Source organism: Nothoprocta perdicaria, unplaced genomic scaffold (assembly GCF_003342845.1).
Source record: "Nothoprocta perdicaria isolate Ctin4 unplaced genomic scaffold, notPer1 scaffold_366, whole genome shotgun sequence".
In the NCBI taxonomy this organism is placed as follows: domain Eukaryota; kingdom Metazoa; phylum Chordata; class Aves; order Tinamiformes; family Tinamidae; genus Nothoprocta; species Nothoprocta perdicaria.
The window spans coordinates 317,278-389,366 of NW_020455606.1; the positions used below are offsets into that span (position 1 = coordinate 317,278).

The window sequence follows — 72,089 nt, forward strand, 5'->3', positions numbered from 1 at the left end:
TATTTGCTCCCTTTTTTTCTCAGCCTCTCACTTCATTCCCTCCTCTCACCTGGTGAAGGACTGTTTTCCTGATTTTGCAGTTCTAGGAAGGCATCAGAGAATGCTAAGTAGTATGTAGGCAGGAACATGACCATCAGATAGATTGTAAATCCCAATGAAAGCATCCAGGTCAAATTACTCCTCATCCAATCTTACTTTCCAGCAGAAGACACGTTTGCTCCTCAGCCCTTCAAGTTAATAGAGCCAGGATTTCTCTAGCACCACAGTCTGCCTTGTGTGACATTGTGACACCACAGTCTGTCACACTGTGACRTCACTGGGCTCTCTGACATACAAAGATTTCATTCTCTGTTAGGCAGAAACACTAGCTAAAAAGATCCTAAGACACAGAGAAAATATGGAATTGTTTGTAGACCTGTGAGAGTATGATTTGTTCAAAGTTAAAAAGAGATTGAACGAGAGAGACCTACATATGATAGGGTCATAGCAATAGGAGATTCTCTGATGTGTAAAATCGTGCTTCATCCTGAATGTAGTGACTCCTTAAAGCAATGCCCCWTGTAACTCTAAATGAAACTGGAAAGGAGTATTTTATGATTCTGATGTAAATGAAGAGGGATGAGCGAAAATGAAGATGGTTATRCATTTCCCCCTTTGACATTTATGAGTTATGAGTATTTTCTGCTGTTTTGGGTTTCTCCCTAAGTGGAGAGAAAYAAATTAAAAATAATCAATAGGTTGTGATTTAAAATGTCCTCTAGATGGTGATCTAACACCATGAATGCAGAAACAGGCTCTTACAAAGCACTTGTTCGGTAGACTAAAAAATGAAAAATGTTAATTCATGTCATATGTATCCCTTACTATTCACTTCTGGAATGAAATTGCCCACTTCTATCTGGACTGCGTTTTATGATTCTAGTGATTACTTTCCACTATTTTACTTGGGTAGCTAAGTTTTCAAATTCACGTTTAACTCCACAATAGTCGGGTTATTTGCTGTACCAAGTATCTTCCAAACTTTCCAACTTTACAGACAGCCTGCTGTTATCACTGGCTGTATTGTCTCTTTCTCTCCCTATTCTTAATGATGGTATTTCTATTCAAGGATTTTTTTTCTTCATTATTTTTTTTTCCTTTTTCTGAAATGCTCAACTCTGTCTGAATTTAGGCTTGTACCAGACATATGAAACTCAGTGCAAGATACTGACCTCTATGTCAGGTTGTGGTCTTGGGCCATCTTCTGCTTACCATGCAAAACATTCAAAGGCTTTTTTTCTGGTTATTCTTCAAAAGATTTTTTGCCTGGTTTAGAGAGTGCTGATCAAAACAATATTTCAGGAACGTAAGATTATTTTTTTAGAAACACTCATTTTACTGACTGGTATACTTTAGCTAAGTATTACCAAACTTAGTAAATTTCTCAGATACTGTCCTCTACTGAGTGGAATGTCATATGTCAAATGAGTGAGTATCATACACTGTAATACAGAAGAGAACAGAAGGCTCAGCAGATTGGAAGACAGTTCACTGGACCCAGTAAAAGTGAGTGGGATAGGAACATGGAATTTTCAGTCCTGTAGTACCTTGTAAAGTAACTTGCTGGAGTATATTCCCTACCCTGTTGTGTTAAAGGAATCTGTACCCATGTCAGCGTTAAGACTGTATACTTAAGGTGGTGTACATTCCTCACAAGGAATGTGGAATACTTCTGAAGCTTTCACCTGCACCTCTGAAATTCTTTATTTAGCCAAAGTAGGTAAGTAAATAGATCCCAGATTTGGAAACTCACACTAGTCATGAGGTCATAGCAACRTATTTACTCTGGCATATGTCTATGTTCCTGCCCCAACAAGGGACCCTACTACAGGGTACTTTTTCATACGGCTTTCCTTATTTGACACTAGTGTTTGTATGGCTCAGGTAATGGGGCAGATTAGGTGACCAACCCRTTCTAAATACAGAGATTTTTTAGGTTGCTTTTCTGATGAGTGAGTTTTGGATCCAGTTCACAGTACAGTCACACAAACACTAATCTGAGTCTACAGAGAAGAAACAAGTGATTGGAGAGGAAAAGAGAAAAACTAGACTGCCCTTACATGAGCACTGTATACTATAAAATTAATAGTATGTTGTTAAAAAAAGTCAGGACAAATATGCTGTTTAAGTTTAAAGACTTCTAAGTCCAGTTTTCCTTCACTCATGGTTACATGTTTATTGGCAAAGAATATACATAACAGATATAGAAAAAATATGTACTGAGATGAAATGCAGAATGACAGTTTTAAGCTAATAAAAGAAGTTCTTTAAGCTAAGAACTTCTTTAACACAACTCCATACCTGAAGAGTTTGCAAAATCAGAAAGCAATATTTCTAAAAGTAGTAGTACAGAACAAAACTGTCTCTAGGAAAGGGGTTATTACTCATTTTRCTGTCAATAGTAGGATATTCATCTGTCCCTTTCAGATCTCCCAGGAACATCCTTGATATAAAGTGGTTTGCATGTATGTTTGTGTATGTGTGCATGTGAACACCTCTGTCTACTCAACTTTAATGTATTCAGCACAAGAAAGAGTCAAAAAAAAAAAGAATTGAAAGGAAAGAGTTAAAGTACTACTGGATTTTTCATGACAGTTTTATTCCTATAACAAAACCACACTTCTTCAGTACTGCTATCCTGTATGAAAGCAGAGATTCCTCTATATTATACAAATCTGTGTACAGCTGATTAATTTTACTGATGAAAAACAAGCCTCTTACTCAGATAGGCAAGTCAATAACCAAATAAAATTCTAACAAAATTATTTTTATGTGTCAATATATCTAAGAGAGAAGTTGAGTTACAAGCAATAAGTAGATAGTAATGCTTAAGAAAGGAGTTACATTAAGATATAGGATAGAGAAGGAAACTTTCCTGGCTATAGCACTGAAGAAGAAATAGAAAAATGTAGATGATTTGTCATTGTTGAATACTGAGTCTAACTAAATATATGTGGAAGCGAATCTTCTGATGTTTGGGCCCTCCTGGTCTGTACAATGGAAAGTTAAYACCACTATAAGCTTCTGAAGAAGACTCCACACACATCTCACTTCATTTCTCCTGGTCCTTTTCTCATCATATTCTCTTCTGCTTACAGCCACAACTGTGGCTGTAACTGTATTGGACAACTAATTCCTGCCTACAGATGCCCTTTTCTAGAGAGTCCAAGAGACACAGTTGCATTCCTGTACCAAATAGACTGGATTCTTGGTCTAATCTTAAGGACTGCACTTCGATGCCTTTCAAGGAGGCCTTCCTACATAGAAAAGATGTTTAGATTATTTCCCTATTTCCTGCAGTGGATTCAGAGAAACTGGGAGTCTGTAACCTATGAGAAGGATGAATAAATGTAAATGATTGGATAAAGCAGAGCCATAGCAATAATTTCTCATTCTAGAGGATTTTATTTCATATTTTATGCTTCCCTGCTCAGCTAGCTCAGCAATGTGACCCAGTTAGAAGTGCAATGAAAATCAAAATATCCAAGTCAGTACAGCACATTGGCAAATACTCTCAGATTTGGCTGAGGGGGAGGGGGATAAGACAAACTAGTTAATATATGTTTTTCCCCTGCCAGGCTGGAAGAGCTGGTGCATGAAATTTAGTAAAGCAGCTCTCCGGTCCAGTGAAGCACAGGACCAGTGGCAGCACCAGGAAGGTTATCGCTGTCTACATCAGATGACTTCTCTATGTGAGGTCAAAACCCCGCTGGATTTGTAATGGAGAGGTGGAGGAGGCTGTAAAGTCATTCCCAAGATGGAGCAGTGAGGGCCTTGAGGCAAGAAGGAGCCAATGGAGGGAAGAAAGGAAATGGACCGAAAGATGGCAATCAGTGAATTTCTGCATCCTACCCCTAGGCTGTACTCCTCAGAGGACAGGATAGTGCCAGGCAACAAAAGACACACCCAGTAGCTGATTTTGATGCCACAGATCAGAAAATGGATAGTGGTAGAGAACTGGGAGACACTCCAGACTGTAATGGCAGACACTGGGGCATTACTGAGAGCAGATTAGATAAAAAGAACTAGATAAAAACAGAGACTAGGGTAAGAGAGAAAAATGCAGAGTAGAAATAGGTGGAGAGATGCAAGGCAGGAAAAATAGGAATTGGCAGATGATTTGAGGGACCACATGGCAGAAATAGCTAGATATCTGCAAGACAGGAATGATGGAATTTAGAAGTTCTGGGTTTAAAATCAGTGAAACGCTGAAGGTCAAACAGCAAATTGTCATGAATAGACACAGGCAGAAAGGGTGGTGAAGTGACTGCAGACTGATTATGGATCTAGTGTTGTAGGGAGTCAACAAGTGCACTGCAAAAYTTGAGCAATTGGTTCCCCTCTAGCAGAAAGACCCTTACATTTTTCTATTGTGCTTATTATCAGGACAGTAAGTAGTTCTGCTGGAATCTGTTTCTCATGACTTGCATATGCATTCCACATCCAGATATGCACTCTCTTTCTTTGCTTTCTCATGCACAATTCACAGCTTCTAAGGTCATCAGTACAGAGTGTACTTGAAAAGGATGGTTGAAAAGGGACAGAAACCTGATGGGGTTTTCAGAATATGGTCCTCTTACATGATTAATACTGGATCTTGAAAATGAAAATGTCCTGCTTCTAACATAACAGATGCTGGCACTCAAGTGGTATACTTCAGTGCAARAGCTGTGCATAAGATTCCATCTTATCCCAGAGCTTGCATCTATCTCACCACACACAGCAATAAACAGAATCATAGTGGTTGGAAAAGACCTTCAAGATCATCAAGTCCAAACATAATAATAAATAGAAAACTCCTAAAATGCCAATCAAGGTAACAATGGCTGATGGTTATTTCAGATAATTGCAAATTAGATTTCTACTGAAATAGAATTCTATCATTCTATTCTATTCTATTCTATTCTATTCTATTCTATTCTATTCTATTCTATTCTATTCTACTCTATTCTATTCTATAATTCTACTTTCTCTTTTCACTCTCTACTTGTGCTATTTCTGTTTTCATTTTTAATTGCCTTGACTACTTTTAATTATTTAAAATAATTACAGTGGAAACAGAGGCAAGCTACCTACTATGACTTATGGAAAAGAAAATAACACCATTACAGAGCTTCAGACTTGAATCTGTCTCTCATTGTAGCAGCAGCCTTGAAATTTATATAGCACTTATAACTTGTGCTACAGAAAGGTATGTTTTTTACTCAAGATGCTAAGTAAAAATGAGGAATGTAAAATATGTACAAAACATGAACAAGTAATTAGTATTTTACATACTTTAGGTAAATGATGATCCTTAGGGCACAAAGCCGTCTCACAAAAAAAAAAAAAAAAAAAAATCCAAAAAATATAATTCTCAGTTGTTTGAATCTGTATTAACCACTTAGTCTTCTTTAACAGCAACAGGAGAGCAAGGGTCACCTCCTGGGAATGATGCTTCTCAGCAAGCTCAAATAGCTGTATCAAAACAGGATACATTACTCTGTGGATTAAGTCAGACTTAGTTAATTTTTAAATACCTGGATTTAGGTCCTGTCCTTGGAATTTTGAAGGAGAAAATTTGCCCTACAATTGAGAGCTCCTAAATCAGACTACTCGAGTTCGAGTCCCCTCTCCCTTAAATGGATGAAGAACTGGATGCCTTTACTGGCAGCAGTAGAGTCTGTAGAGCCTAGCAAGAAGAAGCGATCTCCCAAACTACAACTTCAACTGCTGAAGCACCTCTCTGTCTGGCATGTCAAGCCCCATATCACTTATCTCAGGATCTCTGTGGCAATCATCAACCATTGTCTGTCTTATGTTAGCAATAAAATTTGGAATCTTCTTTACAATGGTTTTATTATGTTTGCTTTAAAACATTCCTATGTTTTTGTTCTAAAGTACTTCATTACCCTGGCCAAATTTAGACATAAGGTAACATCTAACTCACTTTGGAGCAGGTTTAGATTCTGTTCATTCAGAAAGAGACAGTTCTTAAGCAAATTCTTAAGAAAATTAAGAAAATATCTGTTAGATTATTAATAAAAAAAAATCCAGGAACTTTACATTTGCCTCTTGCTTCTGAATCTGTTAGCTTAATATGTTCAGGATTCTTTTTCTGATAAAGAAATCCAAAAAATCATGCATTAAAGGATCTGTAAAATCARGAATTCAGTCCAGTATACACTGTAGGCCTCTAGGGGTTTGTAGCAGGATGTGTTGCTTGTAGGACTAAAGATGGGTTTCATTTTCCATGGAATTTTCATGTCTTCAATTTCTTTGGATCACTCTCAGTAATTAATGCAGATATTGACATATGATGTAATGATAATTTCATTAAATTAACAAATATCTTTTAAAATTATTTTTATTCAATAAGCTGATATATATAATTACAGCAAGACAAGAAGATGAGGTCTCTGCATGGGTCAGTTTTACATATATCTGGGGATTATTGTGAATAAGATATGAAGCAACTCTGCATGTTCCTATAGATATAGCAGACGAGATGAAGGATACAGCTATCTTGGGAATGGAAAAAGTCATTTGGTRCATTGTCAGGGTCCTGCATTCATTCCTCCCCAGGCAAAACATTAGTGACATTTTTGTGACGTGTTTTCTTTATGAATGGGCAATTATACTAGATTCTGTCTTAATTTCTCTTGAACCTGTTCCAGAGTTGACCACATGATATAGCTATTCATTTGATAAGCTACACAAATCACTGCTGTAATCTCCTTCCAGGCTGCAATTTGGTTTAGGATAAATGAGGGCAGTAGAATGATAAGACTGAAAGCCAAGACAATTAAGTTGTTTGAAAGAAAGTCTGCAATGGTTCGCTGCTGCCAAAGGTGTTACTACGAACTGCCCCTAAAGCTGCAAGATTCTCTRTATTTTAGTCACTCTTACAAGCAAGAGATAATGTTTAGTACTCAGAGAATTAAATAAACAATTATGTGTTTTAAAACAGACTATTAGAAGATCATTCTTGTTATGTTAATATCTTCTACATAGCCATGCAATACTATATGTTAATCCCAGTGACTTTCACCTCTGAATTTGCCGTGGTACAGATATCATTCCAATTCCTCTGTGATTAGAGAAGTTCCGTTCTTCCAGTCTCCACTGGAAATCCACTGTTTGTTTCTTCTGCATTCGGAAGCTTGTGTTTTCGAAATTAACAGTGCAATGGAACAGGCAGATACAAGGGATTCCCACTGCCCCCTTTAAATATAACTGAATGTTGATTTTGAAAAAAAAAAAAAGCAAATTGCAAAATATCAATTACTTTATTTAGATGCAAGATTTTGCTTAAAGAGTATCTCATATGATTAGCTATGTGAGAGTATTACAAATAGTCTTCAAGATATTGGGTGCTGGTATTTGCACAATATACTATACTATACTGTCTTACTGCTTTTTGCTTTCACTTTGGCGAAACAAAACCAGTCAAACCACAGTTGCATATTTCAAAATTATTGTTTGGTAGATAATTTGAGTTGTACCTAGAGAGGGAGAGAGAAATATCTGTGCCCCACTATAAATCTCATGACTGAGAGGATTCTCTGGCAGAATGAACTGGACAAAYAATGGCTACAAAGGCAAAGATACGATCTTAGATGTTTTGCACTATCTACTTCTCTGATGTGCTTGCCCTTCTCTTCATCTCTCTCAAAGCCAGGACCCTCCCTTCTACTGAAATATTTTTCAAAATTGGCATACACTGATACTACCAATAAAATGTATTTCCTATTAGTAAGGCAAATTAGCATGTTCCGGAGGTATAGTTTTGGCAGAATTACTCCCTAATATTGAACGCCTTTTAGACTTTCTCAGAGAGCAGAACTGGCCAGAATATACATTCTTCCCAGTAATACTCTTGATAATGTGATGCGCAAAGTCTAATCTCATCTGTGTGTTTGGAATGTGAACCATAATCATCGCTGTCGTATCTGAGCTCAGCAGTGTGTTGAGTGTCTTTGTGTGTGCCTTGCAATCTAGCCCTAGGAAACAAATAGCAGAAACTGTTTTGAAATTTTTTTGCTGTTCTTCCTTCGTTCCAAAGATAGCAGATTCGAAAGTGTTTTTGTTGAGATGATCCCCAAAGTTGGGGAAGTTCAAAAGCCTTATATTTAGTAACTTAAATTATGGCCCTCTGAGCTTGTTTTCATGTTAAAAATGGCTGAAAAATGTATGTTTCTGCCTATTTAAAAGATACATTCATAGTATTTTCTCCCCAAGACTTCCTAGTAGTTTTAAAAGTTTGCTGCTTCTGCACAATATGAAGAGAGACTGCTAACAGAAAAATATTTCATGTAAATTCATGGGAAAGGAGAGCATAGGCAATATTAAAGATCTGACACAAAGGATAAAACTGATTCTGAAAAAACAGAGCTAAATTTGCTCACTAGTTGTGAAAGGTATTCTTAAAATTTTTAAATGATCTATCTTTTCTTTGTCTGATAGTAAGTTACTTTGACTTTTTAAGGTCATTTGTTCATTTGGGCAAGATTTCATGTAAATCACTTCTCCAGGGTAGATAGCTGAGCAAAAATCTAGGGCCATTTAAATTATTTTAAATTATTTATATTGCTATTTGTTGTCAGGTGGCTTATTATTTCCTTATTTATAATCAAGAAATCTATCTCACAGAAGTAATTCATAAAACCATAAGTAGCTAAGATACTCCTCCATTTTTACCTCATAGAATCATCCCCCACATAACTTCTTGAAATACAATTTGGCAGCTCATGATCTAAAAGTGCAGCTAAGAGTTTGCCATTATACCATGGCAAAGAAATCAGTGCAGGCATTTTGAGACATAACCATAGTAGCTGAAGGGAATGTGACAGTGCAGCTAAAAAGTTTAGTGGTATGGTTTAAATTTGTACTGTCTACACCACTGGCTGCCAACTTTTTAGAAACAACAACTAACCATCAATCATCAGTATTTCCTTGACCTTTCAACACATTTTTAACTAAAATGGTTTAGAAGTGAAAATGCCCATGAACTATCTACAAAACACTGCATGTCTTTGAAAATCAGCAGGGTATTTGAACTGTCTAAATGACCTGGCAAACTAAAGCCTATGGATTTTATAGGCATTAGTGCATTGATTACACATCCATGCTTCCCATACCACATAAAGTTCTGATTACATTATTTTGAAAAGGAAGCAGATACCAGAGTTTCAGTACTGGACAGTGAGAACGAAAATGTCTCAGAATGTTGGAAAAAGGAAATTCCTAGAAGAAGAAAAATTAAAAAGAATCTAGAGTCCTAAAAAAAAAAAAACCAAGAAAAAAAACCTCACCCAAGAGCAAGAGGTGACATTACAAATATGTTTTCAGAACAAGAATTGAAATAGAAAATCATCATCTGATCTAAAAGAGAAATGATTGTTTTTCAAGTCAAGTATATATATATCAGCAGATGAGAATGGATTGGGAGTCAATCATAATTGCCTTCAGAAGATGCTTATGAGGCAGATAACTTTCACACAGAAAACATATTTCTCTGGTAATTCCACATAGAGGAGGAGCCAAATGAAGTAAGTACATTCAGTCAGCATTTCTTTCTTAGTAAACTTGTTGACTCCAAAGGACAAATTATGGAAAAATGCCGTGGGTTCACAGGGGATGTTCAGGTGGAAAAACACTTTGTGATCTTTCCTCAGGGTCTGGATGAAGGTCACCCAGACAATTTACAGCAGTGCTAGAGAAGTGCCCTATGATCTTAAAGACTTAAAATCAGAAGATGGGTAAAGACATGGGCCCTAATTCTGTTATTTTTGTTTGTTTGTTTTTCTGCTGTATTAATGGGAACTCAAGTAGTTTCAGCTAATCATACCGAATATTTGTGAAAAATCCACTCTCAGTTCCCCAATGAGAGTTTCAGCTAGAGACTCCAGAGGTCTCTTTCTTAAGAAGTGGGATTCTAACATTGTATTTTCTGAAGAAAGATGGACTTGAAGCTGCAGCAATTTCACTCAGAAATCTCGAGGAGAAGGTGAGAAGCTATTTCTTCCTGATAATAAAATGGGAGATTACATATATTTCAAGAGACATCATTTAAAAGTACTATAAAGCAGAACAGATCACAAGAGACTACTGTGTGTAGAGGAAGCTAGAAAGGATCTTTGAAGGCGTAGGAGTCAGCAGTGGTAAGATATTTGAGCTAGCTATAGATTAGCTTTTTGGGTATTGATAGCAACATTAGTTAGTTTAAACTGAATTCTGTGCTGCTGTGGCACTCCTCCCCAATGGAAGGGAAGAATAATTTCTCTTGGCATGCTGGCTATGCTCCTAGTTTGTGCAGCCTAGCATGTGGCTGACCTTCATTGCTTCAAGGGCACTCTGGTACCAGGAATCCTAGGTCCTTTTCTGCAGAGATGCTCCCTAGCCTAAAATGATTCACAGGGATTTTTCATCCAAGGACACAGAACTAGTTGTTCTTATTTGTCGAACTCCATGAAGTTCCTATTGACGCATTTCTTCAGCTTATCAAAGCCCCTCTGAACAGCAGCCCTGACCCCCAGCAGAGCTTGGTGTCATTTACAAACTTAGTGAAGATGTCTTCTGWACTTTGAGTCTATTTGTAGGAAAAACTTTAAAAATGACAGTGAACTCTCTGCAATCCATGGAGCACAGAAGAGTATCAAAGATACGATTCCACTTCCACAGTAGCTCTTGTTATGTTTCATGTGTAAGTACACTAACTAGTATATCTCTTATGACGACTGTTAGGAATAACATGAAACATGCATATGTATTCATTATTCGGTAGTTGGGTGTTACATTAAGTCTTGAGTTTTTATTTAGTCATACTCAATGTACAGTGACTACACCTGGCATAAGGATTAGAACGAAATCAAAGGAGAAACTAGGCTCTTAGTGAGTCACCTCCTAATGCCACTTTGTGGTCTCCAATTTGTGCTGCTTCCTTACTTTGTGACCTTTGGTTTACTTTGTCTACACTTCTCTCAGCATCAACAAGAGCATTTTTTTTGCTCACTCAACAAAAAAGCATGCCATTTTAGACTATCAAAATAACAAAAGAAAGAAAATCTTGGTTGATATGTAGCTTAAAGAAGTTTGAAATTTCTATTTAATTGCTTGGCCCATGCCCACTCATAATATGAGGCTTCGGAGCATGCCTGGAAAGTATTATGAATCATACCTCAATACAGGAATGTAATTTTTATTTCAAATTCCATTCTTAAAAGCCCTCAGAAAGGCAGTACACTTCCTCTAATAATGTGTTTTCTAAAACTCTGCCGAATTCGGAATTATGTAAGCAAAAGACCTTCACTTCCTTCTTTAGGAATCTAGCTAGTTCTCTTTGAAAACATAGGCTTCAGGAGACTCTCTGTAATGGAAGAACCTCAAAAGTTCCTTCAAAAAAAAAAAAAAAAAAAAAAARAACACCCTGAAGCAACTGCATAAAACTTTGTCTTAGTCCAAGTAATGCCTGGAATATATGGCAGTACCTGAAGATTTGCTTAAATTAAAAAACATAGAACTTTTGCTCTAGAGGAGGCAGACACAACAGTGTCTAATTTTAATGATTCAAGTGTTCTTAATTATGTGTTTGTAATGCTAAATTGTTTCAGATAAAGAGGTACACTCAACTAAACCACTAATAGAAATAGAGATCTTGGAGCTCTTTGGATGAAAAAGTAGCTCAGGGTCATATTTAATTGACTATTGAAGTCTATCTAGATAGCATGAATATGAGAAAAATCTCAGTATATTGCGAAAAATACAAAGGAATTCTAATGGAATGAAACTCTCTAATACTTTTTAAAATGACAAAATAAATATTGTGATATACATAAATATGTATAATGATATTGTGATATGTATAAATAAATTGTACTATACAGAATCAGTATCTGAAGAGTCCAGAAAAGTTCTTGCTGATGATGTTCACTCATATATCTGTTTCTTTAAAAGTTTAAATGTTATTCAATTGGGTGACCAACAGAATTTGAAGAAAAATAAAAATTCAAAGAAAAAAAAATCTTAACTATTAATTTACTATTGCAGCAGAAACAAAATAGTAATAAATAGTAATACTAAACTACTAAATAGTAATAAGTAAACAGAGAAGTTTGCAAATAAATGCTAATAAAATATTTTCACAAACATCTTAAATGGAAAATATCAGTTCTATCTTTCTGCAAGTTTGTTTGTCGTTCTTTTACTGTGCTGTCAAAATACCGTATAATGTTTCATTCAGTGCTTTCTTCTTGAGTCAGTTCTATTTTGCATACACTATTCCAGTTTCTAAAATAAATTTTTTCATGAAGTGTATAATAGTCCTTTTCCCAGAAGGATGGGACAGAGCTGAGACTTTCTTAAGGGCTTTTGTGACATATCGCCACAGAACGAACAGACTTACTCACCCAGTAACACAGTAATTTGAACCTTCCTCAGGATGAGTAACCAAAGTTGAGGAACAAATAAAATCTTCCTTTATCTAGACGAAAGGCACTTAACAGAGAGCCTTCTTGGAGAATGATTGGCCTGAGAGAAACAATTCTAGCCTCTTTGCTTTTATTTGGAGAGGATCTTTAAGTCTGTCTGCTTGGAATCAGGCTGTGTCACCTGATCAAAAGCCTTTCACTAGCTAATACAATAAATACGGGCTCCTTTGTCATTTTTCTCTACCAGGCAAATTCCTTAAGGAGTCTTTCAGATTCCTTAAATCAATGTTAGTGTTTTCTACTGAATATTTCTTTTACATTCACAAAAGCAAAAAGTTCACATATGCAGAGATACTTGTTTGCTTGAGGGAGTGCTGGGATGATCAGAATATTATTATTTCTTTTTTAAGTAATCAATCAGATCTAGCCTCTTCCTGTAATCTCGTACGTGTAATGGCATCTTTAGGAGCTGGAGAGGCTTGGGAGCAAGCAGATATGTTCAAATCATTCTTGACATGCCATGGAAAACAGGTGAGCTTGGTAAGGAGAAAGATCTTAAGCAACTATGGGGAGCTCTGAAGTTTGAAGAGAAATATTCAATCCAGCTCTGGAGGATGGGAGGACTTGAGGATAAGTTTGTGCAGGTGGAAACCCCAAATGAGGCTTGGTAGGGCCTTTAAATCCTGTCTGTGTACTCAGGAACATGATGGGGGAGGATAAAGACTGAAATTTTGGCTGAGAGCTGGGCCTGTTCAGTCTGAAGAAGAGAAGGCTGAGGGGGGATCTGATTAGTGTATATAAATACCTCAAGGGAGGCAGTGAGAAGGATGGAGCTGGCCTCTTCTAAGTGGTGGCCATTGATAGGACTAGAGGAAACAGCCACAAACTGAAGCACCAAAAGTTCTACAAGAAGTTCCACAGGAACTTAATGAAAAATTTCTTAACAGTGAGGGTGAGAGAGTCCTGRAACAGGTTGCCAAGAGAGGTTGTGTAATCTCCTTCTCTGGAGATCTTCAAAATCTGCTTGGATGCAATCCTGTGCCACATGSTCTAGGTGACCCTGAGTGTACAGGGCAGTTGGACTAGATGATCTCTAAAGGTCCCTTCCAACCTTAAGGATTCTATGATTCTATGATGTTCTGAATCTATTGGATCTCACAGATCATAGAATTCTGTGACATGTTTTGTGATCTTTGTTGTACAATTGAATGTTCATTAGTTAGCAGTCTCCCTGACCAAAAATTTAACAGGGCCCAAATTTAATAAAAAACAAAGCTAAACTGTCATAATCAATACTTACCTTCAAAATTCTCACTGTTCTCTCATTTACTAGAAGATATTTTTTTGAATTCTGTAATAATGATTTACATAACAGATGAAGTCTAAACTGTGGATTCCAAGTACTGGATGACATAGTCTATTGTGGCCAAAATAACTCAGACACATTTCAAGTTTGGTTCCTTGATATTTGTGCTGACGTGATAACATAATTACTGCAACATGGGCTACAAGTTAAAAACTCAAATTGAAAGTAGGAAGGTGTTATTTCTCAGAGGTTGCAGAATCTTTCAAGTCCTATGCAAGGTACAGAATCAGGAGTCAGCGTTCCAAATCCTAGTCTTAATTCAGCTTGGAGGATATRAACACCAAGCAGCTTTACACTAGTCTCATCATTTCCTAAATGCAAAAATGTTGCTGGCTATAGAATTACTCTAATCCACTTGTGGATGAATGAGAAGCAATGAGCAAAGGGTCTCTCTTATCTTCTTACAACTTTGATTCCTACTCTCTTAATTCTTCTACTGGTTAACAGTTCAGGTGATATTTCAAGTCCTCTGGATCCAGTATACTTCCTCTTCGATGTTAAGATCCACTCTTGGGTCCCTTTGTGCAAGATTAGGAAATCTGCTTCATGTTCACTCAGCAGGTATAAGCTGTTGCTTTCATTGAGCATGTGAGTCCCAGAGACACTATACTAAGGAATAAGGTTCAGTGTTTGGTCTCCATTCCAAATTGCCAACAGTAAGCTTCCCAGCTCACCAACAGAAACTTTTCCAACTTAAGCCAATAACCCAAAGCACAACAGTAAGAAAACATCCAGACCATTGGTCTGAGCTACCTCGATAATTCTACTTACTCATTCACTCAAGGCTACTTATGGGTTAGCACTGGTCCTAACTAGAGAAAATTCCTCAATTTAATACTAGAAGAACCTCTATAGCTACATTTAACAGATGGTTTCAGTTCTTGCTGACATCTCCTTTGTCTTTTCCTGGAAATGCTACCATTATACCTGTGCCAAAGTCTGCTGCATAGTCTTATATGGGCAGTCTTATAAAGTCTTGGGATCTTCTTTCTGGTGTGCCAAAACTTAATAAAACAGCTGGTAGAAGTGCTCTCTCATCCAGTTCCTCAGGACCTTTGAAATGCATGTTTCAAATGAATTTGTGCCTCTGCTGGCACTCGGTACCACAAGTAGACCTTGACCTTGCTTTCTGCTACCTCAAACCAAGAATTGCAGAGACATTTCACTTTAAATCTCTTCTTAACCAGGCTGTAAAACATACAGAATTAGTTAAAATGGTTCAGCATAATATTGAACTAAAACAAAGCTTACCTCCAAGCTTCTTTGGTCTTTCAGGTCATAAGTCTGATTCCCAGAATTACACATCAGAGTTAGTTATGCAATATATAGGAGATCCTTGTTGACCCCAATGCTCTGCTACAGTTATAATGCACTGTTAAGCCACTTCTGCCTCTGTGTTATCTGTGATTTTCTAGTGACTAAATCATTCTATTTTACGTAGTAGATGACGTCTTGTGAAGATAAGAATTTCTCAAAACTGGTGAACATAATGTTATTTGTATGCTTCTCTGGGAATGGCTAGTTGTTTTCCTGTGTTACTTTATATGTTTTTCTTTATATAGATATATATCATATATATCATATATCTTTTCATAGATGTACATCAGTACGATGTGAAACTTTACATAATTTGTATACACTCATCCTTACCCTTGTTTTGCACTGCTACACAAATATGATGCTGTAACTTGACTGGTTGGAAATATCATGGTCCAGTAAGATTCCCTAATGTATCTGTAACATGCCATGCTACAAATATTACATGCCAGTCATTGGCTACTCCCCACTACATTCTCAGATGGAAGATTATCCATGTATACCTGGAGAAATCACACTAATGCTTGCTGAAGGCATGTGGCCTAGCAACAAGAGAATCATAAGCTGACCTTGTGAGATCTCAGCATCCACTTCTGTTTTCTATTTGTTCTCAGAAACTCAGATTTTCATTTATTTATTTATTTATTTATTTATTTTTGCTTTCCTAGCACTCTGTTTATTCTTATTCTTTTCTCTGATGTCACTCTTTCAGGAAAAAAATTGAGTTGGGCAGACAGGAACCTTATGAGGTTCAACAAGGACAAGAGCAGGGTCCCTCATCTCGGGAGGAATAACTGCAGGCACCAGGATAGATTAGGGGTTGACCTGCTGGAGAGCAGTTCTGTGGAGAGGGTTATGGGAGTCCTGGTTGACACCAAGTTAACCATGAACCTGTTATGTGCCTTTGTGTCCAAGGAGGCCAATGGGATCCTGGCCTGCATCAGGAGGAGTGTTGCCAGCAGGTCAAGGGAGGGGATCCTGCCCCTCTCCTCAGCTCTGGTGAAGCCACACCTGGAGTATTGGGAGCAGTTCTGAGCTCCCCAGAACATGAGAGATGTGGAGCTTCTCGAGAGGGTCCAGTGGAGGGCAACCAAGATGATTAAGGGAGTGGAGCATCTCTCTTATGGGGAAAGTCTGAGTTGGGCCTGTTTTCCCTGGAGAAGAGAAGGTTGAGAGGAGATCTGATTAATATGTATAAATACCTGAAGAGTCAATGTAGGGAGGAAGGGGACAGCCTCTTCTCATTGGTGGCCAGTGATAGGACAAGGGGCAATGAGTTCAAGTAGGAACACAGGAGGTTCCATCTCCAGGTGAGGAGGAACTTCTTTACTGTGAGGGTGCCAGAGCGCTGGAACAGGCTGCCTGTGGAGGTTGTGAAGTCTCCTTCTCTGGAGGTCATCAAAACCTGCCTGGATGCCACTGTGCCATGTGCTCTAAGTGTCCCTCCTGGAGCAGTGGGGTTGGACTACGTGATCTCTAGAGGTCCCTTCCAACCTCAACCATTCAGTGATTCTGTGATTCTGTGATTCTGTTTGCATCTATACAAGAAAAGATTTAGAATGTATTGAAAAGCTATAGAATGTGGTTGTTTGGAATAGGAATTACTTGAACTAAGGATGTGAAAATAAAAAGTGGTTGCTAAAGGTGTTGAGATGTACTGTCTGTTGGAGATTCCAAAGTGTCCAAACAAACAGGCTGCCCAGGGAGGTTGTGGAGTCTCCTTCTCTGGAGATCTTCAAGATTCTCCTGAATGCAACCCTGTGCCAAATGTTCTAGGTTTTGCTGTTTAAGCAGGAGTGGTTGGACTGCATGATCTGTAGAGGTCCCTTCCAACCTCAACCATTCTGTGWTTCAGTAAATTGCACTGCAACTGGGAACATACAGAGAAACTGTTGAAAGACTGATAGAAGACTGTTTGTAGGTTTGTAGGCTGCATTTCCACTCATGCTCTAAAGATGGTAGCCTAAGCTTGAGTGTACACATCTGTGCCTGTGTGCTTTGCTTTTTCATTTATGCTTTTGCTGTGCTGGACTAATAGAATTTCTCTTGTCTAAAGTGGTGATTTTTTAAAGAGGAAACTTATAAGAGTTCCTTATAAGGAAACTTTCTTATAAGAAAAAAGGTATTTGTGACTTGCAGAGAAAAAAAATGCTTTTATTTTTAAGGTTTGAATGTATATATTCAGGAAAAAAAAAAAAAAAAAAGTATGGAACAAGAAACAGATTCAGTGTAAGAAAAAGAACTTCTGAAATAACCTGGAAGGTTTTGGCTTTGATGCTGTTCTTCAGACAGGCAAATTTCTGAGCTGAAATTTGTCCAAGCAAAAGGAATGACATGAGACTTTTGTCTGATACACACAGTTTGGGTCCTTGCTAATTAAAGGTTATACAGTATGTTGAAGATCTGTCAGATATCTAACTATAACATGCTAGCTTAAATATCTACCAGCTGCTTAACGTAGATTTGGGGACAAAATTGGAAGACAAGTGTAGGGGTGGATTTAAAGTCACCATAAACAATAAATAGGTTTACTTCACTTTCTCCTCAGAAGCCACTTGGTATAAATCTTGATGATTCCGTTCATTACTCACCTTTCTACCCTAAATAGAAATCCAGAAAATCTGTTCAGGAGATATAAATGAGGAACTTTCACCACATATAGCTTCCAACAGTCTTCTTCGCTTTTGCAGTGTCTTTCATTGTCTCCACTTCCTGGCAACCATGTTTCACGTTGTTGTGGATTTTGTGAAAGTCCAGACTTGATTCTTGAAGGTAACTTTGAAACACCACCTGGCTTTTGCAGTTTTCACCAGATAAACACATTGGATTCAATCCTACATACCTTGCCCACTCAAAATTTCCAGGAAGATTAACAGGAGTTTTGTGAGAACATGGAATGCAAGGGTCAGGACCATTCAGAAGGAAAGGAATCTATGCCACGTACTGTGAAAATCATGTCTGTTTCTGCATTAGCATTGAAATTACTTTTATAACAGCCCAGGTAATAATCATTTTGATTTATACTCGAAAGAAAGAATGAATAGAAGAACTGAGCAGGACAGAAAAGAAAATATTGACAACATAATATTTTTTCCTGTAACTTTTTTTTCTGTAATTTTTGTATATATATATTTTTTTCCTTTTCAGGTATTGATAGAAAGAGCTAACTGGATCTTCTAGCTCACTAAAAGGCAGTTCATTCATATTTAGGCTATTCAAATTTAGAGTATTAGTTTGAAAACGTGTTCTGATTTGAAAAAAAATACAACACAATATACAGAAGGCTGTGTTCTCTAGCAATATGGAACTTTTCAGTGGCCAAAGTTTTCTTCCTGATAAAATTTTATTTGTAGCAGATACATGTAAATGGGCACTTTTTGGTAAGAGATGTAGTATTTTTTCCCTCTTTCTGTTCACATATCGGCTTGCTCATGCACCCATCTTAGCTCAACAACAGACAGCATATATTGACTGAACTTTATGCAATGTTCATATATCCCCTAGAAACACATAGTAACTGAATTAGACAGAATCAACACCATTTTAACATTGCTACTCTGCTCCTTATTTTTTATTGTTGTTAGATATGATGGCATGAGGAACACATTTGGCCATGGTAATTATCATCCTTACTTTGTCACTAATGGTCTGTGGACGTAGGTGAGAAAGTGTATGTAAGATGTTTTGACATCAGCTGTCATATTTTTTGATAGGGTCAAGTCATAAAGCCAAATTTTGCAGTCAGAATGAGCTGAAGACAGAAACAAGAGAAATCAAGACATGTGCCGGAAAAACACATGACTGACATCCAGGCTAAGGACTTTACTAACATTAGGAGTCTGGAACAAGAAACAAGTAGAGGTAAAATAATGCCAGGAACAGAAGGCAGTCCTCAAAAAGTAAGGCTAGGACAGTAAGTAAGGGTAGGCCAGTCAAAGTATAATTCAGTTGTAATGGAAAGCATAGGATATTCCAGAAGCTTGCAGAAGTTTGGACATAAACCCTGGTTTGACAAGTCTGCAAGCCTCTAAATAAACCTGAAGATGTTAATGGATTACTCTGTCTTATGGCTATTTCATTGTTTTGCCTATTTTCCTCTTTTACCTACTGATTCCTCCTAGCTCGAGGTATCCTGAACTCGAGCAAAACTCTGTTACACAACAGAAGACTAGGTAGTTTCCTTCCTCCCAAATTTTCTTCTAGCTTCTTCGCTATTCAACTAGGAAAATGTCTTCTCTTTCAATTCTGAAATATTTGCTACTGCTTCACAGACACCCAGAAGAGCTGGCTGATGTTTCTTTTTTAATACTAAATAATAAAAGTTAAATAAATACATAAATAAATACCTTTCCTAGATATGCTTTTCTCAAGTAGTAATACAAAGAAACATTAAGAAGATCCAGGAAGTAAAGGAAATTAAAAGTGCAAAGTATGCATCTACACAAACTTTTCCTTCAGCTTCTGAAGTGAATGCATTTTGTTTGTGTGAAACAGAGAGGGTGGGGACTCGGACGACTGTGTCTTTAATGGGATTTGCAGAGAGTTGGGGTAGGAGGTGTGTCCTCCTCTCCACCTACCACCTTCCCAGAGCACGGTGTCTCTTAGGGCGCGTTCCCACAGGTTCATTCAGGTAAAAGGTGTTTCGCCGGACTTGTTCATCTGCCTGTTGCAAGGTTTCTTACACTTATGTGTTGTGTTTCACAGAGAGGGAAGCTTACTTTTAAATTCTATACTTTAGAAGCAGAAGAGAAGTACTAGAAGCCTAGGATATCAGTTCTGTATTGACATCCTCGCTGATGTGTAGGGTATTTGCAAGGGGAAGGTTGCTGGTGAGCTGTTTCTAAATCAGACACACCTTTGGGTTGGGCTATTTTGGAAACTAAGTGTCTGTTGGTGAGGCTAGAAGTATGGTCTGCTAGGCAGAAATGATTTTATTTTGTGTTTTCACGTGTACTTTGAGCAGCTGATGCATCTGAAGCACAGTCTCTGGTGAAAGAAGAGCAGTGTTGCCTTGCAGAGAGCCTTTACTGATTTTTATCAAAGTGAGGATTGCTGACTTTCCGGCACCTGGGCAAGGCAGAAAAAGGGGCTTGCAATGGGGGTGCCTTTATTTGGGGATAGCAAGTCCTTCTATTTCCGGATCTGGAGTGGACTGAGTCAGATACTGCAAGGCAAAAAATCCTGTGATAAACATCTGGACGAAATCTACCTCCTCCAGCAGAAAAGGTACAGTGCACTTCAGGTTTCTTGTCTTTCCCTTTCTTCCTGCTGCTTCTCTCTCTTTTTCTTCAGGCTTTCCTGCCTGCAGATAAGCTTTAAACACCTTGAGTGCACTCTTCTCTCTAAGATTTCTTTTTTCAAGTTGGAATGTTTCTGGAGTTCTAGTCTCATTTTCTTCAATAGCTGGGCTTAATAGGTCACAATTGAATAATACTGAGTGTAGCGTTTCCATCACAAATTCAAAATGTATGCTCTGACTTTCCTGTTTTGATTTGTAAACCTAATAAATTAAGGGACTTTCATCATTAAGAGTGAGTGTGACTTATTTATGCTATATTGAGCTCTGCCTGAAATGATGGCTTGTTATGGATTTTACTGTCTGAGGCTTGTCCTTACTTTGGGACCCAGGGGGCATAATATTGTTTCACCTTATCATGGTCATTCACCTCCTAGGTTGGACTGCTATTTCTCACCTTCTTGACCTGGATGCCAATTATCTTCAAAGCACATACAGAGCATGTTGCTTGTAGTCTACACATGTAAATACTAGATAAATCCTCTTGCTGCTGTGCAATGCTGTCCCTTCCACATGCAGCATTGTTCAGTAAATGGAGTTATATCTCTAATTTTCATTATTTCTTGTAATTTATGTGTGCACTTTGGCTGCAGTACGCAAATTATAAAATCACGTTTATTCCCTTGTAAAATCTTTCTTTACTTCCAAAACTTTGAGCATCTCTGGCGACAAAAATATGGATACATGGAGCTATATAAATATATGTGTATATATATGTATATAAATAGAGAGTGGGAGAAGGAGAGAGGGAGTAATAGAGAGATCTTTGGCTTTATTTGATTGACTCTTGAAAAYCTCCTAAAACAGAGATTCTACCACCTCTTTGAGTGTGTTTTCCAGTGCTGTCATAACCTCATGGTGAAAAAGATGTATTTTTTCCTCCTTCCAGACTCAGTCTCTCAAGATACTATTGCTCCTTGTTTTATCATCTCCTGTTAGCAAGTGTTAGGCCCTTTCTTCTTTGTTAATCCCCTTCACCTAATTTTAAGCTGCTATTTGATTGCCTCAAACATCCTCTTCAGCAGATTGAACCCAGCTCCCTCAACCTTTGAGGCTGAGGTATGAGGATATGGCATGTGCTATGGGACTGTGAATAACGTGTTTGTTAATCCTTAGAAATTAGTGTCATCACTTAACTTTCCTGGGATGTTGTGAGAATTAATTATTTATTAACAATAATTTAACTTGTATATTTCAACAGAAATATCAAAGCTCTTTTGCATATATTAATTAATTATAGAAATACAGATATCTGTTGCCCTAGAAATAATCCATTAGAGATGATTGGAGCAATTTGCATAACTTGCAGAGAATCATGCAGCTCATTCCAAATATGTGTCAATAAAAGCTWTCTATCTCTCTTCTACATCACAGCTATTATTCTCTAGTGGTTTTGTCTGGCTTTTCAGTCACACRAAAGAAAATTAGTCTTTCTTGCATTGATAGTGCTTTGCTCACTGTAAAAGCAAACATGGTGCAAATGAAAGTAACTCARCTTAATTCTATTTCACTGAAGTGCTTAGGAATTTTATAAGGACATGAGAAGCCTTGAGCTTCTAGACCAATTTGACTCAAGTTAGTAATTGATAAGTGATATCACCTGAGGTTTGATTCTTACTTTTCTATGTACTTTACAGAGACTTCAGAGCAAAAATCAATGTATAGCTATCCCATCCCCAATTCTTATCAACATCAATTGGTTCCTTTGCTCTCAAAGATTAAAGTGACACAGAGATGCCAGCTCCATCACTTCTAATATGTTTCAGTAGCAAGGCTTCTCAATAGTCAAGGTGCAAGGATCAGCCTGGTGGAAATGACTTCGTCATGCATTCAGCAGTGATAGTAATTAGCATTACTAATAGTAGTTTTGTCTTTTTTTTTTTTTTCTTAGGCCCTCACAATGAGATGTTTTGAGCCTAATATTAAAAAAAAAAAGCCTATATTTCAGATATGAAGCTTATCTGGAGCTCGCATTTTTTTTCCCACAACACAAACACACACAAATATAACTTGGTTGCCTAAGATTAGGACTATAGGCTTACCAACTCATTTGCTTTCTTAAGCTTGGTTATAATTTTTCTCACGAAGAACTGAACATAGAACTTACTCTCTGAAAAAAAAAAAGAAAAACAACAAAAAAAGAATTATTAGAAGAAACCAATTAGATGCAGGGTAAGGAAAACAGCCTAGCATGGGTCTGCATGAAGATCCCTATTGACAAGGGCTGGAGTTTTGTCTTAGAGTGAGTTTGTTTGATGAGGACAAATTAGTTTTATGAATAACTCAGTGAGTAAATAAATAACTAGTGCAGAAAAATAAACTGTTGATCCAGTATTAGCATTAGATTATTCTTGTGGTGCTGTTAGATGCAGATATTTCTGTGATCTTGCTAGGAGATTGCCCTAATGGAGGTGAACAAGCAAGCTTTCTGCTACTTGGTGCGATGGATGGTCAAAACATCAAAGATGAATCTTTAATCTCAGTTGATTGTCTAGTATCTTCAATTACAACCTGACTACCCAAAGTAATTTTATTTTCAATTTATCGCTGCATTTGGTGTTGATACATACTCTCTAGAGATATATAAGGTGGGTGAGTGATTAATTATGAAAATTAAGACTACAGAAATATCAGATGKCTGCTAAAATGTTTTTAATGTCCTACAACAGCAGGTATATAACCTGAATCTTTTTCCTGGTGGAAAGAACCAATGCCGATGCTGAAGAAATTTGTTGATATTGCTCCTTCTTTGAGCTCCTGTTATCCTAACCTGCCTCCTTTTCAAGTTACACTTTTCATTCATAACACATTTTTTGGCATTGCTCCTCCTTTTGATTGATTAACATTCTCTGAGCACTCTYCTGCTCTCCTGAAGCCTTGCAAACACAAGCAGATTGGCACAAAAAAAAAAAGGAAAAATTGAAACTCCTTTGTTTATTCTACAAGGAAGTGCTGAAGAATGGATATTCTGAGTACTGCAACAGGGAAAGAAAAGAAAACTAATATAAAATACTGCTGCTGAATTTATATGCCAGTTTGAAAGAATTGCCTTAGGTCTTCTGTACTGGACATTGCCATGAAGATAGGGAATGAAACCAATAGAKGTCGGATTAAACTCTACTGGCAGTAGGAATATTCAAGCTTGGGAATGACTCAAGCAATAGAAGGGAAGGCAGGAGGAGTAAGAAATTTTCTTTTTCATCTCTGGTGAGCTCAGTTTTGATGAAAAAAGGCTTCAGATCGTTTGGTGTCAAAAAAGTTCATGTATTTGGCATCATTCCTTCATTAAAAATAGCCTTATAAATTCAGATTCCTACTTTTATAACTAAGTCTTATGGAACCTTATGGAGTTAGGAAGTGCCTAAGAAGCTGCAAATGCAGAAAAATATRCATCACCAGCAGAGAGTGCTTATGAAATCCCTTATCTTCTTTAAAGTTATTTCACATGACTCCCTCAGTCAGAATCTGACCTACATTCTATCTCCTCTTTGTTTCACAATGGATTTTCAGGTGTTGCTGACTTGCCCTCACCTCTGCTGAAAAACAAATCACAGCTTCCTGAGCCATCTCTTCATTGAGTCATCTATTAAGTAAGCTGAGTGATAGGAATACAGATCCCAGAATCTCCAGCGTGCCTCAAGACAGCTAACTACCATACCTAACTCAGTAGGAGAACTTAGACATAGTTCCATGTGGATATTATCATGTTTCTTGTTGAGCATCAGAACTACTATTTGTCTATATAACTGTGTTTACCTTAAACTGATCCTATAAAGAGCTATCAGTACTGCACTGATTGCTACACGCACAGCTTAGGTGGATACATTATGAGCTTATTGTGCCTTGATTACATAGTTGATGCAGGAAATGATATAGAAGAGCATCTTAGTTTAGCTGTGTTAAATTAAATTGTTTTCTCCAAGCGCCTAAGTAGGTCCTTGTGCTGAATCATTCTCTGAAATCGTCTCTCTTCATCCAATGACTGAAGGTAATTTATGGAAACTAAGCATGAAATGTAGCAAGTTCTTTTAAGAATATAAAGTTTTGGGTTTTATTTTGTGGTTGTTTTGACACACAGAAACTAGAGTTGTAACATGTAGAATTCATGCTGAGTTTAATGGGTAAAGAAGAAAATAGGTTAAATATCCAGCGATTATAAATATTTCAAATCATAATTGAGTGGGAAGATTCAAGATTCAAGTAATTTAGGGTTTTTTTGTTTTTGTTGTTTTTCTTTCCCATTAGTGAAGGCAGCTCATCCAGGACTTAACACTTATAAACTCACCACATTTTAATAACGTATTAAAATTGTTTGATAGTTCTAATGATATATTTTTTTATAATATATCATAAAAATATAATGCTATATTTCTATAATGTTTCCCAATTGGGGCCATAAAAATAAGAGATGGTAAAGGCATATATGATTGCATATAACTATGTAAGCCATTAATTTCTGACACATTGGAGGCAGTATGCTGTGACATTTACCAACATTTCTGAGTTATTTATCAGCTTGTTTTTTGTCTGAATCTGTGAGCCCAGTTGGAGAACACTCCAGTGAGTAGATAAGTTTGAAAATTTTGGCCTAAATTTCTGAAAGCTGAGTGTAATAGATATTAGATGCCTGCCTGTTAACATGCTTATAATTTAATTAGTTTACAAGGGCTTTGGAGAATTTTGTGAGAAAGGTATTGTGTTTGTGTCCACCTACATTGTCTCTTGCCCAATCCTTCCTCCTTCTTGAGGTCATCTGCAGGATAAAGACATACTCAGTAAAGCATCAACATAAGAATTGTTGCATTGTTTATACTGTTCAAATCCAAATTCCTTCCCACTTCCTGCCTCTCCAGAAATATTCTCCAGAAACACAATCTTCCTCAGCCAAAATAGTTGCTTCACTTATATTGAATCTTAAAGTTTTGCTCCAAATGCCTCTCTATTTTCTCCCAGTCTCACTGATCCTAGTAGTTATGTTCTCATTCAGTCAGGTTCAGGTTGTAATTAGCAATTAAAGCAATTAACATATAGATAAAGTAAATAAGAAGGCCAAGAGTCTGAAGGACACAGACAAAATATGACAGAATGACTCCCTGATTTGATCAGGATATTATTCTTTACATTCTGAATATTTGTAGTTATATTCTGTTCTTTACCGTTTTTCTAGTGTAGTTTCTGGTCACTTGGAAAATGGAGTGCTCCTGRTGATATAAAATGTTCCTTTTGTGAAATGATAAATATTTCCTTCAGTTATACTTTTATTATATTATATGCCTGTGCCCTTTACCTTGCATTTAATCAAGTGATTAATATTCATCTGTATACTTCTGCTCCTTGTTTTGCTTTACCCCCAAATTCAGTATCCTGCTCCTATAAAGCCGTTCAGATTTTGTACATATTTCAGTGGATTAAATCCAAAGATAACTGTATAAAAGTTATTTTATATTTTCTTCAAATTTGTAAAGTACAACTAATGAAAGAATAATTAAAAGCAAGAAAAAACTTTGTTCCTAAAATTTTGCAGTTTTGCAAATATAATACAAGGAAGAAATCTGTGACAACACAAGAAACTGTATCTCCAAATTTGTAGTTTTGACGAATGTATATGTCTTGTGCGCTTTTTTTGTGGGATCTGAGAATAACAGTTGCTCCACTTTGGTGAAAGGAAAGTATTCATTGCCAATTAGGTAGAGAAAACAAGATTGAAATTCTTGTTYGTAGCACCATTATTATTATTATTCTACAGTTTTCCTTAGACTTAGTCCATTTCACACATTGGAGCTTGACCTGAGTTGTGTTAGGTATTTAATAATAATTAAAAATCTATGCTCTCARAAAGTAGAGGCGATATAGAAATAAAAAAATTACCTCCAAACTAAAGCCRGACCTACCCCATTTGGAATTATGATCCTCTTCCTATTTCATCCTGAATTCCCAGGAGATATAGATTATTTCCTACATTTTGAGAGTGACGTTTTTCCCTTGAAGCTTTAACTTTTGAACTTGAGCTACTTATATGTTTTCATTTGTATGAAAATAATGAAATAGAAAATTCACTCAAAATCATTTTTAAATGAAAAGATTCCTCTGAAAATGTGGTAAAATAGAAAAACTTATAACATAATAATTAGTCTATCTTTTATGATTTTGGGATGCCCCAATTTTCGACATTAGCAAAGCTTGTTTGAATGCTAATCAAGCAGATCTGGCAGGTAAATAGCACAGTAAAAACTGGATTCAAAAGAAATATTTTGTTCTATTCAGGAAATAATAACAATAAATCATCAAATAGATCTTATCTATAAAGTATTTTAAATGATTAATTGACTCATTCATGAGAAGAGAAGGGACCAGTTGCCCAGGTTCTCCATATAAGAATACTTTTTTCCTCTGAAAATGCCTCTTGTTCATTATGCAGAAAACTGTCCCTGTTTGGTCTCAAGGTTTTCTAATTTATCCTGGCAAACTGGATCCTTTTTTCCTCCCAAACTGAAGTGAGTCTGTAGATTCTCTCTCACAAAGTTAACTCCTTGCGCCACAGAAAAGACCAAAGCTGATAAATAAAGCTTAAAGATGTTGTACTCTTGTTGACAGTCCTTGATCCCATCCTACAAGAGTGCCAAGGCTAGAAAGCTTTCTGTTTCTCATCCCCATATTTTGGGGTGCCATGGCCAGATGAAATGCTAGATGGGAGGTTAGTAGAATTTTCCTTGTGACCTATAGAGGCGGCTTATTCTTTATATTTTAAAGGTCTAAGCCTGGTCTAGGTTAATGAGTGAAACAGGATCCAAGGGACCTGGGGAAGAAAACCAGTTGCTCCAGTCCTAGGTATCTTTTGAAAAGAGATTGAACAATTCCAAAGCTTTCAGATAAACTATGTGATCATGTTTTGCTGTTTTTTGTTTTGTATGTGTGCGCACCTTTGTTTAATTAGATATTGCTGCAAAATCTGAGGCCATCAGTCCATCTTAGCCTGCTACCCTAGACTAGCATGAGCAAATAGATAGCAAAGGTCATAAGTGGTGGAATGTAAAAGAGAGTGCAAATAAAAGTTGTTACTCTGTATCATGTGGCAAGCCTGRCTGAGGGCTCAGATTGCTCACCCTTCAGGAAATACCTATCCTATCCATCACTAACTGGACCAGGTATACTGAMTGTACTTAGTGCACAGGTGAGCAGCTGAGACTGAAGACCTAACTTTCAGAGAAACATAGCTGAGTGAAGGGAACCCTGCCCACACCATTTATTCATTAAACATTCATTGATTAAACAGGCAGTTAGAAAAAAAAAAAAGACCATCCTAAAATATTTAGACTTTAAATATTTATTTTGGATTGGCAGATGTGCTTTTCAAGTTGTAAGATTGATGTTCTGCCATTTTTACAACAAGAATTGAAGGCTAGTAACTTATGGGTATTATCGTGTCTGMATAGGTAGTTTAGAATCATTTTGAATGCAAGGACCACACTAAGTTGCAAGAGTTGATTTTTCCACTCGTGTGATCAGCTTTGCCCGTGTCCAGGATGTTGTTCGCATCAAATGACTTTGCTGTAGTGAAGTACTTGTAGATTCTTATTTRACTCTGAAATAAACAAAAGTCTGATGGAGGATTTAAGGGCATTCTTTACCTATAAACGTTCCATTGGTCTGGGACTTGTGTTTGGCATAGTTTTTTCCCAGAATGGCATGGTTTTCAGTTCATATCAACTTCCTCAAGTCTCTCAGCATCATTACATTTTAGATCTCATTCTTTTAGTTATACCATAGGACACTGTGGTAAGATACAGGGTGAATTCTTGTTTCTATTCTTTCTTTTCTATTCATTCTGTGGGTAATTCAGATGGAAACATTTTTTTTTATTATTATTATTATGTTCCATAAAAACCTGATGACTTTTTTTTTGCTTGTGAGGTAACTAGTGTTCTGGTAGAAGAAATCTCAAGTGACTGATCGTTTGTTATGTTCTATGCCTGAAAATGTGGACTATGTGAACAAGAATAGATTTGGTTATTTCTTTTTCCTTTCTTTCCCTCTGCTGCCACCACACGGTTATGTGCCAATAAGGCAAGAACGACTGAACGATTTTTTTTTTTAAACTTACAGGTATTAGGTGTGCATTACCCACAGGTCATAGGTTATGTATTGCTTACCTTTCAGGGAAAAATCATTTCTGAAGACTCTTACTGGCTTTAATAGTGTTCATTCTAGTTCTGCAAAGAGGCACCTTGTGATTGACTGTGTTCTTTAACAGTCACTGTTTCTTTTATTGTAGGATCTGGGAATCCCCGCTACTCCAGGCTGCCAAGGAGAACAACCTCCAAGCTATTACAAAACTTCTTACTGATGGAACATGTGATATCTATCAAAGAGGTTACTTGATGATTCTTTTGTCACAGATGACTTTCTGGGGAAGATAAGAACTTCCTGCAAAAGTCAGAATAGCTTTTTGTGCCACAACATTCACAATAGCAGTATCAAAGTGCTTAACTATATGTCAGAAGCTGAAACAAGCTTCTAAAACAGTTTGAAGAAAAATGTAATTGTCTCCATTTTGCAACAAAGCGAGGATTCTAGCTCAGAGACATGGTCAATTGCTAAGTGAGTTGTGACAATAAGGAATTATACAGTTGGTTTACAGCCTGACCAAGTCTCATTTCTAGAAAGACTGAGTGAAATCATTTCCTGAAGGAGATGGCTAGAGTGTGCTTATTTTATATCCTGCCATTTAAAAAATATCCTTCTTTCCACAAACACACGTAGTCTCTGTTCAGCTTCCAGGTTTTGAGGGGATGAAGGACAAGGCCATGCTGCTAGCATGTCATACAATGACGCAGCATCTTCTAATGCTCAAGAGCCTAGCACTTCCATAATTCTCCACATTAATAAATCTGTATCTGCTTTTGTCCCATGTGGTTCAGTGTCTAGATGACCCACGTGCTTCTTTTACTGTCTCTAGGTGCAGTAGGGGAGACAGCCCTTCATGTAGCTGCCTTGTATGATAATGTGGAGGCTGCAGTGGCTTTGATGGAGGCCGCTCCAGAGCTCGTCAATGAAAGGATGACATCAGAGCTTTACGAAGGTACCTCAGGGTAGGGGAATGGTTGGTGTCCTCTGCAGGAGGAGGGAAGAAGCCCACACATTTAGGAAATTGCCTCAGAAATCCAATACCTCTTTTAAAGAATTTAAGCAGGCCTGCTTTGATCTTGTCTTGATCTTCTCTTCATATCCCATGAAATTCTTCATGGGACACATCATCCTATTGGTTTTGTTGGCAGATTATAAAATCATAGAACGCTTAAGGTTGGAAGGGACCTCAGAGGTCATCTAGTCCAACCTCCCTGCTCACACAGGGTCACCTAGAGCATGTGGCACAGGGCTGCATCCAAGCGAGGTATTAATATACACTGATCAGGTCCCTCCTCAGCCTTCTCTTCTCCAGGCTGAACAGGCCCAGCACCTTCAGCCTTTGCTCACAGGGCAGATGTTCCAGGCCCCTGATCATCCTCGTAGCCCTGCGCTGGACTCTCTCCAGCAGCTCCACATCCCTCTTGTCCTAGGGAGCCCAGAACTGGACATTGCACTTGGGGACACCAGGCCAAGTAGTTCTGTGGCCACTGCATTCCGTACTTCACACGCTCCTGACCCTCACAGCAGACAAGGCAATCAGTTTGTTTTGAGTAACAGGAAACTGCGCTATCCAGGAATATGTTTTACTTTGCTGGAAAGCTGCAACGTCTGGACCAAAAGGAGAAGCATAAGGGGAAGGAAAAAAAAAAAAAAAAAAACCAAGGAAAAACATGGGACTTAAGAGTAATAAATGAAATAATCAAACCGGCATCCCACGGTTCCAGATCCATACACTATTCTAAACCAGATCCTCTCTTCATATCACTACAATTCAATACTTCATTTGAAAGACGCATTTAGGGATTGTCCTCCCATAGAGGATAGTAAACAATATCTAACTTTTGAATGAGCACAAGAGGAGGGAGGGAAAAGGACAGAACAATAATTGATGTGTCCTCCCACAAGGATACACTGAGGCACTGCTCCTATTCAGAAAAGCCTTGCAGCCATCCTACTCCCGACGTTTACCCTCGGTGCTACTCCCGACGTTTACCCTCGGTGCTACTCCGACGTTTACCCTCGGTGCTACTCCGACGTTTACCCTCGGTGCTACTCCGACGTTTACCCTCGGTGCTACTCTGATGTTTACCCTTGGTGCTACTCTGACGTTTACCCTCGGTGCTACTCCGACATTTACCCTCAGTCTTACTCCCGATGTTTACCCTTGGTCCTACTCCGACGTTTACCCTCGGTCGTACCCCGACGTTTACCCTCGGTGTTACTCTGACGTTTACCCTCAGTTGTACACCGATGTTTATCCTCAGTCCTACTCTGACGTTTACCCTCAGTCTTACTCCCGATCTTTACCCTCGGTGCTACTTCAATGTTTACCTTCGGTCCTACTCCAACGTTTACCCTCGGTGCTACTCCGATGTTTACCCTCGATCGTACTCCGACGTTTACCCTTGGTCCTTATCCGATGTTTACCCTCGGTGCTACTCCGATGTTTACCCAAGGTGCTACTCCGACATTTACCCTCGGTCGTACTCTGATGTTTACCCTCGGTCCTACTCCTGATCTTTACCCTCAGTGCTACTCCGATGTTTACCCTCGGTCCTACTCTGAAGTTTACCCTCGATGCTACTCCGACGTTTACCCTCGGTCCTACTCCGACGTTTACCCTCGGTCCTACTCCATTGTTTACCATTGGTCCTACTCCGACGTTTACCCTCGGTGCTACTCCAATCTTTACCCTCAGTCCTACTCCCAATGTTTACCCTCGGTGCTACTCCGACATTTACCCTCGGTCCTACTCCAATGTTTACCCTTTTAATAGATTCACAAAAAGATTTAAGTAGAAATGGACCTCTGGAATTCTCCTCAAAGCAGGGATAACATCAAAGCCAAATCTTAATGCCCACATATCCTATTTTGTTTGTGTGCTTACAGGGCAGACAGCTCTCCACATTGCAGCTGTGAACCAGAACATCACTCTTGTGAAGGCTTTACTCAAGAGAGGAGCCAMTGCCTGCATGGCCCGGGCTACCGGGCAGTTCTTCAGGCGCAGCTCCCAGAACCTTCTCTATTTCGGTACAGCCTTATTTTATCTTCTTGCTGCTATGGGAGGAGCCCAGTGGAGTGATGAAAAACGAGGGAGAATTGTTTTTGTCTCCACCTAATTGATGAGCAGAGGCTCCTGTCCCGAGAGTCCTCAGTCACACACTTTTAGCTGGCCATATTTCCTCATCTAAGTACGTAGGTACAATTACACATATATATATAAAAGAAGCCAACATGTCTTTTGTATTTATGTGCATACAAAATTTATATATTGTATAAAAAGTCTATTTATTGCATAGTGCAACTTACTTGTCCTCCATTACTAAGATATTCTCCTGATAAGGATATTTTGTCTTTTCTAGTGTTATGGGCTTGTTATTTTCCTCCTTTCTACGCAGGACTAGCAGTGAGGGCAGGAGTTTTAGAAATTTCCTGGAGTAACTCTTCCTTTCCTTTCTAGTATTCCTTGGCTTTCCCACTAAGTGATCCAACTTCTCATGCATCCTGGGTTATTAATGTTGTTTCCTCCTTGTTCCATCCTTTGCAGGAGAACACGTTTTATCATTTGCTGCCTGTGTGGGAAATGAGGAGATTGTAAGGTTGCTCATTGAAAATGGAGCTGACATCAGAGCTCAGGATTATTTAGGTATGTGTGATGGGGCCCAATGAATTGTATATAGCAGAGCTGGAGACTGCAGTTCATATTCCTGTCATCTTTGTAAACATATATTTTTTTCTTTCATTACAAATGGCTGTTGGATGAAGCCATTGTTAATGGCATCAGTCAAGTAGCAGCTTATTAGTGCTGTTAAGCAATAATTACTTTCCTTCTGCAAGGCTGGGCTATTTCACTTATTTTATCTGTACTGCTTCCTCCACAGGTAACACTGTTCTTCACATCCTGGTTCTACAACCTAACAAAACATTTGCCTGCCATATGTACAGCCTGATACTTTCCTATGACAGCAGCAAACAAGGACCAGGATCACTTGAGTTGATTCCGAATAATGAGGGGCTTACTCCATTCAAACTGGCTGGTGTTGAGGGCAATACTGTGGTAAGTTCGTGTATGACACAATTGTCTGAAAGATATTGCACAGGGAAAGGAATTCAGAAATGGATAACTTGAAGTAATCTCACCCAGATCATGGGAATTTTAACACACAGCAGGTAAAAGATGCATAACAGCTTCTTCCTTTTTCTGCCAGAAGTCTCACAAAATACCCAAATACATGTATAAGAAGTTTCTTAATCCTAATAAGAGGAACAATTGCCTAAAGAATGTATCTTTTCATCAATTTTTGAAACATTTGTGGTATATATATGTGTGTGCACGTGTGTGTGTGTGYGTGTGYGTGTGTGTGTGTGTTACCGGAAAGATCAAGCAAAGTAACGTTTAAAAAGTTGTCTCTCCTATCTAGATTTTATTAGCCTACATATGACACATAGAAAAACATAAACAAGAAGATTTTTTAATATAAAATTTCATACTTATGCTTAACTTGATGTTAGGTATAACTGCAGGTGAGTTAGGTCCCATTGAACTACTGTTATTTGTCTATTGCCAGAAAAAGATAATAGACTGCATGGATCACTGGTCTCCTCCAGAGTGTTAGTTCCTATCTGTATTCTTGCTAATGTGTGTCTGAAGTATTTGCTGAATAAAACAAATATTCACCCCCCAAAATATTGTTTTGTTCTGTGAATTATCTTGTATGAAAGTGGTAAGTCCAGACAGATTAAGACGAAGGTTTTAAAATTATCATACATTTTGAGAATATCCAGTGTCCAGKGGAAGTACTGTTTATCATTACTGAAGAGAAGCAGGTCGTGAAATATGTGAGAACTGTAACAATAATGAGGAAGTTCAAGGGAAATATTTTGTAAAGAAGGATTTAATTTTAAGGTGTTGCAATGAAAATCATTATAAACTGGATAGTTCCTGATCTCCTGAACTGCTTTCATTTTTCCTCAGATGTTTCAATACCTCATGCAGAAGCGGAAGTACAATCTCTGGTCCTTTGGCCCCTTTACGACTGTGCTCTATGATCTTACAGAGATTGACTCCTGGGCTGAAGATCAGTCCTTCCTTGAGCTCATTGTCTCAACCAAGAAGAGAGAGGTACTGCAAACGCAGACAGAGGTCTTTATGGACAGTGGACTTTGCCACATGTTGCAGGAAATACAGGAATTGTGGTAGCTTTTTATGATATGGCTGAATCTTATGGTTTAACAGCTACTCTAGAGATATTTCTATATAATTATCTAGAAGATATAGAAACATATAGAAGATATAGAACATATAGAAAGCAGTAAATTTTCATTTAAAGTAACCTTCTCATGCCACTTTGACTCATCCTTGCAMTGTTCCTCTTAGCAGAGCACGAGAAAATAGATCTAGAAGAATTTAATAAAGTGTATGGGTCAAATTCAGATGCAAGTTTGGGTCCTACTTATGTTCTAAGTGTCAGTCTTCTAGGAGACTGAAGGCTATAGAAAACAATTAAATATCACTACAAAAAATAGAAACTTAAAATCTCACATTTTTATATTAGCCTTGTAATTTTAGTTGAGTATTAATTACATCAGGAGAAAATAGCAATTTTCTTATCTTAAAGCATATTATACAAAGCTCTCCTGTATTTCCATACTGATAGGAATATCCTGTCATCCTTAATTCTATATTCACACACATGACAAAAACATTTCAAATGCTTATCAGAGAAATTGCCATTGCTATTATGAGCAACTTTCATACTCTAGAAGATATCAGAACTCAGGCTAATTTTCAATGAGTTAAATGGAGCTGTTTGTCTTCCTATTACGGAAAAGATCTCTTACAGAAAAGGCCTCATTGGCATTTTGGAGCTCACCAGGCAGCTGTAGCCAGGATTCTTGGAAGAGTAGCTTATTGCTGTGAACCCTGCACATGTTCTATTAAAAGAGTCAAATAAATACTTCCCCTTTTTTATATAGATAAAGACCTGCAAATGAAATAACCCTGATGATTCTAAAGTAGTTGAATTCAACTGGTTTCATCTACTAAGTAGATTTAGATCTTTGACCTACAAAGCAATCTTTGATCCTCCATAAACATGCCAGCTATTAACCTGTTTCTGGACCTTGAGTATTTACATATTCTGCTTACATCAATAGACATTGCATTCACACACAGGGAAGCCAAACAAAGGGTCACAGGCACACCAAGGGTAGAGATACCCTCAATTTCACATATTGTTTTTGGGGAGCTGCAGATAACCCGAATGATCATCTGTAGGACCCTATTACTTGCAAAGAGAAAAACTCTAGGATAACCACACCACTAATTTGGGTTCCCCAATTAATTGCATAAGGTTCTGTGACTGTGTTGTTTATAGTAATGGTGGTCTAAGGACGTATATGAAGGAAAATTACTAGGAAGAAGTGGTGACCTTTATTAAACAAGTAAATGGATGTGTAAATAATCAAACAAGCTGTTGGGCATGCATGCTGAACTTCTGATCTTGAAACAGCTGCATAACCTAAGGACATATATGAAGGAAAATTATTAGGAAGAAGAGGTGACCTTTATTAAACAAGTAGATGGATGTGTAAATAATCAAACAAGCTGTTGGGCATACATGCTGAACCTCTGATCTGGAAACAGCTGCATTTTTTAAACCTAGAAYAACAAATAACTGCATTAAGCTTAATCCTATATGTTATAGTTCCAAGTGACAATCCAATACAAAATATTTTTCACATGGCTTGTATAAATTCTTTATGTGTAATTATCTATCGAAACATATGGTACGATCACATTGATCAGTACTTCTTCAAAAAGCATACATATGAGATTTTTCCTTAAAACAGAAAAACTTTTCTCTAAATATGTCTTTATATTGCAAGTAACATGTTTTATTTAAAAAGCATTTTTGCATACTGCTCCTGTGAAGAATGGTAATGTCTTATCAATATAGCCACAATTTCATCTTGTCCTAGGAAACAAAAGGAGAAAAATGGTGTTGATCTTTCCGTTTCTTATGTTTGTCATGAGAATCATCTTTGGTTCAAATTGAGAGATTCTCAAAAAAAAAAAAAAAAAAAAAACAGGTTGAATTATTGTTTCCTAAATATCTCCATATATTTTCTTTGTCCTTTATGAACATATGTGGAAATTAAACCAAACAACCATGAGGACAATTAAGAAAATTTCTGGACTACTCATGTGTTTTTTAAAAGGAAAGGTGTGAGAGAAAGAATTGTTTCCCTCCTTTACTCACAACTCCACTAAACATACTTTTTAATGACCCATTCCGTAACTTCTAAAAGTATGGTCTTCACTTTTCTGAGGAAGCTTTTTATTTGTTTGTAATTCTTCATATTACAATGAATATACAATGTGTATAATGTACAATCACAATATTATACAATGTATATAGTATACAATGTATACATGCATACATAGTATGTTGCATACATACTATGTATGCATAGTAATGTATGCATTATACACTTCTTTGACAGAAGCACAACATTAATGTATGCAGTAGTTCTATTTTTCATAGCACACAAGAGTCTTGCTGAAGCTTCTGTTTATTCCTGGAAATGTATGTGGTTTAGATACAATTGCGTTGGACCATTAAGATTTTAAAGCAAATGACCAAAACTTCAAATTTAATATTAATAATTTATAGGAAGTAAATTGAAAATCCTGGATTTTCTCACAGTATGTCTTGCTGTTGCCTTCAAATGAAAAATAAGTTGCTCTGGAAACCTTTCCAAATTCTCTTAGTTGTCTGTTAAGCTGAGGTAATATCATAGAATCACAGAATCCTTAAGGACCTCTTGGGAGGTACCTCTAAAGATCATCTAGTCCAACCTCCCGTCCAAGCGGGTTCTGAAGATCTCTGGAGAAGGACATTMCACAACCTCCCTGGGCAGCCTGTGCCAGGGCTCTGCCTCCCTCCCACACACACACTGTTAAGAAAATTTTCATTAAGTTCCTGTGGAACTTTTGGTGCATCCATTTGTGGCTGTTTCCTCTAGTCCTATCGCTGGCCACCACTGAAAAGAGGCCAGCCCCCTCCTCCTCCTCACTGCCTCCCTTGAGGTATTTATACACACTGATCAGGTCCCTCCTCAGCCTTCTCTTCTCCAGGCTGAACAGGCCCAGCTCCCTCAGCCTTTGCTCATAGGGCAGATGTTCCAGGCCCCTGATCATCCTCGTAGCCCTGCGTTGGACTGTCTCCAGCAGCTCCACATCCCTCTTGTCCTGGGAAGCCCAGAACTGGACGCAGTACTCCAGATGTGGCCTTACCAGGGCTGTGTAGAGGGGGAAGATCACCTCCCTSGACCTGCTGGAGACGCTTTTCTTAATGAACCCCAGGATCCCGTTGGCCTTCTTGGCCACCAGGGCACACTGCTGCCTCATTGTCATCTTGTCATCCACCAAGACACCAAGGTCCCTCTCTGGGTGTCTGCTCTCCAGCAGGTCAACCCCAAATCTGTACTGGTGTCCGGGGTTATTCCTCCCCAAGTGCAGGACCCTGCACTTGCCCTTGTTGAACTTCATGAGGTTTCTMRCCGCCCAGTYRTCCAGTCTGTCCAGGTCCCTCTGGATGGCAGCACAGCCCTCRGGGCTATCAGCTACTCCTCCCAGTTTGGTATCATCAGCAAACTTGCTGAGGGAGCACTCCATCCCTTCATCAAGGTCGTTAATGAATAAGTTGAACAGGACCTCTGCCATCCAGCCGGTTCTCCATCCTCACCTCACYGTCCATTCATCTATCCCACACCTCCAGAGCTTGCCCAGGAGGATGTTGTGAGGGACAATGTCAAAAGCCTTGCTGAAATCCAGATAGATGACATCCACCACTCTCCCCTCATCTATCTAACTCATCATTCCATCATAAAAGGCGATCAGGTTAGTCAAGCATGATTTCCCCTTGCTGAATCCATGCTGACTATTCTTGAGCACCTTCTTGTCCTCCATGCACTTGGAGACAGCAGCCAGGATGAGCTGTTCCATCACTTTCCCAGGGATGGAGATGAGACTGACTGGCCTGTAGTTGTCTGAGTCCTTCTTGCCCTTTTTGAAGACTGGCGTGACATTGGCTTTCTTCCAGTCCTCAGGCACCTCTCCCGTTTTCAGAATCTGTTTTTCAAAGAGAGCTAATGCTGTAAGGGACACTTTTATATGTTTCCAAGAAGGAAGAATTTCCACAATTGTTATTAAAGGTGATAGGAAAAACTGTTGAATTCAGTGTAAATTTAGATCTATAAATGAAGATTTTTAGTTTTAAAAGAAAATTTAAAAAAAAAAAAAGGAAAGCAAAGCAAATTCCATAAGGCTGCCCCACAACTTTGTCCTGCAACTGAAATAGAATTCAAATAATCTTATTTTCAACGCTGTTTTAATAATATTGTATCTTTCGCACAGATTGGAGAACCGGTTGTCCATAAAGTGTAGTGTGATGGTTTGCTTAACATAGAATATTCTTTAAAATGTATTCCAATTACAGTAAAAGGCTATTTGTGAAGTAGAATAGTTTTATACACATTGGAATCCCCAAAGTTCACAGGGTTTATAAACCTTCTGACACTGTAAGCCAATCCCTACTATATACCTTTCATATTCTTTGTATATAGCCCTGTAAAAATGAGATCATTGTCAAAAGCTATTTTAAATGATATGCTTTTTTTCCTGCAATACAGCCTCATAGATTAGCATTAATGTACCTTAATCACAGGTAAAATGTTTATATTCATCCAGGTTTATATTCATCCAGGCCTACAGAGAAAACAAGCTTATTCCAGTATCTAATATGCTTCTCTTGTGCTTCTAACCTGTACTCAAAAGCCATTTGCTGCAGGGTGTATTTCTCTTACTTTTTCCTTATGTATGTTCTTTACTGGTAATCTGAACTGACCTAAGCATTCTCATTTTTGCATAACAAATTCAGCTACTTAATGCTGAATAGTACAGGCAAGAATAGTTTTCTGCTGTTGTCCCAGGGAACAGGATGAATGTAGCTTATAGACAAATTCCCTTATGGCAAATAACTTTTTTATCTTCTTAAAGGCCCGACAGATCTTAGACCTAACACCTGTGAAGGAACTGGTGAGCTTGAAGTGGAATATGTATGGACGGCCCTATTTCTGTTTCCTGGCTTTATTCTATGTGCTCTACATGGTCTGCTTCACTATGTGCTGCGTCTACAGACCACTGAAACCCCGAACAGACAACAAAACAAGCAGTAGAGACAATACTATCTATATCCAGAAAATGCTGCAGGTACTGTGTCTGTAGGACTCAGAGCCCACGAGGCAGAACTTGGTAATTCTAACCTAAACTACTTGACTGGAAAGTCCAAATACTTTCCAGCTCCCAGTTATGGCTGTTATGCTTTTCTCTCCCTGTCTTGGTCAGTGAGGAATATTGGGTATACACCGTTGTCTACTCTTCTCTGTGATCAGGCTGAACTTGTTTCTATAACCTCTTCAGTCCTTGGCACCTTTTTTTACACCATACTACACAGCAGACTTTCTTTTTTCCTCTATTCTTTTTTTTTCCCTTTTTTCAAAATTTCCTCTCACTTTTTTTTTTTCTTTTAGGAATCATATTTGACATATGAGGATGAGCTGAGGCTGGTGGGTGAACTGGTCACAGTCATAGGCGCTGTAGTAATTTTGATTCTTGAGGTAAGAGAAGTAGTGACATGTACAGTCTTGAGTTTACTCAAGCCAGGTTTGATTTACTGCAAAAATATTAGTTTGTGTTTGGAACTTGGTAGGAGTTATTTGCTGAGTCTTAGTGTTTCAGTATACTCCTCTGGCAACTGGCACTGGCAAACAGCATCTTTGAAAAGAAACAGAGATTATGTAGTTTACCTGTAAGATTCCAGGTTCCAAAAAACATTTAGAAGAACTGGTCCCAGTACAAATCAATAGATTCTTAGGAACATTCTGTACTCATCTAGAGTGTTAGAGGTATTTAGTTAAGTGATCTTTGTATGAACTATTGAAAATTTATCTTCAGCTGGAGATCAGGAACTCTATTGACCTATAACAAGACCCTCACTCGAAATTCTGAGATGAACCTATCTAGATGTTCACTTTACTACTTTACCACAAACTCTTCCAAAAAAGATCAGGAGCTCTTTCTATTAAAATACACACACATGGACTTGATTTTATTAAAATTTGGACTACAAGATGGAACTTTTTAAATAGAAAAAAATCAAATGACAGAGAGTTCTGAAATAGAACATAGCTGGTGAACAGCTTGCCCTCTGCCCATATATCCACACAGAGAGGCCCAGAGGGGCCGACAGACACAATCCCTTTGTTTTCAAAGGAACATAATGCAAAAACTGTGAACAAGCAAACAAAGCAGGTGTGGCTTGCTCCAAGAGTATGTGATTATTAGGGGTTACCAGGATAATTAATATTATAATGAACTATGTCTGAGTCATAAAGTCAATAGAGTGTCTCTCTCAGATCCCAGACATCCTTAGAGTTGGAGCAGCAAAATACTTTGGACAAACCATTCTAGGAGGTCCTTTCCACATAATTATGTAAGTATATTTTCTGTTAAGTCTAAAAATACATTGTCTCTCATTATTCTCTCTACTATCTTTTACTAGATGAATCACCTTGGCTGTTCTTTTAGAATATTCCATTTCTTGATTTCTTTTTCTTACTGACTCAAATGGTGTGAAAGAAGCCAGAGAAGGGGCAGGTAGAGTTGAGCAATTAAGCCATATGTAACTCTGCCTATGGAACTGGTGTCTGTATGTGCCTGTCTTGAAATTTTTAGAAAGAAAAGAAAAAGTAGGGTAAGATTCCTTTACTGAACTTTATTCACTGTCTTTCACTGTCTTTTTTTCATTTGCAGTATCACATATGCTTGCATGATTCTGATAACCATGGTGATGCGTCTCACCAGCATGACTGGTGAGGTGGTGCCCATGTCCTTTGCCCTGGTGTTAGGATGGTGCAATGTCATGTACTTTGCACGAGGCTTCCAGATGCTGGGACCCTTTACCATCATGATCCAAAAGGTATAAGAAACAAAATGGGCTTGTTACACACATCCTGACACCACTTTCCAGATAGGGAGAATTCAAAGAATGTTCTTTCTGTCTCAGGATTTGAATTAATGGAAAAGGGTTGAGTTCTTGTCTGCATGAAGAGKTTGAGACTTTCACATTCTTTCTCTTGTAAGAGAATGGAGGCATCCATAAAATGCAGAAGCTTCCTTTCATCCACTTACGACCTTAGAATCTGGAAAACGGTTTACATGTGGTTGCACAGTGACTTGATGGGACAGTTTGACCTTACAGCAATGCTGTTTTTGCTTTACAGATGATATTTGGTGATCTTATGCGCTTCTGCTGGCTCATGGCTGTGGTGATACTGGGCTTTGCATCAGGTGAGTCTACAAAAGGAAATGTGGGTTATGTTATCTCTGCCAAATCTTCTTGTTTGAATCAAGTGCAGAGTTTGGAGTGCCTTCAGGTCATCCTCTTAGCTGTCAGAGGGAATGATGATGTATAATTTCTATTTTGTTCAGCATGGTATCTTTCCCAGCATTGATTGCTGTTCTAATAGATTTGGTTATTAACCCTTGCTCTTTCCAAGATAATGAAAATGCAGGCAATGCAAGTAATGTCAATATATGTAAGTCAAGACTTAAAAAGATACTGCATTTATTATGTTTATCTTCAAAAAAAATGACATTTACACATATATTCTATGCTATTCTATCCATGAAGAAGAAAAAATTTCTTTTTTTGTTGGTTATGTTTTGAGCACATATAGCTAACAAAAGTCTCAAAAAGAGTTGTAATGGTGACCAGTGACCCTACTCTGGGATTTGATCTTATTGTAGTGAGTACTACACTAAACATGATGTGCAGTACCTTTCCTGACTGGCTCAGGTGGTCAAGATCTCTAATAGGACTTAGTTGCTCTTGGAAGATGATTCATGTCATTAAACTATTTTTATCTTTTTTCCTCATTTTTCCCCCCTAGCTTTTTACATCATTTTCCAGACTGAGAACCCTCAAAACCTTGGCCAGTTCTATAACTATCCCATGTCCTTGTTCACCACCTTTGAGCTGTTCCTCACTATCATTGATGGCCCTGCAAACTATGATGTGGACCTGCCCTTTATGTACAGCGTTGTATACTTTGCCTTTGCCGTCATTGCTACTCTTCTTATGCTCAACTTGCTTATTGCCATGATGGGTGACACACACTGGAGAGTGGCCCATGAACGGGATGAGCTTTGGAGAGCCCAGGTAATTTAGGTTACATGGTATGGATTTYTTTTTCTGAATAAAGAGAGAAAAAGGTTGACCAAGGGAAATGCCTGGCCAACTGTTTGCTCCACCATCCCTGCAGTACAGAATGTATTTAAAAACTCTTGCCAGATTTTTTTCACATGAGCTAATACAGTAAGCTATGTACTTTTAATTCTGTGCATTTGCCCCTAAATTCTTTAGAGTTATAAAGTTTAAATTAGGTAAGTTTATGGTACAAACTGCAAGACTATGCCTCTGCAGCTTTTCCTATCTAAAACTGCCTTCCAGAATAACTTCCTTTTACCTGTATACCCATCTTATTTCAAATAGCAGCTAGAAACCTCTCCAGGTTTCTGTGTCTCCATAGCTGTTTATTTCTTAACTTAGAGAATGTCCTGAAAAAATAATTAAATCTGACCCTATCTTGCACATCACATTCCTCTGTAATTGATAGTTAAATACAGGGATGATTGACTCCAAAGAAATGAAAATGTAGAGAAATGGTTTCAAATAGGTCAATTCTGCCTTTAGATTAATTAAAGGAAGTTGGCCTCTCTTGGTCAGAAAGCTTGTGCTGCTTTTTGTGTCATTGAACAAAATCAGTTATCTAGCTGTTCAGCAGGATATACACTTCTGGGTTTTTTTTGGTTTTTTTTTTTTTTTTTTTTTTTTTTTTTTTGAGAGAGAGGAAAAACAGTAGGTCAAATGATTAGCTGCAATTCTGGTGCTAGGATAGCAATTTTATATGATGGTGAATAGGCTCTGAAGTTGTCAAGGCTCTGATATTGATGTAAGTAGCATCCTTTCTCTAGCTTGTAAATTGATTACACAACACCTTATCACAAGGTATAAAAGGAAAGATGTTTAATAATGTTTTAAGAGTTCCATTGTTTCTTCAAGATGTGGCACAGTTAGTAGAAAAATAATGAATTCTCTCATAATAAACAAGGTATTGACTCTATTGACTCTGTTTTTTTCTCTCAGTACCTGTGCATCTATCAGTATTAGCCAAACCAGTATTTTTTAAGAGATTTTTAAAAATTTATTCCAATTTRTTTATTTATTTTTATTGTAAAGGTTGTCGCTACTACTGTTATGCTGGAGCGGAAACTGCCACGATGTCTCTGGCCTCGCTCTGGAATCTGCGGCCGGGAATATGGGCTAGGAGACCGATGGTATCTCAGGTGACTTCTCTTCTGATGTGTGTATGAATGTTTCTCATAAGAAGTGTATGGATGTGAACAAGGAGTCATTTCAGTGGCCAGAGGAGGAGTGTTTGGTGTTCTTCCTTTCTAGAACACAGATGCCTGCCTGCTTTGTGTTTGTGGTGGACAAGCACCATTCCCCTCCCAAAGCAGTTCTTTGTGAAATCAGTTGATGTTTGCTTATCTAGTAAGTCTCAGGAGACAGATCTCTGAAGCTGAATAGGTTATAAGGCCTGAATTTTTTCAGGCCTTGCACTAGACTTTCCTGAAACAATAAATGAATTGCTTGCAGTCTAGATAGCACAAGATTCCTCATTATTTCTCATTTTCATCAACATTTATGAGGCTGAGAAAAGAATATCATGTTTCGGAATATGTACTTTCTCACTGCTTTACCTTTTGCTGATAAAACCATAAGGGGGAGTGGTTGCTCTGTGAAGTAGGAATTTCTGGAGACTTTAGCAGAGAAATGAGGCTTGGGTTTTTTTTTTTTTTTTTTTTTTTTTTTTTTTAGTAAGATTTTCTTGCAAGTTTTCTGTGTAAAAAAAAAAATTAAGTAGACTTAAAATATTAGCAATATACAACACATCCAGGCAGAGGTACAGATTACATCTCTGCAAGTGCAACTTTTAACACCAATTCTGAATTTGATACTAGGAGTAGAGTTGTGATGTCTTCTAGTTCTATCAAATCACATGTATGTTCATTATATTTCATGTGGGGTGGTATTTCAGAAGGCAAGATATAARCAATGCAGAGAAAAGATGGTGGATGTGGAGATGATAAATCACATCTTGGTGAAAGATGTTACACCCTGAGCCTTAAAATCAGGAAGCAGTAGAGGAAGAAAGACAACAAAAAGGGAAACAGATGAAAAGAAATGTATACATAACAAAAGAAAATTGATCTGGAGATGGAGTTAGATGGACTGGGTCTCCAATGAAGGGACTCCATTATCTGCTAATATTTGGCAGCTGGCAAAATGGAAAGGGCAAAYTGTGACTAGGAAATGATTTAAAAGAATAGAAAACCTAGGAATAAGTAAAGATAGTGAAGTGAATTAAAGGGATGAAGTCAAGGGGGATAACTCTGTACTAGAAGCTAAGAAGGCAGGGCCACTTGCATAAGAGCTTGTATTAAAGAAGGAAAAATAAAAGGATTGTTCTYCAAATCACTTTCTTGTGTTTGTGTTGATGATTCTAGAATGTCTGGGTTTGCTGGCAGTCCTCTTGTTTGGGAGAGGACTGTTTCTTGAGGCTGTTCATCATTGTTGATAAGCTGGAACATTCCTAATTCACTGAGTTTATGTTTTTGTAATTCTCCTACAGAGTAGAAGACCGAGTTGATCCCAATAAACACAAGATGATGCGGTACACAGAAGCATTTAAGGTTCAGGACAAGGAAACGTGTGATAAAACTTTGGAAAATATAGAAATTGATAGGAACATCCTGTACAAGAAAGAACTGCCTGCTCTATCACTGTCACGGAATACATCCAGGACTAGTTCTCACCGTGGTTGGGAGATCCTGAGGCAGAATACKTTCCACCAGTTCCACGGGGAGGTCAATCATGCCATGGAAGAGGAGGTCTACGATGTCTAAGAAGCCTTTTTCCTTACCCCAGAACATGGATCACTTCTGCCATGCCACAACAGTTGTTTGCTCCAAATGTTCAAGCATGGTACAGCATGCCACACACATTTGTCAGCCTGCCGGAGCTCTGCTGGTACATCATGAATGGTTGATGGCTTCTATGCCATGATATATGAATCCAGTCTTCTTTCTTCTACCTTCCAGGTATCTCAGTTGTTGCACTAATACTTACTTTAGGTTGGTGGGTTTACTGAGACAAGGCCTGTGTGTTTTGTGATGCTTTGTAATGCTGTAACAAAACAAACAAAAGGAACCAGCACTGGGATTTCATCAATTTACAAAGAGATGATCAGTAAGTCTTCTCCCAGATTGCTACACGTGGCATATTGTCTTCCTTCGGGCTCATGGGATCAGTGCTCTCAGAGTAAGAAGAGATGACTGGAATTCTGTTTTATGTTTTGGTAGAGACATGAAAAAAAAAAAAAGAATATAACTCAAAAAAGTAATTGTTGATACTGTGATGATTAAAAGGACTGTAGCCATTCAGCTAGTTTTCATGGTCTGCTAGATTTTGCCCTCTGAAGAAGGGCAAAATCAATTAGCTGYGTTGTCTACACTGTTGTCTTAGTAGGACTGTTCTGAGTTTTTTTTTGTTCTGTTTTGTTTTAGTTTTTGTTTTCCCATGTGAATGCATTTTAAGATATATCCCTTTTTATGAAAGTGATTGTTATTTCTAGCATGATCTTAAAGATTCTAAAGTGGGAAACTTTTCCTCATGAGAAGACATATGACCTATTTAGGTAACTTTTAGTGGTATGTCCTCTATTAGTCTTCCAAGTGAGCTCCAGCTCCCTGTTTTCTGTGGAAGAGTAGGATTCTGAAACACAGTTCTCTAACTCACTATTGAGGCAACAAGGCTGTGCAGTGAGCAATACATAGCAGGGAATGAAATGGAGAACAAATGTTGGATAAATGAAAAGAGTAGTTTAGAAACTGGAAGACTCCTCTCAAACCCCAAACTATTGAATGCATTCCTAAGGTACAGCAACTAAGCCATCCAGAAAACTGCCTCCAGATGTGTCGGTCATTTTAGCATTGGCTGAGGGCATCATTAAAAAAAAGTAAATGTCAGAGAAATGGACTGCTATTTTAGGAATTTTCATTTTTTCAGGACCTTGGAATTTCATTCCAGTAGCAGAAGCAAGTAAAAAGAAACACATGGTCTTGACATTTCCTTTTCCAACAGGACTAGTGACAGAAATTTCATTTTTGAAGACCTGACACTATTTTTACTGACATTGGACTTTGAGACAAATACATCATGATAAGTAAAATCCGAATATGAAGAACCTGAATCCTGTGGATTTCTAACTTTACTGAAATGTCACTGCAAACATCTGCCTCTCATCTCTTTCAGTAGGCTGGGTATCATAATGAAAATCACAGTCTTTTAAATTGCATGGGTTTATTAAATGTCTCTTTCTCTTACTTGAATGGATAATTAGGTTTYGATGGAAAACTAACTGTCTCTTGAGCTCAGCTATAAATTTCTGAGTTGACACATTTTTTTGAATTGTAAGTGTTGTTCGATTGGTGTGAATTAAGTGTTGTAACTACCATGTTAAAACTTTGGCACTGATGGTCTCTRGAGAAAACTGTGACTTGATACTTATACCAGAACTGTGATTTGCTGCTCTAGTTATTGATGAATTTTCTTTCTTTATGAATGGGAAACAGTAGCAAACAGAAAACTGATGACTCCTCCCACAATATAGCAGTATTTCCACTACCTTTAATACCAACAGAAATACAGTTAAGATGAAATTGCATATGTCCATTTCTACACAAGGATTTCCCTTTGTGAATATYTACAAACAGTAACAATATTAATAAACTAGTTGGAAGTATAAGCTATGCAAGCTATGGTCCTGAGAATGAGTTTGTGCTCTTTTTTTCTTAATGTAAGCAATAATAAAGTTTAGAATAACAAATATGTTGACACTGCAGAAGGTAGAACAGAACACATTTAACACTACCAGATCTTCTAGACTTGCCTTATATTTAAAAAAAAAATGTGTATGGGTATATTTTAAATTACATTCTGTAGTAGTCAGCTTTCAAATTCCTTGTATAGAAAACATTTTCTCTTTACAGAATTTGCATAATTTATTTAATTTTTTTACACTTATTTATATGTTGCATAATATAAATCTGGTGGAAAAGAGTTGGTCATCTTTCTTTTTGTTGTTTTATTAATCAGTGTACAACAATTCTGTTCTATATCAGAACTGACCAATTGCTCTTGTATTTGGATTCCAGCTTGCTGAAGTGACTTGTGCGTCAAAAATGCCTGGAAAAGACCCAAAAGAGCGTAGAATCTTTTATCGCTAATAGACAGTTCCCTAGTCATACTTCACCTAGTATTTTTTGTTGATGATGAGTAGTGCAGACTGTCTTTAACATAATTTATTTGATCTGRATGATCTATAAAGATCTATAAACTATAAAAGAAACTTGGGGTCAGAAAAATCAGCAGATAGAGTGGGTAGGACAGGTGCTGGAAATATCAATTGTTTTATGTAAATGTAGAATACCTACCCTCTTACTTTATGGTATCAACCAAGGACATACGCTCTGCCCACTTGAACCTCAAATGACAAAGTTACAGGATGCACCAGGAAACACTCCAACTGCTTCAAGAAGGTCTATTCCAGATTGGGAAACAGCAATGACTGCAGTCACATAAAAGAAAAGCAGTTTATATCTACTGTGCTGYCGGTATGGACTGCTTCAGGATTTATAGCAGTGTGAAGCATTTTGTGATGTTGGTATATCCTAAGATGATTCTGAAACAGTCTGAGATCTTCTCTGTTGTTGTGAGGTTTCTTTCCTGGCACTCCCAATGATATTGMAATAATTTCAAGATAGACATTCTTTCCCTCATTGAAATTATTGACTTCAAATTATATTTGAAACCAGTGAAGCAACTTCTGAGTTTAAGGTARTGTGTTATGGATAAATGCTTTGATGTAGCTGCTTGAAAAGAGATTTATTTTGCTGAAAATAAAAAMAATATATAGAATGTCTTGTTTGCATCTTTACATCTAAGAATAAATATGGGATAATTGTTATGTTTTCAGAAGGAAATAGAGGACTATGAAGTTTTTTGTTTTTTTTTTTTAATCATTGAGTCTTTAGTAAAAAATATACTTTGGAGAGGAGGCATATTTTCATATAGTTGGAATGAGCTATTTCAAACAGTGGAACAATAGTACTTGCTGTAGCTGCTTATGATAAAATTCATGTAGGTACAAGGAATTGTCTCTAGTCTTACACCTGCAAAAGCAGATGCCCACAGCATGTTTTTGACTTGTAATGATTGTTCTCTGGATTTGATGTTTATATTGTCTCTTAAAAATATTTCCTGTGATTACTCTTGTAGCATAGCTAGGTTMTTCATATTCTTCATATTCTATCATGCATTCGGGTATCCAACACAGAAAAAAAATGCAAGTCAGACTCTAATGTGATGAGTCCTGATAGATAGATGAATTTCTATACATATGTTCTGCACTCTTAACAGACCCAGTTAGTAACWAAGGGGCAAGATAGAATTCTTATTGTATATTAGATATCAACCACAATTGCTAATGAATTATAGAATAAAGGAGAGAAGGAAGGAGAGAAGGAGAACTATATGAATAATTTTTCATCTAAAGTGCTAAAGCTGTGTTGATGGACCACTGCCTCATCAGAGTAAAAATGCATCCTTGGTAAATTACTTTAGTATGACTATTTTACCAGTACAGAAAATGTCTGTGTCTGCTTAAAGGCTTTTTTCCTCCTCTGTCATTAGAAAAAGACTTTCATTGTATTGCTAAGGCAGAAAAGGAGAAAGCATCACAAACATTCCCRAAGCAATTTCCATGCTAAAGCAATGTGAAATGTGCATTATAGGTTGAGAGCTGTCTCTTAACTATTTAAACTGTTTATAAATTGTGGTCTATGAAAATCCTGTGATAAGCTTTCAGCTGTAAATGTTAATGATGATTTTCATAGCAAAAGACAGAAATTGAACTAAATTTRACAAATCTAAATATCATTGCACAGATAAAAATGCTGACAGGGATATAATCTACGTTCTTGCACTGAAACTAGAAGATAATATAATAGCAAGTATTATTTTTAAAGAGGTATAAGGCAGATAAAAGCAGAAGAAGTTTGAACTATGGTTGTAAGYTTCTATGTTTTTAAACAAAGCAATGTGATTACAGCTGTTCATAATTTTGTCCACAATTCCATGTATGTGCTTCTACATACAGATGTACATATTGTTTCTATATATATTATTCCTTATAGAAGACAAGAAAGAGAGCCTAACTGAAACAGATAGGAGTTCATTTCTCAGATTATTCTCAGAACTGCTACCTTGCTTTGTCTCCTGGGGAYAGTGCTTTGCACTGTGCAAACAGTACAGACTGCCTTGTTCACAGGATGCACTAAGCTGATGCTGACATGCTTGGCAACACTGGCATGCTCAATTATCTGATATCTTAATGTTTGAGGTGTTCCTCACCAACACCCATTGATAAGATCATCTTACACCTATGAAATGATCAGGTATAGTTCATAAATATCAAGATGCAAAACGCCACCTTTCTTGCATTTTGTTAACAGCTAGCACTAGCTCTGGACAGGCCACACACACACCTGTATCTGTGTGTTGATCATAATCCTAAAGCAAGTGGCCTCTAGCCACACTGATCTTACTAGGGAGGGGCTGATGGAAGAAGTGGATTGCCGCTTGCAGATGGTGATCCCAGCTGAACTTACAGTGTAGCAATTCCACCAAGCTCCTTTTCAGTTCATGCTAAAAAGAAGGCAAGTGATTAGTCCAGGGCATTTGGATGTGCAAGATTTTTGCTACCGCRTTATCACAAGTCTGAACATTTTCCTCCAATTCTCTGTGAAGGGCTGAGATGGAATATTTTGAAATACCTTCTGCATAAGGTCAGAATGACTTTCCTTCTCTTTATTTCCCTCTAAATGGCAGTAGGAGCTGCCATGAGCTGCCGCTTACAACTTCATTCTGCATTCCCACCTTGAGTACTGGCTGAGGGCATTGTAAGGTTAAGCATCACTGGAAGTATTTCAAAGAATGCTCCTGGTATCAAGATTTGATAGGTGCTAGTTGAGCCTGAAGAAGATCTGTACAAATTTATATAATGTGTACAAATGTAGTCACAGGTTCTATGGTTCTGTTATTTGMAGAACAAACAAAGCAGATTATCTAGTTTCAGAACTACCTCCTCATATTGCAAGACAGGTGACTTATTTAAACTTGAAGATGTATGAACAACGAAAAGTGAAGGCATTTTCTAACTGCTGCATAACCCTTTACTGTTAAAAGCAGAAAGACAATTCTGTATAGTCTGAACGTTTATATTCTCTGGGAAATATCTTCTTAGGAAATAGCTGGGAAATAGCTTCTTTAAAAGCTAGCATAGTCAGTATCTTCCAAAGGCCTAGCTCAGGATCCTAAAGGCATTAAGTACCTAAAGACTCTAAATTAACTTAAAGTAATTAAGTGCCAAAGTAATAAGAACTCTATGTATAGGTGTGTCTGCCTCTGGAGGCCAGCTCTCTTAGTGACTAACAGTTAATTAAAAATAATTTTAATAAATTCTGACGGGTCTGGGCTTGATAAATGGTTCTGGCAGCCCTGTTGATGATCTATGCTAAGAAATATTTCCTCTACATGTGAATCTTTCTTTATATTTTAACATCCTGATTGGCTACATGTTCCTTAGTAGGAAAAAAAGAGGTATTTTTATGCTGTCCTTCTCTTTGTTCACTACTGAAATAGTTCCTTCCCTATATACTGGCATACATTTCTTTGATTATAGAATGTTCTGTTAGCTTGTCTTTTAAAATTCTCAATTTTCATTCCAGAGGTGATTTTGTCAGTCAGGAACTGGGAACTCTCCCTGACAGGAAAGCATGTTAAATATTTTCTTGAACTTTATTATATGATAGACTTACATGCTGAAGGAGAGAATTTTGTGGCTTCTGAATTCTTTCTCTTTCCATTCGGACCTCTGTGCATGAGGTCCAGGCAGCCATAATACAGRTAGGTAGGTAGAATAATAGGTAGAATGAATGAATATACTATTAGTAGTCTACTCAATAGAGCTGTTCGAATGAAATAGATCTTTATTCTTACTCCAGCGATTATACTACTCACTCAGTGATTGAGCTTGTTCTGCTGCGCTATGAGGATAAAGAATTCCACCTGAATACAAGGATTTCACCTGAAATACTTTCCTGGGAAGCCCCAGACTTGTAGTTTCCTACATACATAGTATTTTGTATGATGCAGCTGTGATAAGTAAGCTGCTAATAAGATCCATGAGAAAAAATGAAATACAGTAAGGTCACCATGTAGTCATTTCAGGAGAGAAGGCAGCTATATAACCCTCAAGACTCATATCCTGAAAAGATAGGTAAATGAAGAATCACGGGATGGTTGATGTTGGAAGGCACTTCTGGAGATCAGCTAGTCCAACCTCTCTGCTTGAGCAGGGAGACCTAGAGCATGTTGCACAGGGTCACATCCAGGGGAGTACTCTCCCCTAAGGTACTTATATGTATTAATCAGATCCCCTCTCGATCTTCACTTCTCCAGGCTAAACAGGCTCAGCTCGCTTAGTTTTTCCTCACAAGACAGATGCTGCAGTCCCTTAATCATCTTTATTGCTCTACGCTGGACCTTTTCTAGAAGTTCCACATTCCTTTTGTACTGGGGAACCCAGAACTGCATGCATTATTCCAGGTGTGGCTTCACCAGAGCTAACGGGAGGGGTAGGATCACCTCCCTTCACCTGCTGGCAACACTCCTTCTCATGCCGGCCAGGATCCCATTGGCCTTCATGGCCACAAGGACACATTGCTGYCTCACRGGCAGCTTGTTATCCACCAGAAGTAATTAACCAYGATTTAACTATTCTGTAAATGATGTGTTATCTATTGTCTTACTAAAAAGTAAGATGAGGAAAGAACTCTAATCAGGCTGAGCTTTTTAGTATTGAATAGTTCCACATTTCATTATATGGATCATAAGGCTACAGAAAAGAGGTGACTAGCTTTTGAAGAGTTCTTATTTTTTATGATTAGGATCCTGTTACCTTATRAAGTCAGAAAGAATTGTCTAGAGAAGTCTATGGATATGACTGAGAATATTCTCTCTAACCATCTTACCTCGTAGCCTTAGGACGTGACAGAGAACATAGATAATAATAGGAACTCCAGTTTAACTTTGGCTTTCCTAACATGATTCAGCCATGCTCACACAATGTTTCTGAATACTTCCTTTCCAGCCTGACCATCATATTCCTATATGATGTCTTTCTGGATTGGAGCTCTGTCATGATTTTTCTGATTAGTCCCAGTCTCCTGAGGTGTCTGCTTGTATTCCTGAGTATTGAGAACTGTAGTGGGTACATTTTTTTTTTGTTTGTTTGTTTTTTTTTTTTTTTTTTGGTGGGGGGTGGGGGGAGGCAGCTGCTCATGTTAAAGACTTGACAGTTTTTTTGTGCTCATTCACACTTCAGACCTTCCTCCCTTGTAATCTCTTTTACTAGTCTTCTGAGGAAGCTAAAACCTTGTCACCTGGAATGTGGGGCTATGCTCTGCTGTTTTCCTTCCTCACACTCCTTCAGTATCTTGAACTTGCTTTGACTCTATAGTATAGCATTGACTATCAGATTCCGAATTAGTTCTTACTGCTTATCAAACCCTCCTGAAAATATCTTCATTGTCCCTGCATAATAAATTAACAAGACTTTGACACAAGTTTCACTGATTCAGCATAACAAAACAATGTTTTGGGCAGCACTGGATATGGGTAGACCTTCCACTCAATACATTTTTAATAATGTTAGAGTAGTCAGGACTACTTTTTATATGCATTCAAAAATTTCTGTGAAACTGGTCTGGACTGCTCCCTTTAGGCAGAAGACACTTCATCTGGCAAATTTCCGGAAGTATTTAAGGCTCACATCCTTAGTCTGCCATTYATATCATGGTACTTAGTTAACTAAAGGATCTGAGGAAACTGCTGCCAGGCAAAATAAACAAACACAAGTTGTTGACATGAGTCAAGCTACCCTGATGATAATCTCTGCTCTGTCTCCAAGTAGTATTTTTCTTTTCTTTCTGAACAACTACTCCAGCCAGAGTGATGTGGTATTCCCAAAAGAAACTCCACATTCACCTATATGCAGGCAATACACCATAACAACCAACAACCATGAAAATATACTGAGTCAAGCAGATATGTTGAAAGTTACAACAACAGAAGCAAAGTATCAAAAAAAAATGCAGCAGTATTTTACTGCTGCCCAAAGCTTACAATATACATTTTCATGTGTTACCTTGGCTGAATCTATTTTGCCCAAGATGCACTAAAGGATGACTTGTCTCTTAGAAAGACAGGTAATATAAAGATCTGTGCTGAAGAAGAGCATGCCTTTGCTCATTGTAGAATGCTTTGTTTACCTCATGATTCTTCATTGTATATAGTAACTAGGAAGGAACATCCACAAAATACCTGTACTGTTACCTAGTGCAGAGAAAGGCAAAGTATATATATGACATATATTTGACAGTGGACTTAACTAAGGGAAGGATTGTGTCTGACCCATCTATACTCCAAACAAGGGTATGCTTGGGTCTGTGATGTCTGCAGTCCCCTTACTCAAATTCTCACTGGTAAAATGAAAACCTGCATGAATATGGGTTTGGTCATGAACTCTGAGATCAGGCTTGACCTGGCTGTTATTGCTATTTAGCCTTCTCAGGGGTAAAGGGATAAATAAAATGATGTTTACCTCATATTTAAATCCTATGGTTACTTATCCAYAGCAAACACACAGCTATGTTAACACAATATGAGAATTTTGTCACACTGAATTTGGWATACTGAATTGCTTATGAATAGATTACACAGGATATGTAGGTTTAGTGCTGCATTAAAGTTTTATAGTTAGTTGCCATGTCTGTGGCCCTATGTGGATTACAGTCAGGCTATCCTGGAGCATAAAARAAGTTCGTAGTCAATTGCTCATTTCTTTTCACCCATAAAACACTAGCTTTTATGAATTCTACTGTCAAAGACAGCAGAAGGACAAAGAGTGCCAACAAGAGATGAAAACAATGTCTATTAGGTACCTGCACTACTCTTTCCATATAAAATACTATGTACTTTTTGTGATTAGAAATAAAATTCGGATTTTGCTTATGTACAGCTTTGATACATATATTATGAGCTTATACTGCTATATATGGTGATAGTACTTAAGTACACCATGTTATTAATTGGCAGTTCTCTGGGGGATTTCACAGAGTCTTTTGCTTTAGCTGTCTTTGTTAATATTGCATAGTTAGCTGGTTGTTTGCAGTGCCCTCTTTCCTTGGTGTTTTTCTATTTCTTCAAGTTTTATAGTCACATGTGAGTAGAGTGATGTGCTGGTTCTGATTGTTCTTGCTGTGGTCACTACAGGCTGACAAAAGGGCAGAAGTAATATTCCCGAAGCCATTTTAAAAGCTTATCAATAAAAATATTCTATGATTTTCCTTACCMTTCTGAGTCTTAATGAAGATCCATAAATATGGTAAATGCTGATGAAATTGACTGTTACATCAAGAATTGTTAGGTACAATTCTTATTTAATAATATTGCAAAAGTTATCCAGAAGGCTATCACAGATAACTGCATTTGTCTTTTCTATCAGTTCTTTTTTTCTGCGATACCAAGGGGCCAAACTAGCTTCAAAGTTCCTTCAGAATGCGATGATCAAGTGAGCATATCTCTTCAGTGGTAAAACAAAGCAGTCATTTCAGCCCAGTATTAATGACATTTTCCCACTTCTTCCTTCTTTTTTTTTCCCCCATTAAAAGGAACAAAATTAACCTCTTCAAAATTACCTCTCCTCTCTCCTTCATAGAATCATAAAACCACAGAATGCTTAAGGTTGGAAGGGACCTCAGAGGTCATCTAGTCCAACCYCCCTGCTCACGCAGGGTCACCTAGAGCACATGGCAAAGGGCTACATACAAGCGGGTTTGAAGATCTCCAGAGAAGGAGACTCCACAACCTCCCTGGGCAGCCTGTTCCAGTACTCTGGCACCCTCACTGTCAAAAAGTGTTTTCTTAAGTTCCTGTGGAACTTTTGGTGTCTCAGCTTGTGGCTGTTTGCTCTAGTCCTATCGCTGGCCACCACTGAAAAGAGGCCGACCCCCTCCTCCTCACTGCCTCCCTTGAGGTATTTATACACACTGACCAGGTCTCCCCTCAGCCTTCTCTTCTCCAGGMTGAACAGGCCCAGCTCCCTCAGCCTTTCCTCATAGGGCAGATGTTCCAGGCCCCTGRTCATCYTCRYAGCCCTGCGCTGGACTCTCTCCAGCAGCTCCACATCCTTCTTGTCCTGGGGAGCCCAGAACTGGACACAGTACTCCAGATGTAGCCTCACCAGGACTGTGTAGAGGGGGACGATCACCTCTCTTGACCTGCTGGAGACGCTCTTCTTAATGCACCCCAGGATCCCGTTGGCCTTCTTGGCCACCAGGGCACACTGCTGCCTCATGGTCATCTTGTCATCCACCATGACGCCGAGCCCTCTGCGGGGCTGCTCTCCTGAAATGAGAAACTGAATTCAGAATATTAAATTAGAATTTTGTGGAAAATAACTTCCAAATGTCTGAAAAAATGAATGTTTTTCCAGATGCTCGTGAGTGCAGAAAACACACTCACAGGGAATGCAGTGAGGGATTCCTAGGAATTAGATTTTAGATAGCAGCTGAAACAGAGCCCATGATGAGTTCATATCTCACTGATATAGGTGGTTCTACAGAGTGAAAATTTCATGTGTTATTGCAATATTTCTTGAATTTATTGAAAATAAGCAAGAAGAAATACAGGTCCTTTTTTACTTGTGGCTGAGGAATAACACAAAATTATTCTCATAAAATATAAATATTTTTCTTGAAAATTTAAAAAGTAGCAGCATATAATCATTTAAAGGTGGAGGAAAGGAGAATGTTGGGAACCAAACCCTTTGTGCTTCATTTGTATAGCTGGGAAAATCTCCTTCCAGTGTAACATCAAAGTTATAGTCTAATTGCATTTAATTGACATTTGAGTCTTGTCAGATCAAGTCCTAAGTATCASTAGAGAAGAAAAGAAAAAAAAGGTATCCAAATAATGAGGAAAATGATAGGAAGATAATGATTTCTTGGAATCTGAAAGTGGTAAATAGTTTGGCCTTTCCTTTGGCAGAGCATCTAAGGGCTCTATCCACAAAACAGTTTAGCTACTGCAGTGAAATACTTGAATGCCACTGTGACCTTCAAAACATTTGCATAGGTGCAGTCTCTTGATATACTCTTGATCTCATGTTTCTACTCATGAGGTACCCTAATTTCCATCATTTCCTCCAAAAGTCAAGCATGCAAATACCCACTCAAATCCTCACACTGCATTACAGAACACCTAAACCCAGAGGGATTCTTAGAGCTCTCTATGTATTTCATGTGTGAAACTTGAGGTGTTTTTTTTTCTTTCTAATGATATTAGATTGCGTCAGACTTTAGCTTGAGACGCAACATAGTGCCACAGATTACATCAGATGCCCTGCTTGAATTTGAATTTGGATGAAGTTTTCCAGAATGACATAAGATTCTTAGCTCTCAATTCTTTGGTAATCCTCCTTACAAAATCTCTTTGTGTGTCTCTCTCAAAACATTAGAAGAGATTGTTCTGAGGAAGATGATAGAGAAATTCAATAATCTAACAGTAGCAGGCCCAAGTATTTCACAAACCTGAATGAGCCMCCAAACAGTGACCATATTAATAATAATGTTAGAATTTAAATATTGATGCTAATACCTATTTGTTAGAGCTGATTCAGGCCATATTTTCCATCTTCTCCAATAATCATAGTATCTAAATTTGACGCCTCTGACTCACAAGCTGTCTAAATCCACCTGTGATTGTTTAAGATGCAAGAGATCCCAGCGGCCTGTCCTACTCTTTTCTTTTTTTCTGTAACTGGAGGAATAGAAACCTGTGTGAAACAGCCATGCAAAACCGGTAGTTTAAACTAATATACTGGGTTGTGAACTGCATCTTCTGAAAGATGTTCACATTCTCATGACCCTGCTTTGCGACAAACAGCCCCTTACAGATAATAGTGATGTAAACACTGGATTCCTTATCACCTCTAGGTTATAGCCATTACTGCTTGAAAATCACATTGAGATTTGTCTGTAGTTACTTACTGTCATGGCTTAGATCATGACAGACTGATCACATACATGAGTTAATATGCAATAATTGGATCCATGTGAAGGAGTTTGGATGTATATTGTCCTTCTGAAAGCCTAACTCTTAATTCACATAACAAAACAAAGGTGGAGAAACATGGTTGCTCTGCTTCCCCTTCTCTTGTTGTCACAAGAAATAGTATGTTAAATGTGTTAGGCCAGACATCACAGTTAGGCCTCGCCTGTCCCTGGAGGTCTTCTACAGTTAGGCACCCCTGAGGACTGTTATGAGTTAAAGACCATCTTCCAAATTATGTAATTTTTACCAGTTTGTGGACCGCTTCAAGATGTTGTTTGGTATAATGATTTACTAGAAAAATATTCTAGAAAGAGGGAAAGTATAGCATAGGTTTAGTAATCTTGCTAATGCCAGATTAAATCAACAGATTTAATCAAAGATCTTTCTGATCGAAGATCTGATCTTTCTGATCGAAGATCTTTCTTGTTTCCCCACCTTTTTGGCAACATCTGTCAGCAACAATAGATAAACCAGAGGACAGACATTTCCAAAATGGCAAATTTAACAATTTTTAACAAATTCAAATTTAACAATTCAAAATTGCTGAGCACCGAGTTTCTATTAAAGCCTAGGAATTTCTTACGCATTCAAAATTCATGAAGATTAAGGTTAGAGTATCATTATGTACCTTCACTTCTTGCACTTTTTTTTGTCTAAATAAAGTCTAATTTTTGGAAAAATTCTTCTGTGTCACACACTGGTCCTTTGTAAATTAGACTATGGAGTCTATACTAGGAAGTAGAATTAAACTCTTTTCTCTAATTCAAGAAAAGGTGTTCGTAGGAGCTTGTTATGCRAGAAAAAAAAATAGAGGCAGGTTATTATCAGCTCTGTAAACTTAACTTCCATTTTCAATTCATCAGTCATTAGAGTTGTCCTGTTATGTGTCAGAGTACAATGAAAGCAAGTATTGTTCATATACTTGTTTCTATACTTTAAAGATATTTCATAGTTTAATTCTGAGCTAAATTATACAAAGTTCTGAAGTTACTCATTTTAATATATCTTACCGGTCCACTTTGTATAATTTGATCAAACAATGATTAAATGTCAAGACCTCATGTGATTTGAAATTTAATATTCCCAATTGCAAAGCTAGAAAGATGGATAAGGGTGAAAAATAATATTTATTTCAGAATGCAAAAGATGACCTCACCGTGCAAAGAGGAAGGAAGCATTCAAAGACATACAAAGAAATAAAAGGAAAGAGATAAAAAAAAAAAATCCGTGCCTGCATGTTCATAACATTCTTTATTAAAGTAATTAGAAGGCTGATGCAAATCTTGCTCATGATATATGATGTTACTTCATTGACCATCTGACATTGTGGTTTATACATGTTACAAGGTCTAACTCTCAAGTTTTCTGCCCTTTATTAGAATATATTCTACCTATTCAACCAATATTCTGGTTTCCTGAAGCTTACTTGCTTGTGTAGTTCAGGCAGTTGGGAAAGACAGATTTCAACATGACAAATTAAATGATTTTGTCACTTTTCTCCAAAATAATGACAGTCTCTGCCAATTACACAGAAGTACTGAATCATGCCGAAGGACAGTTAAAGCTGTAACTCTTGGCCTCCTCTTCATTTTTATATTTTCATAATGTCTCTTAACAAAACAGCAAAGTGGACATTTCATGAGGAAAAGAAATTCTAATCAAAAAGAGAAATCAAACAAATTCAAAAGAATTAAGGAGTTCAAATCAGTTCACAGTCAGAATAATACTTCGTTACATTGCCACAGAGATAGAGARCAGCTACCACCTTTATTGTTGGAAGTTTTCATATTCATATCAGCATGAAGTTACAAGAGCATCCCCCATTTCATGATTCATTTAACTCCTGTTATTTTATAAAATTTCAGTTTAAAATCAGACTCAGAACTGTATTTCATGCAGGGACTGCTGAATTGGAGAACAGCCTTGCTCAGGTTTTCAAAAGGTTTTCTAATTCTAAGGTCATTTTGATGTAAAACTAAAATATCTGCTTAGCTCAGATCTAAATGTGAGAACGCAAAACATCATTAAGATATTTTTATGGAGTTAATGTTTAATTCAATTTATGACTTTAATCTTATCCTTCTGTAAAATCTAGAGGGAAATGCCCATCTAGTTGTGTGTTATTTAGACATTATTACCATATTATCAGCTCACATGTTTTAATGAACTCATCTTTTGATTTCCTGTGGAATTAGTAATGCCAATAGTCCAGAGATTCCCAAGAACTTTCCCTTAAAAGTAAGCTCCTGAATACCTAAAGGCAAATCACCTTAGCCAAGAATTTTGGTRTTATATATAGAAAATCTGTCTGATTGGGCAATCGATCTCCTATTCTTTCAAACCCAAACTTGAAAAAGGCCTCAAAGTGGTGGGTGAGGCATGAGACAGCAGCAGAAAAATAATCTGCTGTATGAGGAGAACAGTAGATTCATAGTACCAGTCTTTCTTCCATCTGTCTGACATCCGAATTTTTAATAAACATTTTTCATCATGTGGGAACAGAAGATGAAGGAAAAGAATTTACATCAAAATGAAAATAAAGAAAATCTTTTCTAACAGCCCCACAGGAGATAAATAGTTCTAAATAGTTCTAAATAGTTTTTCATTACTTTTGTAGATTCTTCAAAACTGTGCAATTTCTACTGCATGCAGAGAATTACTGAGTGCTATGAGTTATCTCACTCATTTCTGGACCTGGTTCTGCCTGTTCTCCTCGCTCACGACACAATATCTTACTAGTATCATTCACACAAAATGAGTTATTCTGCAGCTGTTGTAGAATGCATTGTATTGAATGCATTCTACATTGAATGCATGAATGCATCATAATGCATTCTAAGATCTTGCTCCATCCACGCCACTATCATCAATTTTATACTATACAGAGAATTATTTTAGTCCATGGGACTTCCTTAATCTCTCTGTTAGCTCCGTTCAGCACAAGAGCTGCATGAAATAGAATTAGGCCAAATTGATATTTAGAATCCTGGGCTATATTTTGTGTTTTCCCACTGAAAAGCATGTGAATCAGGTTTAAAAGATGTTTTGGAAATTACATTTGTGGCTGGGAGTTCCTCATCTGCATTATTTGTTATCTGTGGGGATCTATGGTTGAAGTGAGGAGTGGAAGGCTAACTTCCTACAAATTGCTTCCCTGGCTTAAGAGAATATATGGGAAAAAGAGATGCTCCCCAGAAATGGGACAGGAAACCCTAATAGTTTGTAACAGGGTGAATGACCCACTCTATTACATACACCAGATTCTTCAAAGCTTAAAATAGAAGACAATAGTCCTTAGCTGTGCTGTCAGATGCTGACGCATTGTGAGTGAAGGATTAATCTTAGAGATAAAGTAATAAGATAACGTAAGTTCAGAAGGGTTAAAGTCAGACATACTGTTTATATTTCTCTTCATGAACTCAATGACTCCACTTTATGAGAGTACAGATGTGAAAAAATCCTGAAAGATGAAATGGAAAAGAGCTCTGATTTCTCATTAAGGAGAGAAGAGTTGCAATCTAGAAACAGCAATCCAGAAGAACTAATGATTCTTCAAAGCAGCAAAGACTCATGGTGGCCTAGGTGTCCCCATAGTGTTTACGAGGGAAAGTAATCTTATTATGGAAAATATCACTAAAAATATTATCGATTGCTAAGCATCTGAATGAATCCAACACTGTGTGATTCACATTGTGCGTTTTTGGGGGTTTTTTTTTTGTGTCAATGTGTGTGTATTTTGCTTTCAGCTTCCATCATATTTTCCTTTCAGTACCTGTGAAAGGTGGGTGTTAGTCAGGTGTTAGGCTGTTAACAATAGTTTTATAATTGGGTGGTGTCATAATAGCTGCCTAATTTACTTAATAAATTGTTAAATTACTGTTGATAGTTTCAGGAGCTATTCATGTTAGGTCATGTTAGTTTTCAGACTTATAAGCTTCGAAGAAATACATGACGGTAAAAGTCAAGTTTTTACTCTGAGGAAAAATAGGAATAATATAAAATGATAATGGATAAATGGAGAGCCAAGAACAAATAAAGTGCATTTGCTAAAGCAAAAAAAGTTAGTACTTACAGCTTTCACATGAACTTAGGGCAGTGGATAAAACTTGTCAACTGTCTTGGGCAATAGATCTCCTATTCTTTGGATCCCAGGAGAGGTCAGAGATGTATTGGACAACAAACTGCTCAGTCTTCTTGGCAGTGTGGCATTATAGGACATGTGCATTGCAGGAATTCTAGACCCTTGTTGACAATTCAGATAAATACTTTCTGTAATAAATGAGTGCCTATGGATATTGGATGCTTCTAGTCTCCAGGTTCCGGGAAAAAAAAATGTTCTGAGTTCTATTTMTATCTTAGTCTATAGGACCAAATCTGTTAATGAATCCAGCCCAAATTCTTCCTCTGCATTCTATTTCCAGACCACAGCTAAGTAATATGCATCAAAATTTTACCTAGGTGGTTCATTCTTTTCTGGCAAACTTATCTTGACGATAACATTTTTCATTTCTATATTATGAGCCATGATTTCACTGAAGCACAGTGCTTCACAGAGCACTCAAGTCTTTATAAAGTGGAATTTGGATATTCATATCAGCAATAATCATATTTAAGAAACTTAAAAGACGACTTGATTAAAATTCCCATAGGTTAGAGGGAACTTAGTTAATGAACATATCAAATTAAACACACAAAAAATGAACATCCCTGAGTATTAAACATAAATATTACCCACGTTGCAGGAGCAACTACAACATAGAAAATTTCTGTTCTCTTTGCAATGACACAGTTGTCTTCCTTTCATGATCTTCCAGGAGCATGTCTTGTGGTCCAAATTTCCTGAGATCTCTATTTGGTTTCTCCATAGAAACCTAATCTAGACTACAATATGACTAGCAGACCCATTATGAAAGTGTGCATTTCTTGTAGCACAACATCTGATTTAACATAGCAATTTGATACTTGATTTCCAGGAGCTGCAGGTGAGGTTGAGGTCTTTTTTGYGGCAATTTTCCACATTCTGACAATACATTGCTCCCTTCAACCGATTAATCTGAGTACTTTGCAATCCACTGTTACTTAAGCCTTTTTTTTTTTTTCCTATTCTACATACAGGGCAAGTGAAGTGCTGCTGCCCACAAGAGCATAAAGGCAAGAGAGGTTGGTGTTAAAATCTGGATTAGAAATTAGCCAAGGCTTCCAGAACACAGAGTGCCATATACACTAACCATCCTTAGTTCATTTGTAGACTATCAATGTAGACTATTGTTTCCTCTGCACATTTGTGCTCCATATGTTGAGAAATGATGATTTCTGTAGGGTAAAGGTAAAAAGGTAACCTCTTTTTTTCATGTTGTGCTTCTACTTTGTTTTTAACACTGGAGATTCAGTGTCAAGCTGTGAGTCACGGCCACTTTGGAATCTCCAACGGAAAGTACATCTCAACACCTTTAGCAACCACTTTTCATTTTCACATTCTTAGTTCAAGCAGTTCCTATTCCAAACCACCACATTCAATAGCTTTTCGGTACATTATAAATTTTTTCTTGTATAGAAAATCTAACCACATGCAAACAGAATCACAGAATCACATAATGTTCAAGGTTGGAAGGGACCTCTAAAGAACATCCAGTCCATCCCCCTGCTCCAGCAGGGACACCCGGGACACGGGGCACAGGGCGGCATCCAGGTGGGTTTGGAAGAYCTCCAGAGAAGGAGACTCCACAGCCTCCCTGGGCAGCCTGTGCCAGGGCTCTGGCACCCTCACAGTGAAGAAGTTCTTCCTCACATGGAGATGGAACTTCCTGTGTTTCAACTTACACCCATTGCCCCTTGTTCTGTCACTGGCCACCACTGAGAAGAAGCCAGCCCTTTCCACCCTACATTCACCCTTCAGCTATTCATACATTTTAATCAGATCCCCTCTCAACTTTCTCTTCTCCAGGGAAAACAGGCCCAACTCAGTCCTTCCTCATGAGAGAGATGCTCCACTCCCTTAATCATCTTGGTTGCCCTCCGCTGGACCCTCTCTAGAAGCTCCATGTCCCTCTTATACTGAGGAGCCCAGAACTGCACACAGTACTCCAGGTGCAGCCTCACCAGAGCTGAGAAGAGGGGCAGGATCYCCTCCCTCCACCTGCTGCCAACACTCCTCCTGATGCAGCCAGGATCTCATTGGTCTTCTGGGCCACGAGGGCACTGCTGCCTCATGGTTAACTTAGTGTCAACCAGCACTCCCAAGTCCCTCTCCGTGGAGCTGCTTTCCAGGAGGTCAGTCCCTAATCTGTACTGATGYCTGGGGKTATTCCTYCCCAGRTGMRGGACCCTGCACTTGTCCTTGTTCAGCCTCATGAGTTTCCTCTCTGCCCAACTCACCAGCCTGTCCAGGTTCCTTTGAATGGCAGCACAGCCYTCCGGAGAGGGGTCGCTCCACCTAGCTTGGTATCATCCGCAAACTTGCTTGGGRTGCACTCAGTGCCCTCGTCCAGGTCAYTGATGAACAATTTGAACAGCACTGGGACCCCTACTGACCCCTGCAGGACATTACTGGCACRAACTTAAAGGTATTATTGTCTTCTCTGTCRATATTTCCCTGGATATTATAAGGTCCAGATTTTTTAGTCCAAAAGTTCAGGCACCAGCTATTTGATGCTAATGATGCACAGTTGAGTGGATATGTTTCTACCTGGTAAAAGGTAAAACACTGACATAATAAGCCACTTGAACACACCAGTATTATACAACTAAGATTCCTCTGAAGGAAGTGAAAGACTTTTCTTTGTACAGGGCCAGATTCAAGCACASTTTGAGAATAGGAATATACTAATTTAAATTTACAGTTATCTGATAATAAGTAGGATATTTTTATCTTGCAGACAACATCTTTATCGTGGTTTGTGTATATTAAGCCTTATCTTCAGTTACACACAGGAAATCAGGTAACTAATGCAAATGTGAAACAAGGATTCTACTACTTGTAGTGATTAACAGAGATAATAATATTAAAATAAGTTTTTGTGGGCCATGTTTTTACATGAACAATGTAGGAAGATTGATCATGCCAAACGCATTATCATGCCAAATGCATTTTATGGCAAGAACTCACAGTGAAGCTAAAAGCTCTTTTTGATTTCCCAGGCAAGCTGGAATGAGTCTGAGCTTCACAACAGACTGGAAGAGATGCATCTCATTTTAGGTCCCTGCCCCAACACAGGTTCATATCATGGCTGCATCCAAGCATTATGTCACATTGCAGTCACAGTGTGGACATAAGCACCAAGAGTGTGGAACACATCTTGAAGCATATCTGCTTTCTAGTGTGGTTGAAGTCTTTGATGCTGAAGGAAAAAAAAGGATGTTAGAGTGCTGAAGCAAAGTGTATGTCAKGGAAAATGTGAAAAGTATTTAAGGGAAGAAATCCATAGATGTAAATCCCTCTTGTAGGTTCTTGTAAGTCATCACACCAGGAACTAAGGCTGCCAGTTCAGAAAAATGTTAGCTTTAGTGTAGCAGGGAGCTCTGKTTAGGGTACCTGTCTTTTTCATACCACAAGCAGAACTTTATCTGTTCAGAACAGTGGTGACATAACCTAGCAAGGCASTCCGTGCATTTTGTTTCCTTCAACATCCCCTTTGTAACTGCCCTGTTGAGACGCTCACATGAGTGTATATATAAGGCTGTTTTCAAGAGTATATACACGTCCGTTTTCAAAGCTGATATATATATATATATACAGATTATATTTATATGTAATATATAGCTGTTGTTCAGTGTAGTGCAGAAAGGTAAGTATAAAACTACATAGCCATAAAAGTTATCTATACCGTAGGTCAAGAAGGGTCACTGAGTTTAATTCCTCATTACCGAGGACCATGTTACCACATAAACCCTTTCATAAACTTAACAAGCTTTAAAGAGATTACACACACAGCAAAAAGTGATTAAATCTCATAAACAGAATGCAGGACAATAAAAACATCACCCAAGAATTGTAATGGAATAATCAGATGAAAGCCTGGTTAGGGGACACAGGCATATTTTTCCACACAAGTTCAACTGCATGATTCTGACTAAAACTACTCAAAAGTCCATTTCTGACATCAGGTGGCTAATTTCCCTTGAGTTTAAAGAACTAAATATTAGGCAGCTGTTCTGTGACAAGTTTTCTTAATGGTCAATAGTGGAAGACTGTCCAATCCAGACAAAAACTCATCCTGTCTTGTAAATCTCTTTCTCAATTACAGAAAGATCTTGATGATTATCAGACTTCATAATACTTATATGTCTACCATTTAAATTAAATTAAATGTATAACTCTGTACCATGCCATGACCTAACAAGGTGATATTTTCGGAAGTTTCATTATTACCTGTGTAATAATGTGGGATTTTGTTGTGATATTTGTTAGCTTTTAAAGCATGCATAGGAAGCTGCTCTAACAGTAACTGCCTGTTAATGATTACTTAAGACTACTGAAAGTTGCTACAATTSATCATTTAAACTTGAGCTTTGATTCCTCTGTAAGTGATCAACTTTATTTCACCAACTTGAGACCTTTTCATATTTGTAGATAAACATGTAAATTAGAAGTTGACAGCTGCATCTGAACCAGAAATGCAATAGCACTGAGAGACTGGGTAAAATTTCAACTTTCATGTTTTTCAAATGTGATGTAGGGAAAGTCACAGTAATTCCACTTTTTAACTGGAATTGCAAACCAGTAAACAGATATTGCTTTCTTCAGAGGATTATGCTGAAACTATACACTTGTTTCATAACTGATGTTCACATTTAGTAGATAATTTCAGAAAACAATTGTTAGATTTTACTTCGGCTTGTTCTTTCCATCTTCTATTTCAGAGTAGGAAGGCTTGCATAGGTAACTATACTTATTGATGTGGCTGTCACTTTACATTTTTTAGGTACCTGAAAATACAGCATCAAACAATGTTGTTCTGTCTGTTCAGTATGATAGCTAGTGACAGCTAGATTCACCAGGCAGAGATTTGTCAATAAACACCACATCCTGTATTTTGTTGTTATTTTTGGAATTATATTTTCAGTTAAGAAAACATTTATACTCATCCATTTTTATAATTTATTTTCTCTAATTATTAGAGTCTAAAAAGTTGCATCAAAAAGGTTTTTCTTTTTAGAGTATTGGTTATATAAATATTTATAAAAGTTCAGTACAAGTTCAGTAATCCAGTCAGGCAGCCATTGCTATATGAAGATTCCTCAAAATTGATAATTGTATCTGTTTTATTTGCCATCATGCATAATTGTTGTGTTAGAATGTCAGTTGTCATTGTGCACTGGTGTTCTATGTTACTGTTTTAATAACTAGCATTTTATTTTATCATGACTGAAATTGAAGAGTAAGAAACAATGTTGCTTTCAGCATACAAGCTGAAATTAGAAAGTTGGCAATTAAGGTAGACCAAGATATTTTTAATTTTCAGCTAAGAAAATTTCACTGAGAGAGATGCATAGAAGAGATGGTCCCGGGAAGGCTCCATATTTAAAGATCTAAAATCCCAGACCTTTGTCCATATTCCCATACATCAGATTTTCTTTCTGGATGTTTTACAGAGAGAAGAGAAGGAATGCCTGGGGGAATGAATTCTCACCTTAATTTAGCCGAAATCCTAACTGAGAGGAGAGTCTTGTTAGGGTTACTGTTAGAAGGTAGGACTACAACTGTCTTAAGCTTAACTCTCACTTTCTGACTCTTATATAAATTGCAGCTTCCACAAAATTATATATTCCTTGCTCTTTCCACTCCTCATCCCTCCTGCAATAGTTCTTAGGTCAGAAAATCAGAATGTAACTAATCGATATTTTGAGTGTCTTATATCATAACTCAGCAGCATTTCATAGCATTTCTTGCTTACAGAAGTTACATTTGCTGGTGCCATAAAAGTAATTTACCACAGTGGTATCTGAGATTGTCATTGAAGGCTAATTGGAGCTAATTGGACCTACTAAGACAAATTAAATTTAGTGTTACTATTCTCATTCTGAATGTGATGAAATTGACTTGCAAAAGAAATAGAAGCATTTAGCACCTACTTTTCTGTGTCAATGTTAAATACATTAGTGTAATACCTGAGATAAATCTAGTGCATTTTATACTAATAGAAAGTAAAAAAAAAATCTTTTCTTTCCTCTCACCCTCTCCTACGTAATTTACATATACTGAGTGAGTTCAAGTCATCTTCAGTTCTTTACACATATTATATTAATATTAACTGTATTGCATATAGAGACATGCTAGAATTTGGGATATTTTAATCCAAATTCTGATAAGAATACATTGCCATGCAAATCAAAGTCATCAAAAATCTGAAGGGATCCATTTTAAATTTTAAGGATGGGATGCTATCTTCATTGAAGTAATTGAAATAGTTTTTGAAAACACTGGAAAAGTATTTTGATATTCCAGAATATTCAATCAAAGAGCCTCCTTAAGTGTTTGTTGTCTGATCATTTTGTTTGAACAGAATGACATTTTTCTTTCTGTATGTKTTGGAGTAACCTTATTTAAAACTGTAATTCTCAGTTGATATTGTAAGATATGCTTCAGCTCCCCACATTGGCCTCATCTGCTGCAGTGGCACCCAAAATGTGCCCTCTTTGTGCCCTGTTACAGATAAGCCTGTCCTTTGTTTTGGTGGCTGCTGAACTGTGAGGAAAGCAGTTTCTATCTGCTATGTCTGCTGCATCTTTCCACGTAAAGATAATAGGTCAGTTGTTTCCAAGTCAAAAGGCTGATAGAAACTGAGAGAGAGCTTGACTTGGGAAGGCAATACAGGATTTTACCCTCCTTAGACCTTTTCCCTTGTCAAAAGTCAAACTCTTGTTATTAAGCCACTTTTCAAAAGACTATTCACCAGCTAAAAGAATTGTAATAAATGCTGTTTGTCTGGTATTTCTGAACAAGAGTTTGTGGGAATACATAGTAGAAAGGAAAGTTTGGTTACAACTATCAGCAGAGCAGTTATGTCTAAAGTAGCTTGCTGAGGTGAACATCTGTTGCCAGCTTAATTGAATCCACTTGCAAAAATCCTCATGTGAGAAGAAAGGAAGGCAGGTATAGATTGAACACATATATCCTCCCCACCACCTTAATGCCATTCATCTTTTTACACAAAGGTAGATCTATTATTATAGAATCACAGAATCATAGAATCCTTAAGGTTGGAAGGGACCGTTAGATATCATCTAGTCTAACCCCCCTGCACACACAGGGTCACCTAGACCATGTGGCAAAGGATTGCATCCAAATGGGTTTTGAAGATATCCAAAAAAGAAACAGAAGTATTTAGCACCTGCTCTTCTGTGTCAATGTTAAACACATTAGTATAACACCTAACACATATCCTGATTGACGCTGGTGCAAAGAGAAAATAGAAGTTTATGGTGCTGCCCACTAAGTTTCTCACAGATGCTCATATAACTCACCTCCCTCTGGAATTCTTTAAAAGAAAGCAGCTGTCTTTCGTATATTCACCGGCCTGGTGAAATTCTCTTAGTTCATAGGGTTTGTACTCTTATGGTTAAGTAGTTAGGCTGTCCTGAGACAGCAGGATCCAGCCACACTATCAAACTTGCAGCATTTTTATAATCATTCCAACCTATGCTTCAATGTCTTATGGGGCACACTAAGTTTTATTTGATTTCTGGTCATGATTAGAGAATTAGGTTGCCCTTCATGGTTTATGGTGATAACCAGACCATTCTGTGATTTTTGCTATCTCTGTTTAACAAGAGACATGCCATCTAACTAGTTGTAACCTTTTAGATTTACATACTTTCTATGTCCATGACCTCATTTGGCTGGGTAGCTTGATTCATTTTATTTTCTTTTTTGTTTTATTTTGTTTGATTGCTTTTTTTTTTGAAATTTTCATCCAAAGATAGCAAGATCCTGCAAGGATAATGTTTTTGATGTGAAGGAGTCCTGTATTACAGACTTTAGGAAGAAAGGCAGATGAGTCCTTTTCCGCTGTGAGTCATCAAACCAAAAGCATAGCAGCCAAGGGACTGAAAAGAAGAGGTCAGGATAGCTGTATGCCTTGTGTACCTGTTCTCCATAACTAGCAAGTCCATGGGGGCTTGTGGAGGAAAAAGCCTCTAGAGAGATGTTTGTGCCCAGAACCTAAAGCAAAAATGCATCAAAGGAAACTTCTCCATTTGTTCCTCCTCCACTATCATACTTCTGTCTCCTGACAGCAAGGACAAAATATATCTGAAAGACAAAGAAAGGAAAAAGAGAACAGGCAAAAGCAGTGCCTGACAACTTATACTTTTTGACATCGTTCTTAAAACAGCTTGTCTGCTGTTTTTCTTTAAAAAAAATGTTATTTGAAATATATACTAGAAGCCCCAYGCATAAAAGATTTCAGTGAACATATTAGACTTCATGTAGTTTCCAGACAAAGCCCTTTCTCATTAGATCAGGAATTAATATGGAGATGTATGTGTTTGCTTTCTCTCACTCAGCACATTTCCATAAGGTTTTATCCATTTCTGGAACTCTGCCAAGTTGTTTGCTTTAGCCAAATGCTGCAGCAGTCTGTTGCTCTTCTGTACTGATCTTTTCTGCAGACCCATCTGTTTTCCACTCAGGCTGTCCTAGCCCAAGTAGAACAAAGGGAGAAAGAACGCCATTTGTGGAAACACATTAAAGAGAGAAAGGGATGGATGCTGAGTTCAGCTGAGAGGAATAGAATGGCACAGAACAAAGGTGATGTTCCTGCCTGAGGACCATAGGCTGCTCCTCAGACTCTGCAACTCCATTTTGCGCGACTTGTAGTGTGAGAGAACTCAGGCTAGGTGCTTGGACAAAATCAAATCACTGCAGCAAAAAAAAAGATATGTCCAAGACTTTCTTTTCCTTTCTGACTTTTGCTTCGGTTACTTCCTTTTTTTTTTTTTTTTTTTTTTTTTGGGGGGGGGGGGGGAAGTGGGTGAGGGGAGCTGTTGTGGCCCCTTGTTTTTTACCTCTTCTCTGCAGTGAGCTTAGATGCAGGAATAATAGCTGTGACCTGGCAGCTTGGAAGCACATCCTTTWGTATATTGTTGGGTGGTAGGAAGACACCAAAGATGTCTTCCTCAGTATTCCAAAGATTCTGAGGACAAGCTAAAAGGCACTCAAGCACAACAACTCAGCTAATTTGACAATGGGGCCTTCACCAGCTCCAAGCTGGTGGGAAGAATACAACAGAGATCATAAGAAACGTTTGCCACGAGTAAAAGTCTATTGTCTTGAGGGAGCCATACACTGCCCTTTGGTGCATTTCCAAATGTTTCAATGCACCGGTACAGGTTGAGGTTTGACCTGCTGGAAAGCACCTTTGTGGAGAATTACCTGAGATTTTTGATGGACAACAAGTTAAACATGAGGCAGCAAAATTTGATTAAACCTGTTAAAAGCTTAATAGCATAAATCTACCATATAGTTTTTGATATTTATTCCTAAAGTCAAGCTCTAACAGGAAAGAGAATATCTACTGCAGTCTGTCCATCATCAATGCTGTTGTGCTGATTTACATGATACCCTCCTCCTTCCTCCTCCCGCTATACACATGTATTTAACCAACTGCCTCATATGCATCTTGGGTGGATTTGATACTGATATTGACATTTAGAAGACTTTGGCATCTTCCTCACACGTTCTCTGACATCACATTGATCTGGTTGATACAGTAGAGTAATATCTAGATTATACTATGTTCAGACATTAAAAACAATAAACTTTGTTGTGTAAGGAATTTGCATTGTCCAAGTGTAACGTAATGTTGAATTTTAGTTGCAGTGCGTGTCTTTGAATAACTTGCTTTACTTTTCCCTATTTTCATCCTCACACTTTTGAGGGTAGAGTTTTCCTCTTTGGCTAATTCATACCTTCAAGGAGATCAGATTGATTAAAGGCTTTGTTTGTATCATATATGATAATTAATACTGTAAATCCTTAATCTTCCAAAGTCTTTCATTTCTTTAAATATTTATAGAATGTCAAAGGTTGGAAGGGACCTCAGAGGTCATCGAGTCGTTATGTGTCGTTAGATTTTGCCCTAGCTTTTTTTAATCCAGGACATGAATTTGTGTTGCAGCTGAGGTCATGCCATGGGTGACGAGTTCATGTTTCATGCTACACTACCTATTAGGAACTGGAATTTCATGTAGAACTGTCTGGCACATTCTTTTACATGATTATATAGATAATACGATGAGGAATGCAGCTCTGCTAATAGAGTTTTAGTAAATGAATATATTTTTAAGAGTAATCTTTTTCTAACAGGTTTATTTAAAGGCTTATTAYGTAAAACAAATAGCTGAGAGCTGTTGCATCTTTATAGGTTAAATACTGTTCTCAGTGACACTCTAACCCCATTGACCTTGATTAGACAGTCCAAGTGTATTTGAGAAGCACATTTGGACCTTTGACCAATACTCACTCTCCCCCTACTGTCTCATGAGTCCACACAACAGCTGACCCTTCAACCTTGTTTGAAATACAGTTTGATTTTCTTTTAAAATTTTATAAAGTAAACAGAAATGCTTAATAATTATAGCAAAGTGAAACAAATGTGGAAAAATCTATTTAAATATTGTTTTGAGATCTATTTTACATAATTTATGTGTTTATCTGTACTACTTATTAACAAAAACTGGGGGAGGGAGCTTTGTGAGTCCTATAGAAATGAGCTTTTCCCATCAAACTCAGCAGTGTGAGGAACTGAGTATTTACCCTAGATTCAGAGTAGAAAGACATTGAGAACAGTTTAATAAGGAATGTCATGTAGCTGTCTACTCAGAACCCTTTTCTGAGGCTTTGATTTAAATAGATCTCTGAAGCATTTAGTGTATGATTTTAAATTCAGTGCTGCTGCAAAGAGGGTGACTGTATTATACAGTAAGGAACTACTTTCCTTTTCTTTTAAATATTGTGTATGATATTTCTGTTTATTTGTGCCTTAGTCAAAAAAACTAAATTATTCCCTTTTCTTGTTGTTATAAACTAGTTGTTCTATATTCGTGAATAC

The 72,089-nt window shown here is 37.7% G+C and overlaps 1 protein-coding gene across 1 annotated transcript; it reads left to right on the forward strand.

The window, feature by feature from the left end:
- The first annotated feature begins 20,008 nt into the window (after window positions 1-20,008).
- LOC112951704 (transient receptor potential cation channel subfamily V member 6-like) lies at window positions 20,009-44,648 on the forward strand. Its single transcript, XM_026044453.1, has 15 exons — window positions 20,009-20,355; window positions 28,698-28,795; window positions 29,382-29,504; window positions 31,442-31,582; window positions 32,100-32,198; window positions 32,434-32,609; window positions 33,528-33,674; window positions 38,616-38,828; window positions 39,149-39,235; window positions 40,034-40,110; window positions 40,431-40,596; window positions 40,901-40,967; window positions 41,570-41,838; window positions 42,919-43,025; window positions 44,375-44,648. Exons 1-15 carry the CDS (start codon window positions 20,225-20,227, stop codon window positions 44,646-44,648), a joined length of 2,175 nt encoding a protein of 724 aa, XP_025900238.1. The 5' UTR covers window positions 20,009-20,224.
- The last annotated feature ends 27,441 nt before the right edge of the window (window positions 44,649-72,089 follow it).